At 41.0% G+C, this 71,037-nt stretch overlaps 1 protein-coding gene across 1 annotated transcript; it reads left to right on the forward strand.

The window, feature by feature from the left end:
• The first annotated feature begins 5,402 nt into the window (after positions 1–5,402).
• Positions 5,403–47,520, forward strand: HECA (hdc homolog, cell cycle regulator). The gene is made up of 4 exons (XM_045544465.1): positions 5,403–5,783; positions 33,388–34,428; positions 40,789–40,943; positions 43,976–47,520. The coding sequence occupies exons 1-4, from the start codon at positions 5,522–5,524 to the stop codon at positions 44,138–44,140; spliced, it is 1,623 nt and encodes a 540-aa protein (XP_045400421.1). The 5' UTR covers positions 5,403–5,521; the 3' UTR covers positions 44,141–47,520.
• Positions 47,521–71,037: the final 23,517 nt, after the last annotated feature.

Below are 71,037 nucleotides of genomic sequence, written 5' to 3' on the forward strand. Positions count from 1 at the left end.
GGAAACCTGCTTACCCTCAACTTAGAATTTCCCAAATTCTAGATTTCTGAAAGAATCTCACTGAGTCTGAGTTTTCAGTGCCACTTCCAGAGGAGATATCAGAAATATCAGGTGTAAAAATTGATCATTCCATGGCCAATGCAATTGCTGAAGAAGATATTGCTGTCATATGGCTCCTTGTTATACAAAGCTAACCTCATACAGAGCCATCCCCTTTTGATTTAAATATTATGCTAGCTATGGGGGAACGGTGTTATGTCTACCAACAACATATGGATGTGGTTTTAGAAGGCACCTTTTTTTTTCCTTGAAGTCTGGCTTAAATTATTCCATCGAGGTGCTCCTCTATAGGCTTTTTTTTATTCCACAGATAGATATTAAACACTTACTATGTGCCAGGCACTGTTTTAGGCACTGAAGATTCAACAGAAAAATCCTCACCTTCTTGAAACTTACATTCTAGTGGGAAAAGACAGACAGTAAACAGCAAACAAACATTAAAACAACATAAATCATGTAGTAATAAAAATTTTTAAAATAGATTATAGGAAAGAAGTACCACTGGGAAAAAGAAAGCAGAAAAGGGAGATCGGGAGGGTACAGTGAGTTCTGGCTTCCTTGTCGGTTATCAAGGTCTGGACTATAACCAGCTGTGTGTCCACAGCAGCACTGGACCCATCTTGATCCGACTGTTTTCCAACACTGGCCAAAAAACCCCAGAGTCTCTGTGGCTTTCTCTCTCTCCTCTGTGTGCTCCATACTGATTCTTGCTTTCAATGCCTTTTTAAAAGGCTTCCTATGAAGCTTTCTTTGACAATTCTAGCCTCCCCTGGCTCCCCCTAAATTCTGGAGATCTGGGGGCACCATCCCCCCTCCAGAAAAAAGGAAACAAAACAGAATACAATCACCCCCACCCCACATAAATATATATGTGTGGTATTTTTGTTTTCAGGTTAATAGTCAATTAATGTGTATTTGTTGCATGTGTTTATTATGCTGCACACCCCCATTTTAGAATTTCAGGTCTTTGAGTTTAATGTGTTTGTTTTTGCACATGTATGGAACTTGCAAGCAAAGCATTCTTGATGGTATATTGATTAAGAAGAAATACAAAAGTCAAAAGATATGATCTCCAAGTCTTTGGACAACTTCAAATATATTCAGGGAGATACATGGTGCTCTCCCTGAGGTAAGAAAACAGTGGAAAGACAGTCTATAAAACCAAATACTTAATAGCATGGTATAGCAAGTGTCTTTCAGATCTTTTTTTTTTTTTTTTTTTGGCTTTTACCCACAATGAGAAATGGATTTTACATCATGACTCAGTATATAATATTCACACACATTATCTTTGTGTATGTGTGTACAACCTAAATTTTATAAAATACTTACATTTTACAAAATAATACTTAATTTCTATATGCAATGCATGCAGATATTTTTTATTCTGTTCTTGTTTTCCAAAAATGCTGATGGAAACCCTCTGAATGGATTTTATAACTCACCAACAGAACATGGCACACAGCTTGGAAAACACTGGTGTAGCCAGGTGGTGAGCACAGGGAAGTGTGTGGTCAGAGAGAGTATGGGGTGGTAGGGATACGGGGAAGTCTGTCTTGAAAAGATTATACTTGATCTATCTCTTGAAGGAAGCGTCCTTTTGGGATTACCAGAGTCTAAGACAGTGTTGATGCTGAGTTAATACAACAGTATGAACACGGAAGGCACAAAGGTTGGAATAAGCAGTAAGTTCACAGGACACTGAGAACAGAATTCTGACTCCTTTTCTACGATTGCTTTTATAGATTATGAACATAATGTAAGAGTGATAACTAAAGGACTGAAAAAAGATTTTAAGTGCATATATTTGAGAAAAATATTAGTATTTGCAATTGGGAACAGCCTAATGGGAGAGCAGATCTATGGCATTTAATAATCAACAATATTATTTGCATTAATATTCCATTTTCCAAAGTTTTTAAAATCACAATTGTCATTATATGGACATAGGGGAGGTTATTTCCAGAAGAGGAAACTGATGCACAAAGGCAATACATTGTTCAAGGTATACTTACTTGAAGTGACTTTATAGCAGATCAGGTTTAGTACCTTTTCAGCTTATGTTTCAGTTGTGGATATATCCTTGTGTGCATTACTGTGTTATCTCCGGGATTCCTCCTGAGTTCCTACATGATTTTTGGATCAAGCTGTATTTTAATACTCAGCTTCTCACCTTTTGTTCTGTCTTCAAGAACACTAACATATGTTATATACCCTAACCCTAACCCAAACTTAGCTGAACCTAAGAGCTCAGAAGATAGACACAAAATGCCAAACGAACAAAACCAGAACATTTAAACAATGATTGCTTATTCCAATCCAGCCCTAAAGATTAGCACACCCCTTTTCTCAAGGGTGTAACTTGTTTGCCTTTGATGGCCTTAATTTGTTGCTGGATTTTATTTCATTTTTTGCAGAGAACTGAGTGATGGGGGCGGGGGGGGGGTGGGGGGCGAAGTCTGGAGGAAGGAAACCTGGGATAGAAGTCTATTTTGGAGCACATGAGTTGTTCAGGGAAACTAAAAAATGAGAAGCCAAGTGTAGATGTACAGAGCACAGTGGCTTCCTCAGTTTCCTAGAGCTCTTTACATAATATTTCCTTCTGGAAGTGTCTGAGGGGAGGGCTCTGTCCCATCATCAGCCATCTTCTGCTCTTGCCATAGGTTTTCTCTTTCACCTTCAGAAATGGTGGGAAAAGGGAAAGAAAGGGTCCAGGACAGTGGGATTCCTGTGAAATTCCATACCTTGCATGGAACATAGGAATTGGAGTCCTTTAGCTTTACCTAAATTTTGTTTCTAACATCCTGATTTTAGTATATCGTCTTTGTAGCAATAGAATCGGAACTATCCTCTCTGCATCAAATTTGACTAAGGCTAAAAATAGATGAGCGAGGTCGAGCATGGAAGTGGCCCAGCTTCTCCTTCCTCCTTTTCATTTTGTTTCAGTTTGAATGAGGAGGTAGCTCACACAGTTAACCAGAACAGCAGCTGGCTGGATGTCTGTGTGCTTTTAGCCAATTAGGATATTTTTGTGGGAAAGTTTCCAATTCTTAAGTCTCAGTTATGGAGAGGTGGGAGGCAGCTGGTGTGAATGTCTGTCTGCAGGGTACATGCGCACTTACTCTGATCCAATATGGCATGACAGCAATGTGCTTATTCAAGAAAACAATTATCTCAATTTTCTTGTACTCTAATCTAAAACATCTTTGTCTCTATCATTTAAAAAAAAATAAAAAGAAAAGCCAAAGCTAATGTCACCCAAATATTTTGGGATCTCCCAACCACCTCTAGCGAGGCATATTAGTAATGAAGTTAAACAAAGTCTAAAGGGCAATAATAACTCCTTATCTTCCTCTACTCCACTGTCCTCCCCTGAAGTCTCCATTTCATTAACTACCATCATCATTTCCTCTGTTTGTCAGCATTTCTTGACTTCACTCTCTCCTTCATCCCTTGTCTTCTAGTGGCCACCAACTCACTATCAAGCTGTTGTGGTGAGGAAGGTACAGGGAGCACACGGACACAGAAAACTTCCTAGAGAATTGATGATTTAGCTGAGACTTTAAAGTTTAGAAAAATGTAGCCAGAAGAAGAGTGCTTTAGGTATTTTCCATTCAACAAATTTTTACTGCACATTTACTGTAGGTCGGGCTTTATGCTAGACTCTGCAGAGTTAGTTAGAAGATGGACACAATCCCTGCTCTCCTAGTATTAATACTTAGAGGATGTTGAGGTAGGGGAAAAATAAACACGAAAATATAAGAGCAAAATATCTATGTATCTATATAACTATCAATAAAGCCAATTAGGATATTTTTGTGGGAAAATTTCCAATTCTTAAGTCTCAGTTATGGAGAGGTCATTCTCCTCTACCATATATTAGGGAGTTAAAAGTGTCATCATTTTTCCTACAAAACCGTCTAACCAGCAATTTCTTCTCAGTATCCAGGGCTCTGCTGCTCCAGGCTCTGCTGCTCCAGGCTCTGCTATGGCTGCCTAGAGCTCCCAGTCAGAATCCCCCCGTTAGGTGAATGTGGGGAGGCTACTTGCCCCTATACTTTCCTGTCTCTATCTCTAGGCTTCACAACAGGGCCACAGAGCCTGTACTGAGGAGCTGGGTTAATTACACATTATACTATAAAAGGAGGACACTGTAAAATTGTCAGCTCAAATAGTCATTCCTCCATAGTTCATGGGAAAAGAACCTAATTTGTACACTCAAAAAAATTATGCTAGCTGTTCCTTGAAGTGGCCGAGATAGATAAAATCCATCTATGAAGGTTTCATTTGAGCGAGAGGGAAATAGACAAGAAATATGTAAATATACATATCGCCAACATAATTAGAGATGGACAAAGGAAATAAACAGGGTGGTACTTTTGATAGCTCTTCTGTGAAGGTGTCTCTCTGATATCACTCTGAAGGAAGTGATGTATTTGAGCTGAGACCTGAGGGATGGGAAGGAGGTGGCCTGTGAAGAGCTGCAGAAAATGGAGAGGAAGCTCTTCCCAGGGGTTACCTGTCCTCAGGTAATTTCCTCTCTTCACAGGTGTCACCTAATCTTCTCTTGCTCACAACCTGGCCACCTACCTTTCCGGACAGCGCAGTCCGACCCACAGGAATGGGTTTCCTCCTAGGCAGGCCTGCTTCGTAGTCGCAGGAAACACTTAGTAACGTCCCTGGATGGCGGGTCCTGTTGAATGAACTGTTTTCACCACCACTGTGACGGCTTCCCATTCAGGACCCTGCTGTTCAGCCCATTGTCTAGGGACATTTCTTTCATTACTGTCATTAAATGGCATAGCCTTTGAGTGGATTACTAATCCGAAATCCTTTGTTTTCAATTCCTGTTCGTTACCCCCCTTGATTTCCCAGACCATATTGTTCAAAGCCTCAATTGCACTAAGGTCAGGAGGCCACCGAACAACTTGACACGCCGCGGTCTTGGCGTTTGCAGCTATCTTTACAAGGGAGGGTCTGCCGGGGCAGCTCTGGAGGCCCGGTGCGGGCGCCAGGATGACGTCACCGAGGCGGGCGGCTCGCGCGGGCCGTGACGTCACGCGGGCGGGCCTGCCCGCCGTGAGGTCACCGGGTGGGCGCGGCCAGGCCGAATCCCCAGTGTCGTCACGGGAGGGGGCGGGCCCAGAGCGTGTCAGCGCAGCCGAATCAAAACAAGCCGGACACCCGCCTTTTCCCTCCTGCTTGGGAGCGTCTCGCTCGCGCCCCGGGCCCGCGGCGCCCGCGCGGCTGCGTGCCTCGGTGGCCGCGCGCCGGCTCCAGGAAGCCGGGGAGGGCGCGGCGGCCGGGATGGCGCGGCGCGGGCCGCGCGGCTAGACGGGCGTCGAAGGAGCCGCCGGCCCGCGCCCTCCGTCCTTTCCCGGCGCCTGCTCCGCGCGGGGAGCGGCCGCGCCGCGGGGAGCCGCCTTCGCTGACGCCGGGCACCTGGACGCTCGCGAGCGAGATGCCCAACCCCAAAAACAGCAAAGGCGGCCGCAAAAACAAGCGCGCCAACAGCAGCGGGGACGAGCAGGAAAATGGAGCCGGGGCCCTGGCAGCGGCGGGCGCGGCGGCCGGGGGGGCCCTGGCGGCGGCGGCCGGCTGCGGGGCGGTGGCGGCGGGCGCGCCGGGCACCGGGGGCGCGGCGGGCGCAGGAGGCGCGGGCACTGGCGCCGCGAACGCCGCGGCCGCCGCGGGGGCTGCAGCCGCAGGCGACGCCAAGAACGGTAAGACGGGGCTGGCGGGGCGAACGCCAACTTCCTGCCCGACAGGGACGGCTTGGTGGCGGGGCCCTGGGTGGCGCGGGCGATGCGTGGACAATGCGAGAGTCAGGAAGTGCTCACCCCGCCCCTCCGCCCCGCCGCGGCTGCCCCTTCTCGGTCCCCACGCCTGGCGGCGAGGACTGATCTGCGGCCCCCGCGCGGTGTCCGCGCCCCAGACCCTGAGGGGCGCCGGGCTGCGGCAGCGCTGCCCTCCGGCCCTGCCCTTGCTGACAGAGCCCGGGTGCGTGCCGGGGCCCGAGGGAGGAAAGAAGGAAGGAAGGAAAGAGCTGCCCAAGTTGAGAAGAATGATCCGATTGAAAACTTAGGCTGCAGTCCATTCTCCCCGGGGCTCCCACCCACCCGCCTGTTCCCCGGAGTGGAGAGCCTTGATTCCCAGCACATCCAGGCTTGCTGGGCTGAGTGCCACAGGTGACGAGGCCCCGAGACGTGTTTTACCGTAGGGCGTGTGTATGTGGAGGGGTGCTCTTTAATTCGCTCGCTTGAGGAAGGAAGAGAATCTGAACTTGACTTCCGTTCCCAGCCCGGAGTTTAAAAAAAAAAAAATCATCGTCTGTATAATTCTGCTTCACATTTTTAGTAGGAAGCCTAATAATCTTAGGTAGTGCCTGAATGCTGCTTTCGAGGGGACCCTTAGGGAATAGCCAAGATATGACAGGGTATCTTTTCTCACTACAGAGGTGGATTTCCTTAGAGGGTACTGGGCAAACACTTCACTTGTCCGGCCAGTTCTTTGAATTCCTTTGGTCAGGCAGTTTTCCCGGGAAGAGAATGTAGGTATATTTTAATGAAGGGAGGTTTAGAACTGTTATCTCTAGCTTTTTATTTACAGCTTCAGCTTTTGAAGCCATTGTTAATGTAGATCAGTGACTCTTTAAACAGGACACCTGCACTTTAAAGAACCCCACAGTGCTCTGAACACAGGCGATTGAGTGTAGCCTATTGGAAACAGAACCATGGGCCCAGTTGGCTGTGTCTCTGCCATATTGAACTGGGAAGATTTATTTATTTATTTTCAGGAACAAACAACTCCATTGGTGAATGTTTGAGAGTACAACTTTTGGCCAGCCTGTATTCTCCATGTTCTTCCCACCCCCCCCCCCCCCCCCCCCCCCGGCTCTAACCTTCGTTTTGGTATTGATGAGGCAAAGAGAAAGGTGCCCAGACTGAGTAAGACAGCCAGCTTGCTCAGCCGTTTACAGGTTTGTTATCTTGGGAAGGCCAGTCCTTCTGAGCCTCAATTTCCTCATCTGTAAAATGGAACAAATATTATACGGGCCCCCTCATAGTGTTACCTTGTAAGGCTCAGAGTGCCCCTTCCCTATCAAGTCCCTAGTTATTTTAAAGGCTTGTTACATACGTAATGAGCTTAGTAAAATTCCTTATAAAGAGTACATGAACAATGAATGATAGCTATCATTTATTCATTCAAAAAATATTAACCACTTCCAGTGTTCCAAGGAGTGTGTTAAATGCTTAGGGATACAGTGGTAATCAAGACAGGGCATTCTGGTCCTCATGGAGCTTGCATTCCTGTTCTGGTGGTGATTCTGGTTTACTCTGCTATTTTTTTTTTTTATTGGCCTGTGTGGAAGCTTCAAGTTGGCTATTTGCTTTTTGTTATTGCTGTAAAAGATAAGACCACTGTAAGGTGGTATGAGGAAAATTTTTTCTTAGGCTGGTGGTACCTCCTAGTTTGTAAGCATTAAATTGGTTATGGTGCCCCTGTTACTGCTCTCTGAAATGGCAAATACAGGTACATTTAACAGTGCTGCATATATTTGTGTGAAGGTGTGTATTTCTGATTAAGAGCTTATTAAGTGAAGGAGGGGAAGAAAGAAATGGCCCAAACATTGCTATAATCAGGATCACAGAAGGTACAACTTATATTAGAGCAGTGAGGTGAATTTTATGGTGTCCAGTTTTTGGTTCGGTCATGGCGTGAAGTCTCAGTGAGTGATATACCTTGATTTGAAGAATCCCTCACTACAGTTCTGTGGTTCATGGTAACTGAACATGGATGCTGAGGCCTCCTGTGTGCAAAATCAATGAATAAGGAAACTATTAATACAAATAACGCCTTTTTTGGGCTGTGATAAAGCTGAGCTCTATAATGTAGGGGTGTGGGAGAGGTGGCATTGAATTTTTAAAGGAAGAGGCAACAGATGAGTAAACTCTCAACAAGGCTCAATTTTTGAATTTTAAAATGACATTAATTGGACTATTTTTAGTATTTTAAAGTATATTTCAGTTTTTTACTTAACTGTGGCATTACATTTTGTGATTATGAATATTGCAAATCAAAATGATTATTCCAAGGAAGGAGGTAATCTAGATTCTGTTAAACTTTTAAATGGTTTGTTCTCACTGTTGAAGTCAGTTTTTATCTGCATCTGCAAACATGCAAACTTAATGACTTCACTTAAAGTTAGTAGTTTTATTTGTAGTTGTTTAGATTTTATAGGATGGTTTTATGTCTTACAGCTCTTGGGCAATGTGGCCAGCAGGGCAGGGTAATATTAGCTCTTAGTTCACTGTCAGTAGGTGTAAATAACTACTTATTCTGTAAAAGAAGATTTGCTAGCTAGGGAATGCTTGGGGAAGCTATGGTATGGTTGTAGTTGAAGAAGTTGAACCGGTTACAATTGTCCATCTTGAGTAAGTTGAATATTAATCATAAGGCTATTGTGCCTCTAATAAGAAATTTTATTAGATACTAGTTTTTAGATACTAGTTTTTGAGGCTTTTTGCAGGGATTAGAGTAAAAGACAAAGAAGCATGAGGAAGTGCCATCCTCCTACATAGTAAACATCTGCCTGCACATATTGTAGCATTTTGATGGTAGGTGGACAAGTTATTTTTATGATCTAGTAATCATGTTAGATTATATCTATCTAGTTTCATTCTGGAATTTTGGTTCCATTAGGCCTTTGTTTTTTTGCTTCAGACCTAAAAATACATGAAACCTTGATCATAGTGTATCTAGTTTTCAGTGGGCCTGGATTCCAAGTATTTTTAATAAATTCGTGTTTTGTAGATGACCTTGGTTCACCACTCCACTCATTCCTGACTGCCACCAGCACACCTGGGCTGCTGAGGCTGTCTTAATTCAGTCAGCAACTCTTAGTGGATGGTGTTAGTTTACATAGTGATTGGCTTTGCATGTGGTAGACCTGGATTCAAATCCTGGCTCTTCAAGTTATTTGCCACATGACCTTGGGTATTTAACTTCTCTGGGCCTAATTTAGTTTTTGCCTATATAAAATGGGATTATAGTACCTACTCATTCATATGTATGTTGTAAGATATCTCTATATCTATTATATATATTAATATATAAACATGTATTTATATGTATATGTTAGAGGAGTACCTGACTGATAAAATGAACTTATGAAGTATTTGCTGTTTGTCATAGATCCTGGGAATAATCTCTGAAACAGAAGTTTGTGTGTTAGAGGTTTACTGGGGAGTGCTCTTGGCATCATTCCTAGTGGAGGAGAGAGGAGTTGATCTGTGGTGTGGCTGCAACAGACCCCAGCTGATCTCCCAGTGGGGAGCTCTGGAGCTGGGGTTATTTCACCTTGAGGTATGGGGGCAGGTCCTCCCCCACCCAACTGACTGGTCATTTGGACTTGAACTGCCCCAGGAAGAGAGTATTACCTTGGGGGTGGCATCTCTTCAGCTGTGAGCTTTTGTGGAGCGAGACTCAGCCGAGAGACTTCTGTTCTGAGTCAAAGGAGAGCCATTCTTACTCCCCCAGCATCATTAGTGTCTCCATGTAGACCACCAGTACCAGTCACATACAACACAGGTGTGGGATAAATATTTCTCACCACCAAGTGAATAGGCCTTGTGAACCTGACTGGGAGTTAACCACCATTACAACAATGTTTTGATGAGAAAATGTGTTCTGAATTCCATGCATCTGTTTACAAGTAGATTTTTTTTTGAAGCACCACCTGTTTCCTAGGAACAAGATTTATGTTTTGCTGCATATTTAGGCCACTAAACACACTTTTTATAACCCTAGGTTTGTAGTATATTTTAAATAGTTTCTCTTTTCAGATATTTAATTCCTACTACATTTAAATTTCTTATGTCCATCAGAAGGAAATAAAGAGTGTTTGCTGTTTATTTTCAAATCAAGGAATATGTATTAGGGTTTAAGGTATGTAGGGCACCATTGTGATCTTGGAAGACATTTTCTTGCTTTATCTAGAGGTCAGTTTTGTCAGGTCTTTAAGAAATATCTGCTGCTTCAGAACGTTGTCTTTTGAAACCCACCTTTGTAATGAGGGTTGGTTAAAAAATACTGTCTCACCCATCAAGGATTCTTCCTGTGTACTTTGTATTGTAGTGAAGAACTCTTCTGTGCTCTACTAATGGTGCTTTATGCATAGTCTGGTCTGTCTCTCTTTAAATGTTACAGGACCTTTGCTTAAGTTCTAGAAACGAAATCTTTAATGTCAGTTTTCCTCTAAGTCCATGAATATATTTCATTCCATGGAGAATTGAAAACAGGTGATAAACCTGAACAATCTCTCATAGCATAATCCTCCTATGAGTTTACTTCAGGCTTTTAGCTATGAATATTTTAAAGGACTTGAAGGTATTAGAGGGAGACTTTAGGGGTGAAAAAGTCTGTCCTGACTTTGATCACCAAATCTTTGGCATTTTTAAGGGATTTATTTAATTAAAAATATTGTATTGTTTTACCAGTGATAAAATAAGCATTGTGGAATATCTGTAAAAAAAAGGAAAAGTCGTCTTTGACTTTCTAGTCAAACACATAATTCTACCATTTAGAGATCACCATTGCTAACTTTTTTTTTTAAACTAATCTGGCCTGGGAAAACATTTTGATATATATTCTTGCAGCCTCTTAAAATTTTTTCTTACAGACTTCTAAAAGTATATATGTAGTTTTTGTAAAAAGACTGTATATTTTATAATCTGGTTTTTACACTTAAAATATTCTGTGGACATTTTAGCAGAGCAGTAAATATACAGGTGAATCATCTTTTTAAATGATTGCATGATATGCCCTCATATGTCTGCACCTTGGATAATTTGATCATTACACTATTTTTTACTTTTAGGTTCTCATTCATACATTGCTGGGCATTTATCTAGTTATATACTTCCTATAGTTTGTTTCTGCTGCTATAACAAAATACCACAGACTGGGTAATTTATAAACAATAGAAATTGATTTCTCATAGTAGTAGAGGCTGGAAAGTCCAGGATCATGGTGCGAGCAGATTCCATATCTAGTGAGGGCCTGTTCCATGGATGGCATTTTCTCACAGTGTTGTGACATGGTAGAAAAGGCAAAAGGGACGAACTTGTTCCCTCAAGTGCTTTTTATAAGGGCACTAATCCCATCCATGAGGGCAGAGCCCCTGTGGCCTAGTCATCTTCTAAAGGCCCTGCCTCCTAATACTATTGCATTGGGGATTAAGTTTCAACATGAAATTTTGAAGGGACATAGACTTGCCATGCCAAAGGATATGCATATTTTTATGACTTTTAATACATGCTGACAGATTGCCCTATCGAAATGTTCCAGTTTAACATTGTTGTGGTCACAGTGCCTTTTCTCCATGGTCTTGCCAGTCCGTGGTTCTTGTTGTTTTAAAGGTGTGCTGGGGAATTGCTGGTACCCCAAAATGTCTCAGCAACAGGAGAGATCATTTGGATCCAGAGCCTGGAACAGATACTATCATACTTAAGGGGACTTTCCAAGGCTGGATTTTTTTCTACTGGGGACTTCTGTGGTCTTTAGTGATTTGGTGGCTAACAGGGATTCAGCAAAGTATCTGACACTGTTGAATGATATTTTAGTAGCTGGTAAGTTAGTGGAGATGAAAGCATAGGCCTTTGAAATTCTGTCTACATCATTATACTAATCTTATAAAGTAAATAAGGTCTAGAGTTTTTAAAGTTTTAGTCAAAAAGCATGGGGTTTGAACAGACCTGGGTGTAAAAATAGGTTCCACAACTTACTAGCAAAGTGACTTTGGGACAAGTTATTTAACCTTTCTCAGCCTCCATTCTCTAAATGCAACCCTTTGGGTTTGTTTGTTTATTTATTTTTTTGAGACAGGGTCTCACTGTGTCATTTGGGCTAGAGTGCAGTTGTGTGATCATAGCTCACTGCAACCTCAAACTCCTGGGCCCAAGCAATCCTCCTGCCTCAGCCCCTGAGTAGCTGGGACTACGGGTGCCTGCCACTACACATGGCTGATTTTTCTGTTTTTTGTAGAGACAGGGGTCTCGCTCTTGCTCAGGCTGGTCTCAAACTCCTAACCTCAAAGCAATCCTCCTGGCCCAGTCTCCCAAAGTGTTAGGATTACAGGCTGGAGCAACTGTGCCCAGCTTGGGGTGTTTTTGAAGGAAAACAATGTATGTGAAAAATCTTGGCAGGAGGCCTGGCAGATATGGGCTCTATCAACAATAGCTTTGTAAGTTTTGTGCTTTGTTCAACCTTATCCAACTACAAAACTTAAAGCCTTTTTGCTGTTGAGAACAGATGCTGAGAGACATTAAGATGGTGGTAAAGGGTCTGTAAATATTAATGTAGAAAAAGACTATGGTATATTATATGGGTTGGTATTCAGACACTGCTTTGATTATGAATGATCATCTATTCTTCCTCCATCTTTTCTCTCTGATCATAGTTTACCTGGAAAAAAATCAGATGACTTAGAAAAAACAAAACAAAACAAAAAAACCCCAAAACAAAAACTAAATAAATAAAAAGCAAACTGTGAAAATGATTACATCTTCCTTGTGTAGAAATAGATGCAAGTAAGTTATTACCTGTGTTACACTAGGGCAGCTGTGAAATAGAGGGCAGAAGCACATGAGTAGGTAAAATACTGGATTAAATGTAGGGATAGGAGTTAAAGATGGGGACACGAAATGAGTATGTGGAGTTGATGAGTAGCTGCAAGGATGGGAGGAGCCCAGGGTGTTCTTTGAGGATCAGTCAGGGCTTATGTTACTGAGAGTTGAATAAAAAGGTCCTTTCCTCTCTCCAGGTAGCAACTGGAGAGTTCATTCGTTTGTTTGTTCTTTCATTGTTTTGTTTGTGTATGCACTTACCCATTTATTAAACATTTATTATGTGCCTACTGTCTTCTATGACTAGAAGTACAATGTTGAATGATACTTGGGAACATCAGAATCCACACCCTGGAGGCCTCATGGTGAAGCTGGCAGAGAGGTATGTAAACACCAGGTGCCACCATAATGTGCTGTGGATGCCCAGTGGAAAAAAATGATTTGTTTCCTGGAGGAGGAGACATTTGAGCTGAGTCTTGCAGGAAGAGAGGCAGTTAGTTCTGAAAGCAGAGGAAGGATGTTCCAAGCAGAGGGAGGTGGGAGAGGGCCTTGAGTTCTGCTTGCTGCCAGGAGTTTGATGTGGCTGGTGTGAGGTGCTGGTAGGACACGAGGCTGGGAAGGCATGGGGCCAGACAATGAAATCTGCATTATTTCGTAGCCAGTGGGGGACCATCCACAGAGGTTTATAAGCAGGGACAGGGTCAGCTGAATCTGCAAAAGGGGATAATCATAAATTGTTGATAAACTTGTAAAGTTATTGTATATTTTAACAGAATGGGTATCTTTTGATACAGCTAGTCAGGGATTGGAGGCCAAACCTGCCATGGACCTGCAATTGTGATTTCTTAGTGAAGTAGGAGGCACATGGTACATGCTGCTTTTCTGCCCAGCAGGATGGCAGTGTCACAGCACCCAAGGCTACTGTGTGGAAAGTCTGTGTTAATTGCGAACACCAGCATCCCTATGCTTTCCAAGACATGGGAGGTAGCCAATTGAAGTTAACTTCAGAGAACTGAATCCCAAGGGGAGGGGTTGGCACCATCTGAGCAGATAGGGTTTTCTCTAGAGAGAGAGGTTGTAGGGGATCGTTCCTATGGTTTATTTTCATACCTTGGTAGAAAGTGTATATCTGTGTGCCAAGTTGGACTAATTATCTTGGTTTGTCATTTTTTTTTATCATCAGTTTTAAAATAACAAACTCTAATGAGAGGAGATGTCATTGTTTTGTAGGAAGTGACTGTATGTTTTAATTTTGTATATTTCAGAAAGCTTCCAGTTTTCAGTGGTTGGTGAAATAGCTTTATTTAATCAACTGGATGTTTTAGCTTGATTATACTTGAGAGCTTTCTATGAATTGGCAAAAAATGAGTGTGTTTTTAATACTTAAAAATATGTTCTGATTTTTCAGAAGTAGAAAGGGAAAACATTTCTACTAAATTATATTTATGAGGATAATACATGAAAATAATCTAAGAGAGACAAGAAAGATGTTGAGAAGTTTAAAGAAAAATGAGAAAAGAGGAAGTGTGAAATGTTAGTCATATAATTTGCTTAGACTGCATTTAATAAGAAAGTTAGCATGATTCTCATGTATACTCATAATATAGTGCATTTCAAGATTTAAATTATTGGAGAGGAAAAACTTTTCTCTACCCTCTTGGGTTTAGTGATTGAGGGTCTGCATGTTAAATTGGCAAAAGAGAGATTAACAAGAGAAAAGACAGGTTTAATCATAGAAAAATGTGACTCAAGGGGGTGGTTAGAATTTGGGGCTTACATATCATTTTAATAGGGGAAGGGGAGGGGAGAAAAGGACACTTAGGGGAACACAAATGACTTTTTGTAAAGATAAATGGGCCCTTAGGAGAATAGATGGGAGATATGATGGTTTTGTGATCATGTTTTTTTAGTGTGGTGTGGAGACTTCTCATCTCTAATGATAAGAGTCAGTCTTCCCTAGTTGCTCTCAGGGAGGGGACTTTTGACAATTGAGTTGTTTGGGAGGCTCAGCTTTTAGACAGATAAGAGATTTCAGGAACTCAGGTTCTTTCAGCTCAAAATAATTTGTATGCCACAGTGTCATATTCTGGACCTCTTCAAAATATATTGCCATTCAAATCATACCACTCCCCAAAGAGCAATTACAGATAGAGGAAAAGATGGCCCAAGTGTCATAATTCGTGATTTCTATTGATTTCATTTTATTGGAAATTCATTAGAAATAGAGAATGCCTTAAGGTATATGCCTTTAAAAAACTGATCAAGAGGATGAATTTAGGCAAAAGTTAGTAAGGTATCAAATTTCTCATGTAAGGTAGGGAGCTATTTGCCACATTTAAAATGTATATTTTTCCCTAGGGGTAAGCATAAGTTTGATTATTCTTTAGATCATGTCCCTTTAAGTTGCAAAAGCATCTCAGGAGAGTCTTTCAACATTAATGTTGAAACTGAATCACAGGCTTTTGTTTTAGTTTCCTAAATGAATACTCCTGAGTATAATCATTATTTCAGTATAATATTTAGTATAGCACAACTTCTTATTAAAGTAACACACACTACTTGTTATGCCTATCATAGCTCAGTGTCTAGGCAGAAATGGAAACTGGGGAATGTACTGAATCAAGTTCTGGCTATTTTTGATTGGCAGCAGGTGCAGTCTGTAATCTGAGAGGCTAAGCCTGAGATGGCTGGTGATGGGTGTCAGTGAACAGACTTGGAAAGCCCAGAGCAGTGCTGCCAGAAGCCATGGAGAGAGCCCAACTTTGAGAAGTAGAACATGCCCTTCAGTGGTAGAGGCCGAAATTGCATATCTAAAACGCAGGATAGCTCAAAGAGTTCTTCCAAATGGTTTTCAGCTCTCTGATCTGTTCTTATTGGGCAATGCCCTGTACTGGTACGGTTCCACTATATTAGGCATTTAGTTTTGGTAGTGAAGGTAATGTGTTACAGTACAGAGCCAATTAGGTAAGATTGCTGGGTGATCTGTATACTGGGGCTGCAGAGCCTGCAGAAAGGAGAAGCAGCCATTCCTAGTGACAGGAACAATGAAGTTACCACAACTGACCTGATGAGTGCTTGCTTACAAGCCAGTTGCAACATCCCGCAGTTTGAGGGATGAGGACATTTGAGGATGAGGACACTAAGCTTCAGAGATGGGCTTCTTCCCCTTTTTCAGAAAAGGCATGCTTGGAAATAGAGAAGTGTGCCCGACCCCCATGCTACTGTTGGATCCTAGTTAATGTTGGGTCCATCTTTACTCTCACACATAATGTGTGTAAATAGTGAAAAATATATGCAGGTTTTTCAAGTAGAGGACTTAAATTCAGTATAAAAACATCAAGGAAGCAATAGGAACTTTTAAATTACTTTTAAAAGACCTCATGCTTGTCATTCTGGTACTTGAATTGAAATTAAATTTGTAAAACAAGAAAACACTTGATCAAGGAAGTGCTTTACTGACACATTGTACACATATGTTGATCTTTTTCCTTCTTCTAATAACAGAAGGACTTCCTGGTCTTGGCATTTTGGAGATTGTGAACATTTGAACTGGTACTTCCTGTTCTCAATGAACCGGAGTACATAACTAGGATGTGATTATCTTCTTTAGGGTAAAGTCCTGGAAGTGGGATCACAGGTATGATACATATTGTCAAACTGCTCTCCAGACAGGGTTTGCCTGTTTACACTCTAACACTGGCAATGCATGGAGTGCTCATTTCTTTGCACTCCCTAATGTAAAGTTTGAAAACTATTTTCAACTTTGGCAATCAGATAGATGAAAAATGATATCTCATTGTTATTTTTATTTGCATTTGTTGGATTGTTAGTGAATGAATATCTTTTTATATGTATATTGATTATTTGTATTTTTTTCCTGTTTATGATTTTTGTCCATTTTACTAAGATATTTGTATTCTTACTGATTTGCACAAAGTCCTCATATATTCAGGATACTTTTTGACATATGTTTTCCCTAGTTTATTATTTGTCTTTCAGCTTTATTTAAGGTGGTCTTTGCTGGCTAAGTGTTACAATTTTGTATGATCCCCTAACACCCACATAGCGATAAAACCTCAGTAAAGGAAGAAGGGGAGAGTGAGGAAAGTTGTGAAATGACTTGTAGGCAAAATGGTTTGGGCATAGCATAAGGTTAGTGACTCTGAGTTCATTTGGATACTGGTGCACAGTAATGCAGTCATTTGTGAGGTTTTGTTTAGTTTTTGTTTTTAATTTGGGAGGACCTGTTTCTCAGAATTGGTTGCAACCCCTGCCCCTCTCCTGACCCTCAATGTATATAATTCATTTAGAATAGAATTATATACACATTTCTATATATTCATATATTTTAATATATTTAATATAACAAATTCTTTTATGGCAAAAAGAAATTTCTAAGGTTTTTTTTTTTTTTTTTTTTACCTCTAGTTTTGAATGAATAGTTTTGTGTCTTGGAGAATGGCCATTCTATAAAATTATGTCTGTGTTCCACAAAAGTTAGTAATTGGAAAAGGAATGAATGTCTAGTTATAATAACATCACTAGCTTAAAGTGTCATTGGAAGTCTGTAACTTTGAGTTCCTTAGTTTTCCTTAGAAAATTGCATGAAATACTTTCCTGAAAACAAGTCATATCAAATGTGTATGTGTGGCAACTGCTAGGCCAAGACATAGTCATGACTGGTTCTTGGGTCTAGTTTTCATTTTTACTGAGGTATGGATAAGACTTAGACATGCCCTCTTCTTTGACAAGTCTTTCCCTGTTGTAACAGATTCTGTGGCTTGCTTTGTTGGTTGCTGATGCAGCTTTTCAGTGTGGCCCCAGGCAAAAGCTTTGTCTTTTCTCCCTAGATCCCAGCAGAATGACTGCCAGAGTGATAGATATAAAGCATTTACCAGGTTATTTTGAAGACAAGGCAGGGGAGCAGAAAGAGTGTGTATTTCTAGGAGTTCATCAGGGCAGAAAAGGCAGCTGGAAAACAAAAGTATAAGGATTTAGTTTATTTTTGGGTATGGATAGGGTAAAGAAGTGAATTTAGCTACATCATGCCTAGATTTTATTGATTTAAATATAGTAGTCTCAAAATCATCTTGGGAGTTGGTATGTTAACCCAATCCATTGACCCAAACAGGATACAAGCAAGGGCAGCTGAACTTCTATTTCTCCCTGTCAGTGCTTTTTCTGCCGTCTAATGTGATATTCTCCATACTGAGAGAATGATGTTTTTTTAACATTCTTTCTAAGGAAAATTGTTTTATTCTCATTAAATGACAAATGAGCCTTTACGCGTGACATCCTCCCCCTTTTGAGTTTATCAGTTCTATTAGTACAGTAGACTTACCACATTGTTTTTGTTTTTAAGGAGTATAAGGATGGGGATCAGGAAACCTTTATACTAAAATTGAGTTTAAGTACCGGTTGCTTTTTTTTTTTTTTTTTTTTAGAGGCAGAGTGAGACTCTGTCACCCAGACTAGAGTGCAGTGGCGTGATCATAGTTCACTGTAGCCTCCAACTCCTGGCCTCAAGTGAACCTCATGTCTCAGCCTCATGAGTAGCTGGGACTACTCAGGTGGTGCTGCCACCACGGCTGGCTAATTTTTTATAGAGATGGGATCTTGCTGTGTTGCCAAGGCTGATCTTGAACTCCTGGCCATAAGCAATCCTCCTGCCTTGGCTTCCCAAAGTGCTGGGATTATAGGTGTGATCCGCTGTACCCAGCCTGATACTTATTTCTTTAATTTGGTTTACCTTATACCTAGTTTTAAAGTAAGTCTGAGGATTAATGTGCGTGTTGAACATTCTGAATAAGACATTATTTTAGATTATAGAACTGCATGCTGTGGTCTGATTACACAAAGTATTGGTCACTGCCTCTCCGTATGAGCTGCTCTGTGCTTTTGGTTGACTTGTGTGTAGTATGGGTGGGGATGGAAGAAGCAAGGCCACTTACTAGCTATGGGAGACTCCAATAGCCTCCTCAGTAAATGTGTGTAGACTCTGGACCAAGGATTGCCCTGTTACTACCTGTGGAACTTTGATATTTTAAAGAAATATTCAGGAAAAATTATGAAACCATTATCTTCCTCTTGATGTTCCGCTTAAATCAGGCATATTTTGGGTCCATGTCCTTTTGGGTCTTGACATGGTATCTGTTATATAAGGAAAATAGGAGTTTTCTACTTTGTAGTCACTATTTTTGTGAATATTTTTTTTTACTGCTATCAGAGTGTTGGAGCCAGAATAGAAATACAAAAAGTAAAATAGTAGCCGGCCGTTTTCTATTTAGTTTGAATTTGAGGCTAGGTAGGCTTGTGATTTTTAATTGAAAGTAAGAAAACAGTGGGTCTAGGAGAATAGGCTGGATATATTGAGAATGTTAAAACCTAAGCTGGTTGATTTTTGTATTATTTTTTTTTTTTTTGGTATGTGAAGCTTCCATGTTTATTTGGATAGAGTGGTTTGCCTGAGTAAAAGCCTTGTGTTTAAACCCTACTTTAAGCAAAGAAAAACATGTTTTAACTGAACTTAATCGGTGTGTACTCAATTTGCTTCCCACTTTGGAGCAGTTTCACATACTAAAATAACATAAGGGAGGTTAAACTAAATCAGAGGTTAAGACAGATAAGCTGAAGTGTTCTTATTGTAGCTCCTGTGCTAATTAAAACAAGTTGACAAAATATTTTTGTATGTACTAGCTTTCCTTTATGTGTAGGGCTTAGTGTCTTATTTTTATTTTCAGTAGAAAAAAAAATCTCAAAAATATTTGAGAAAATTTGTATTAAAACCTTTTGAATTTTCACTTAAAAATATTCACCAGTTAATCAGGAAATGATTCTTAAACACCTGGTGAATTTGTGGTGTGGGGCAGGGCCCCAAGGGGCTGCAGATAGCCTCTGTGCCCGCGGCTTTCCCATCTCCTCTGATTTGTACGATGCAACCACAGGGAGGGGGCAAGGCTGAAACAGAGGCTTTGTGGGTGGCCTGGTGGGTGATCAGGTGGAAACACCAGGCTGGGGCCTAATTATGGAGCTCCTTGAACATAACCTAAAGACTGGGGGCTTTAGTCTGTGAGTTTCTGAGATTTCTGAATGTATATACGACATGATCTTAGTCCAGTTTCAGAATGCTGATCTGAAGGTAGAAATAAAAGTTTTTTGCTTGTGTATCTCCCAAAAGAATTAGAAAAACCAGAATTCCTCTTGGACATTTTAAGTTGTCACATCCAGTTTTTTACAGGTTCAAAGAGAGATGCAGAGGATACAGTTTCCAGTTTTGTAATTTATATGTATTCAAACAGAACCCTAATTTTCATAGTAACTTCATAACCACTATTATCTGTTTTAAAAATAATAAAAATTTTACATTTTGTATTTACATTGAATTTTTACTCAGAATTTGATCCTAAGAGAGGGTATCATCCCACTTTAAAGTCTTTTATTGATCATCCTATATTTTTTATAACAAAATGTGTATATAAACTTAAATTTATATTAAGAAGGACTTCCAGAATGGCAGAGTAAGGGCCTCCAGAAATGTTCTTCATAAAAACAATGAGAACACTGGCAAGAATTACCAAGAGCAACTTTTCCGGAACCCTGGAAATTAACCAAAGGCTTGCAGTAATTCTTAGAGTGGTTATTCAAGAGAAATGACTGAATCACAGTAAGAGCTGTGAGCTTTGAGGTGTTTTAACTTGCCTTGTTCCTACCGCCTTTCTCTAGCTCTGTGCTAGCTTTCAAAACCACCATTCTGGTAGTCATGGAGGATGAAGAATAGGTTTGAAGTTCCTCTAAAAGCCCTAGCTTCAGAGAATTGTCACTATTTGACTTGTCTGGAAGGTCCCTGGTAAGGCCTTCTTGATAGAGCATGTCTTTATTTGACCTGACTCAGAGCTTTACCATTGGTAAAAGCCCTGTTCCAAGGGTATCTGTTGAAAACAATTAGCAGCAATTATTTAACACCCGCAGCTGCCAGAAGTACCAACTGGGGAAAACGAGAGGTGGTCTAAGAAACTTAAAAAGAAAATCTTGGGAATGAGATGTCCATAGGGGACTTTGAAAGTTGTGATATATTTCTGATGCTCTAGAAGGCCATGTGCATGGGCAGGGCTATGTGCGTGCTCAGGAAAGACCTGAGGAGGCCGTAATTCTCATCTCTGGCTGGCCTAGAGGCTCTACACAAGCAGAAAGTAAAGGCTAAAACAGAGTTATAAACTGCTAAGACATTGTGAAGGTGTGCCCTAACACACTAGTCCCCAACTTTTTTGGCACCAGGGACTGTTTTCATGGAAGACAATTTTTCCACGAACCAGGGAGAGGGAGATAGTTTCGGGATGATTCAAGCACATTACATTTATTGTGTACTTTATTTCTATTATTATTGCATTGTAATATATAATAAAATAATTATACAACTCACCATAGGTTGGGGACCCCTGCCCTAACACATACACAGAGCTCCTCTGTAAAAGGTGTGGGAGACTTATTTGCTCAAGTCATTTAAGGAAGTCTCTGTCTAGCTGTTAGCTGACCACTAAGATAACCGAGCAGAGACTTTGGTGACTGTATGTGACAAAAAAATACAGATTTTACAGAATTAATCCAGGAAAGTCACTAAACAGCAGTAACAGCAAGCAGCAATAACAAATTGTTGAAGTAATCTGATTTTAAGAGTTGCTTCCTTATATGATGTAAAGTGTGCAGTTTTCAACAAAAAAGTATGAGGCGCACAAAGAAATAGGAAAGTATGGTTTACTATGTTTTTCACCATTTGCGTCCCCTACACTAAACTCCCCTCACATAAGAGGTGTTCAGAACATTACTTGAATTGACTTACATTGATTGTCAGCTGTTTGGAAATAGGTTATTTTCAGAGACCTCATGTATTTTTTTCTTTTGCAGTAAATGGTTTAATGCTAAGATGAACCTGGTTGTTTTATTATGTCTCCTAGAACAGGGTCCTTATTAAACGATTGTTATTAAAAAAAACCCAAAAGCCCTTACATTTGCCCAAATAAGTGTTTGTTGGTATCCTGGAAAATTTGAAGGCTCTTTCCTTAGGCAATTATATACAACAAAGCTGCCAAGAAAACTGACTTACTCAGAGATCAGATCACTTTGAAATGTTTCCTATATGAAGTTTATGTTTATAGTTTGAGTTTTAAAAGCATTTGGGGAATATAAGTATTACATTAATACTTTGCAGATGTCTGTATTTCTAGTGACCTTTCGGCAACTACCGAGATTATCTTGTATTTGACTTCTTTATTGTAACAATTTAGAGGGTTTTTTTGTGTCAGGCCTGTTAAATGAGTGTTAATGCTACTTATCAGCACATACTGATAAAAAGAATATGGCCTCAAATCCATCCATTTGTGTATATTTTTCTCCATTTATCATCATACTCTTTTGCTCCAGTGTCTCACACAAAAAGGTGAAGTAAACTTATCAGACTGGCAAGCCTCAAAACTGTGTGTCACTATAACGGAAAAGATGCTTACTGAGTTTGCATTGAGGCCAAGTAGGCACCCTTCTGTTGCTGACTCTGGAAAGTGAGTAATTTTGGCACCCATCAGGTGTGGACTTAAATGCATATTTGGCAAAACTGATCTGAAAGTTATGAGAAGAGGTGGTAAATGGATTTAGTATATCCTCCTTGTTCCAAAATTAAAGTGGCTTTCAGAAGTACACGTAATACTATAAGATAAATAATAAATGTGAAGGTATTAGTGATAGGGACAATACTATTAGGAAAAATAATGCATGTCCTGAGTCATAAGAGGTAGGTCACAAATTGAGCTTTCAGATTTCTAGCACACAGAGAGAAGAGGCAAACAGAAGCAATAGTGTGTTCTACAATGTCCATCAGGTTAGAAGACAAAAACCAGTCACTTAACGATTTATAAGACATTGTAAAATACTGCACAATGTACATGACAGTATCCTTTTGTAAATAAAACACATTTATTAGGCCTGCTCTCATCATTAAAAGCAGTCTGTCCGGGGAATGAAACAGAGTGGTCAAGGTAACCAGCTCTCTTCTGATGTGGCTTAATCATAGTTGTGGTCTTGATTTTATTTAGCACAAGACTCCCACACCAAGTGCCTCCAGGGGCCTGGCACATGAGTAAATACAGTTGTCCCTTGATATCCAGAACTAACCTCCATGCCAAAATCATGGATACTCACATCCCTGATATGAAATGGCATAGTTTTTGCATATAACCTATGCAGTACTTTAAATCATTTCTAGATTACTTACAATACCTAATACAATGTAAATACTATGTAAATAGTTGTGATACTATTGTTTAGGCAATAATGACCAAAAAGTCTGTATGTATTCCGTACAGACACAACCATCCATTTGTTTTCCCTGAATATTTTTGACTGGCAGTTGGTTGAACTGCCAGTTGATGCAGAACCCACGGATACAGGGGGTAGGGGGATGACTGTATGTAAACTGGGCTGAGGTGGAGGCCTGGCTGCCCAGAGAGTACATGCTGCACGTAAATAGCATTCTGATTCACTTCTATAAGGAAAACCCTGGGTGGCTTTAATAAGACACCCTGCAGGCCAAATTGCTCCACTGGAACCCTGGTCTGGAGGAACGTATAGTCACTGCTTCTCATTTGAGCTTTTGGAAGATACTGAACAGCAGGGAGTTATGGTTGTATTCTCTGATGGGTACCTGGCCTGCAGATGGCCCATGTTGCCAGTTAACTGTGCAGTTGTATGCTTTACCTGTTGGTCAGCTTTACCTGTTGGGAAGAGGTAAAGTTACAGTCTCTTCGGCTGAGGTCATTGGGATTCCAGAGGTAAGGGAAGGGGGAAACGCTCATCTGGCCTTTGGCCTCCAAGGCACCATTTTGGGGCTTATCAAGGGAGAAGCAGCAGATCCAGCATTTGGGGATACGGCACTGTAACTTAGGTGGTAAATGAAAGTCACATATGTGACATATAATTAAGGAATTTTGGCCAAGTTTTGAATATTTGTGTTGACAGAGGAGGACATTGACAAGGATAATCAAAATCAAGCTCATTTTCCTAGCAAGGAAAATGCCTTAACATTGGAATGCAGTACTAAAGAATGCCATGAAGTCTTTTCTGGAGCCTTTAAAAATGGCATAGTTTAACAACTGGACAGTTTCTCTGCAGTTGTATATATGTACAGTCATACATCGCTTAACAATGGGATATGTTCTGAGAAATGTGTCCTTAGACAATTTGTCAGGTGTACATCATAGAGTGTACTTATACTCAAGTATAGCCTACAACACACCTAGGCTATATGGTATAGCCTGTTGCTCCTAGGCTACAAATCTATACAGCATGGTACTGTACTAAATACTGTAGTCAGCTGTAACACAGTATTTGTGTATCTAAACATAGAAAAGGTAGTAAAAATACGGTATAAAAGATAAAAAATTGTACACTTATATAGGGCACTTACCGTGAATGGTGCTTGTAGGACTGGAAGTTGCTGTGGATGAGTCAGTGAGTGGTGAGTGAATGTGAAGGCCAAGGATGTTACTATACACTACTGTAGACTTTATAAACACTGTATACTTAGGCTACACTGAATTTATAAAAAAAATTAAGTAGTTGTGCTACAACATTATGAGGCGATAGGAATTTTTCAGTTCCATTATAATCTTATGGGACCATTGTTGTGTGTATAGTTCATCCTAGAATGAAACATCATTATATGGCACATGGCTGTGTATGCACACATCCGTATATACATACATGCACTTACACATGTACTTAATCTGGAGTCCTGTTTCCATCTTATGATATTGTGACTTGGTTCCAAGAGCTCCTAGATCTACCTTTCCTTCAGAGTACATCATGCAGTGCATGTATGTACTCATGTGCTGTATAGTTTTCACTGATCTAGTACCCACAAGATCTAAACCTCCAAACACAAGGAAAGTCAGCTTGCTAATTTATTTTCTAGTACAATGTTATCCCATTATATACAAATTGAATTTTGCAAATTTAAACTAATGACACATAAATAATATTAATAAAAGCTTCACATGTGCAAAATTTCAGCAAACATATTCACTAGTATTATGCATCAAGCTATCTCATATTTTTAAGTTGGCAGGTAACTGAATTCAAATGCTTTGTTACTCAGTGGCACCACCTTTTCTTACAAACAGAAATACAAACTAACCTTTGGTAATATGTGAACTCTTGTTGATGGAACTTCTTCAAGGATTTTGGTGACATTTGTGTTATTATTTTGACATTCACTGGTGCAATTTAAAATCTATATTTTAGCTTTCAAAATAGCATCCAAATGTGCTAATACTGGTGCTGAAAAACATCCTGAAAATCATTAACTTTGGAACAGAAATTATATGTGATAAAAGACACTATGACATGCCACGCTGTTAATTTGTGAGATAAAACTGAGAAGTATTAGAGATAATGCTGATTCAATTAAAAAGCACCAGTAAAGCAAAAATACAACAGAGTGACTACAGATTTATGTGTTCTGAGCATGCATTGCCCAGACTCTACCTCCAGACTATGGAATAATCAGTCTTTGAATTATGTAAGTTCTTCAGGACCACATTCTATGAATAAAATTCAACCATGCTTTATGAATTCCTGTTATCCAGGCTTGGAAACGATAGCTTAGGTTGAAAAAGACATATGACAAGGTACTTATTTATCTGACACTGGGGAGAACATCTTTAAGGGATAGAGAATTTTGAAGGTCACCTTTTCCTTCTACTTCTTTGAAGCTAATCGGTAAATGTGGAGTGAATTATTTTATGCATACCATACTGCTTTGTGGTGGGGAATAAATACATTTCTTGCCCTTCATAAGCTTAAAATACACATGAGAAGTCATGATTGACAAAAGAGTAAGTTGGAAGAGCATGCAAGACAGTGGCAACCTTTGACTCAAGAGTAATATGAGAGCTGAGGGCTGTGGAGGGGAGTTGGTATGGGCTAGCTTTCCTAGCCAAGAGCAGTGGGCCCCTCTCTGGGCCTGGGAGGCTGTGGAAGGGATTTGGGGCTGGGAAAGGATTGAGGAAAGGCATGGTAAAAGGAGGGTGTGTAGCAAAAAGGAGCAGATGAAAAGGGGTGAAAGTAACACTGTCTGGAGTGCTCAACTCCTGGCAAGCCTAGGCAGACCTCACATATGGAGGAAGGATGGTCACCTCCTGGTTTTGACATTTTCCTGTACTCATTCAAAGACTCTTAGTTTTTACAACAAGTAACGTGAAGTGATATGGCATTTAATAATAATTGCTGGGCCAATCACAGTGATTCACACCTATAATCCAAGCACTTTGGGAGGCCAAGGCAGGAGGATTGCTTGAGTCCAGGAGTTTGAGACCAGCCTGGGCAGCATAGCAAGACCCCGCCTCTACAAAAAAATTAAAAAAAATTAGCTAGGTGTGGTGGCACGCGCCTGTAGTCCTAGCTCACCTGTAGTCCTAGCTACTAGGGAGGCTGAAGTGGGAGGATTGCTTGAGCCCACAAACTTGAGGTTATAGTGAGCTAGGTTTGGGCCACTGCACTCCAGTCTAGGTGATAGAGCAAGACCCCGTCTCCAAACAAACAAACAAACAAAAACCATAGTTGCTTCTAGTTAAATGGTGCTTAGGTGCCAGGGACTGTTTGAAGTGCCTTAATAACTCCTTTAGTCCTCATAGCAACACTTTGGGGTAGGTACTATAATTTCTGCCATTTTACAGGTAAGAAAACAGAGGCACTGGGAAGTTAAGTGATTTGCCAAAGGTCTTAAAACTAATAAGTTGTGAAGCTGAGAGTTCAATCCAGGCAGGCTGGCTCCATAGTCTGTATTCTCACATCCTCATGCCCAGAGACACAGTTGTCAGAAACTTCATACCCTGAGAGGAACGAGCTCTCTGCAAACAAGGGGATGTGTCTCACATAAGAGGAACTACTGTATGTAAAAAATCAGCAGTGTAATAAAATAATTGCTCAGAAACCCCGAAATTTGTGCTTGGAAACCTGGGTACAGAGGAGGGTAGCATTAGCTGCTGTTGGTTTGAGGAATCGAGTGTGAGGGCCGGAGTCTGCCCTGACAAAGAATGGACCCAGTCTGGAAGACCGGGTTTGAGCTCCCTGGCTGCTGGCCAAGCAGCTGGGCTGCTTCTCCCCAGGGGCTCACCCCTTCCTCTGGTACTTCAGCCACTGCCAGAGCACTAAATCTGGTTGGACCATTCTTCCTTCAAAAGATTTATTAAACATATAATAGGATTTTCACAGTAGTAGGTTTATAGGATGCATATGATGAAACCCCCACCTTAGATTTTGCCTAGAAAGCCTTGTGTAGCTTCAGAAGACCTTGCACTCCACCCACCTTCCTATCTGCTTGTGATGCTTGCAGATTTTTATTTTATTTATTTATCTATCTATTTATCTGTTGTTTATTTATTTCGTATATTTAGTAGAGATGGGGTCTTGCTCTTGCTCAGGCTGGTCTCAAACTCCTGAGCTCAGGCCATCCTCCTGCCTCAGCCTCCCAGAGTGCTAGGATTATAGGTGTGAGCCACCCTGCCTGGCCGCTTGCAGCTTTTTAAAGAGAGGTGAAAATACTTAATTTCACAGTTAAAAAAAGCTGAAAGTAGCAATGTCTGGCTTACAGGGCTCCTCAGTTCATGAGAATGGGTTTGTTGAGGAGTTTGGCTTCGTTGGGCAGCCAGTGTGAGCCCTTTTAATAGGTGGGGAGTGTGGAGTCCCAAGGAGTGGGGGCAGGTCAGACTTCACCCAGGTGCCCGCAGCCTAGTCCCACCATTGTCCAGGCTTGAAATTCCTTGAGATTTTTGCACAGGATGACATGAAGCTTGTTTATTCTCACTTGGGCAGATAGAAACAGAAGCTGGGTACTGATGAACCTGTAAAAACAGGCCTTGGAGGGTTTATACACTTTTTTTTTTTTTTTTTTTAAACAGTGCTGACTCTGTGTAAAGGAACAGTTTTCCATATTGCTGGTCAGTCAGGTTATGACAGTTCAGTGACTAATGCCCAAGGGGTGTTTGTGCCACAAGCCCTCGCTGAATGTGGAGTTCCCTCTCCCTTGTCTCCCGCTAAAGGTTTAGTTAGATCAATCTATGTTCTCTTTATACCTTTGTGGCACTGCTATTCTTAAGAACTAGGGATTTTGTAAATGTATAGCTTTCAGGAAGCAACTGAATGTTTCTGTACCACAACTAGTTTGTTACAGGTTTGATTTTGAATGCCACCAGTGCTGTTTCTTAGAGTTACAGAATCTTTTCCTATATGTTTTGGTTGATTGTAAAACTTAGGAAATTGAAAAAGAAGGGTGGCATTATTTATTTACTTAATTTCTAAATACCTATTGTTTGGCATGTCTAAAACATTAGGAAAAGTAGATAATATATTGGAACAGTTTACATTTATTTGATGAGTCAGATACCCAGGCATAAAGTTATGGTAAAAGTAACATAGAAGAGCAAATGTTTGTATGGAATTTTGTTTATGAAGTGTTTACACATACGTTTAAGCTGACTAGGGCAAGCATTTTTATCCCCACATTACAGATGAGGAAACTGCTCAATGTCAAACAACTAATCAGTAACAGAACTGGCACTCAAACTTGTCTTTCCTGTTATTCCCTGCTGCCTTTCCAGTGTGGACAGTGGAAGGGAGATATTAACTAGGGAGGGAGATAAGTTTGAACCAAACCTTGAAAAAAAATAATGTCTTTGGGTTTAGAGGCCAGCACACCACGGCAAAAACATTGTCAGAAGTCCTCTGTTCCCAACACTCACCCTGTTACCCCATTTCACCTGCCTCCATGGGAGCCTCACCCTCGAGGATGGAGCCATGCAATAGGGTGAGGTGTCTGTTGCACATATTACCTGATAATTAGCAAGTTCTTGGCTTTGTACTTGTTTTTGAGGCTCAGCCACAAGGCCACATCAAAGTGGCTGACATGTCAACAAGCAGGGCTGGCAAGTTGGAGTAAGTCCTCTTCATACAAGGAAGAAGCCTGGAGGGTAGGAGGCAGGTGAGCACGGCTGTGATGACAGATGCTGTTAGAGGGCCAGAGACGTGGGCAGAGGTTTGGTACCTCCTCTGTGTTCCGTGCATGTACTTCTGTCAGAGCTCTTAGCACAAGTTACCAGTCTTTCCAGCTGGAGACCTGGTATGTAGGAAGTGCTCAGCATTGGTTAAATGATACATTTGCTGCTTTTTAAAAAAGATAGAAATAGGATTTTCCCCCTTAATCTACCTTTCTTTAGTGTGAAAATACTTTCAAAGGAAATATCAAGTCAGTCTCAGCATTTACATTTTGAATATTGTGAATGCAAAGGTATAGTTAGGCCATCTTTTAATTTGATATTATTGGTCCTAGGCTAATATATTTTAGTTACTGCCATTACATTTCAGAGACATTCCCATCAAGGCTGTTCCTCTGAAGGACTGAAGATAAAAACAACTGAACTTAATAGACTAATTAACATTTTACAGGACACTAAAGGTCATAGCCCAGATGACTGTGATTAATTTACTCAGAGTTTCAAACCCCTCTTCTTTTCCACTTCTTTTTGGTGGGCTTCTGTATGTTCAGGTCTTTCTGTCTAGGATTACAGCTCTCTCTTTCCTTTCTGCTCCTCTTGGCACGTGTGGGTTTGATGTGCCAGTGTCTTCAAGGCGACTTTTCTTCAGCACCGGATTTGTATGAGGCCTGGGTCTAGTGGTGCCAGGCAGACAAAGATGAGTAACAAGAGTCCTCTCCTGAGTCATCACCCCACGAGGGGTCCTCACAGTGAGGGACTTGAGTAAGATTCAGAGCAGACCATGCTGGGGGGAGTCAGGATACAGGGGGAGGGGGAGTCCTGATGAAGTTGGTGTCTAGAGGTGGGCCTTGAAGGAGGAGGAGGAAGGGGGGAAGTTTACTAGAGGCCAGTCTGTTCTCAGCGCTATATGTGTATCGGTTTTTTTCATCCTTATAACTATCATGTAAACTACATTCTGTTATTATCTGCATTTTATGCAGAGGCAACGACATGAAGAGAACTTCAGTGGCTTGACCAAGAGCACACACCTCAATCAGTGTACTGCTGGGATTCCAACTTTGGCAGTCTGGTTGCAGACTCTGTACTGTGAATTGCTGTCCAGGGCTGAGTGGGATTTGCACAAATGAAGATAAAGGGGAAGCCACAGTGATCAAATATACGGAGGTAGACAAATTGGTTTAGGACCATTTTGTGGAGGCCCTGGAATCCCACGGGATAATTGTAATGCAACAGCACTGATGTTTGTACAGGCTTTATGGGTCTCACCACCTTTGCTGACTGATTCTCTGAAATGTTGTATTTGTAATTCAGTGGGCTTGTGAAGGTTCTGAGCAGGGGAATGTCATTGTTCCCTGTCCTGAGTCTTTGGTGTTCATTCCCCCATTCATGAATGTGCTTAGGTCTCAGCCTTTGCTGTCCTCTGTCCCCTGCTACCTGCCCATTCTCTTTCCTTCCCTCTACAGTTACACTCTGGAAAGAATTTCCTGGAGAGTCACCACTGTTTCTGCCTTTCCACCTCACCTTCCACTCGTCACCGTTCTCCTCTGACCTACCCTACGTCATCCTGTTGAAGCTGTCCTCCCTGCTCATTCTGGCAGGACTTTTCAGGCTTATCTTATCCAGTGGTTCTCACCCTGGGATGGTTTTGCCCCTACGGTGTATCTGGCAATGCCAGAGACATTTCATGGGGGACATTTGTATCGTCATCCATTGGGGTGGGGATGTTGCTGAACATCCTACAATGCACAGGATGGCTCCCACCACAGCCCAGCATGCCAGCAGCACAGCGGTTGAGGAACACTGATCTTACCTGGTACTCTGGGACATTTCACAGTTCTCTATTCTTAAAACTTTCCTCTGACTGCCAAGACAGTTTTCTCCTGACTTGTCTTCCAGTGAATTCTCAGTTTGTTCCTTACCAATCTCTGTGAAGGACTTTTCTCCTCCAGCTTTGATTCCAGTGCCTGCTTCCGTTGCTTTGCTGGTCCTGCATCTCTGCCCACTCCTCACATTCTTCCTGGGCATCTCGTTAGTCCCAGGGATTTGATCCCTGTCTCTGGGCGACTGACTCCATGTCTGTATTCATAGCGTTAGCTCTTTTGAGCTCCACTGAGATTGATGTATTTCTCTACCTCAGTGGTGCACAAGCACTCAGCAGGTCCAGAAGGGCAGGCCGATGTCTTCTTCCATCCAGCTTCTCGCTGCTATGTTTGTGGACACGTGCATGCCGAGTCATCTTGCACTGCTCCCGTAGCTTGGGCACTCATCGTTTCCAAGCCTGGATTACTGCGGCCCCCTCCCTCTGGCCTCCCTGCCTCCAGTCCATGCCCCACATTGCCACCAGGGGAGCTATCTAGAAAGAACTCTCAGGCCGAGAGTCTTCATTTAGCTTCTCACCTATAAGAGATACAGTCTGAACTACTGTACATGGCCTAAAAAGGGGCCTTTTGAAAACATGGACATTGGGGTAGCATAACAGGGAAGGTAGGGAGGGTGGAGAGTACAAATATTGAGCATTAGGGTCCAGTGATGCTCACTTCCTGTAATGTACTGCATGGTCCTACTCTACAGAGAATTTTCCAGATGCCAGTAGTGTCCTCAGTGAAAAATGGCGGATTTAATTTTTAGCTTCTGCCTATGAGAAGTGAAGAGAAATGCTCAGCACTAGTCCTGAGCATTTATTTTAGGGAATGGAAGGCAAAAGAAGAACCGGATGGTAATACAACAGCCTGGATATACCAGGGAGTGATAAATTGTATTGGAAATTGTAGAAATGCAAAGACACAGTGGGGAGGCTGTCAGTTGTGTTGCTCTCTGCAGTGCCCTTCTTGTCCCTGGCCTGTGAGTCATACTCAGCCCCGCTCCACACAGCTGACAGCCCCTAGATTGAGCCTGTGGCATCAGGTCTCCTTCCTTGGTCCTGCACTGCCAGACTGTCAGTCTCCCAGTGTGGCCCAACATTTGGTCAGTTTTGCCATCTCTGACTGAGCCCCCCAGCCACCTCTTTACACAGCTGCTTTTGTAAATAAAAACATCCCAAGCTGTATCTTTCAGTGTTGGCTAATGACAAGAAAACAGCAATGACATTAATGAACCCTTATGTGCCAAGTACCGTGCTAAACACTTTATAAGCATTTATTTAATCCTCACAAAGATCTCTACACGGTAGCTACTATACTTAATGCCCATTTATAGTTGAGAAAATTGAGGATTAACCAAATGAAGTAACCAGTCCACTTTTACACAACTAGTATTCCGTGGAACTGGGACTTACACATGCCTTTTTCTTCCCCCATTTTAAAAAATAGATTTTATTTTTTAGAGCAGTTTTAGGTTCACAGAAAAAATTGAAAGTATGGAAAGTTCCCACATACCTCCTGCCTCCAGCCTTCCTACTGTCAACACAAAATGGTACATGTGTTATAATGGATGAACCTACATCGACCCATTGTTACACTCAATTCCATAGTTTATGCTTCACACTTGGTGTTGTACATCTTATGGATTTTGACAAATGTATGACATGTATCCACCATTATAGTATCATACAGAAAAATTTACTGCCCAAAAAATCCTCTGTGCTCCACCTGTTCATCTGTCATCATCCCTCTCACCCCTGGCAGTCACTTACTCTTTTACTGTCTCCATCATGTCTTTTTGACATTTTAAAAAATAAGTTCAAAGCTCAGATATTCAGTTGTCACTGAGTAGTTAAAAGGAATTAGTGGAGTTTCAATCTCCATAAATCACATTTATTCCTTAAGAAATGGGTTTTACTTTGTGTCACCATGTTTTCCTTTTTTTCTGAGAACCTGCTTGGCTGTTTGGACCCTGTGTGGGGGTCATATGTTTAAAGATAGGGTACAAATATCTCCCCACTTTCTGTCCTTATAGCTTTGGGAGAGTTCTATTTTGTTCCTTCACAACCTGGTAGTAAAATTCTGTGTAGACCAACAATTAGTTTGACCAAATATCCCTGCCATTGGGTGTCAGACTACTCTAGAAGAGAATTGGAGATGAGGCTGGGCTGTTTTCTAGCTTCTTGTATTTAGGACAACCTAAAATCTTTGATAAAGGGCTTTGAGGGCCCTTTGGGAAATAACCACCAGAACTGGTTAAGTGGCCTCATCTTATTATATCCTAGTTCACCGGAGTGGTACTTTTTAAAGGAACTCTGGAATTGCCTGTCGTTATACCCACAGATCTTAGAACGACCTCATACCATACTGTTGCAAGAACCAGCTTGAATATCCCTAATTGGAAAATCCAAAATCTGAAATGCTGCAGTGAGCGTTTTCTTTGAGTGTCATGTTGGTACTCAAAAAGTTTTGGATTTTGCAGCATTTCAGATTAGGAATCTTCCACCTGTACTGACACTGTGAAAGATTTGGGTTTTTTGAAGCTCGTTGGTGTGTTTTTCAGCAGATAACAAATATTAGAAAATAAATTCCTTGGCACAACATCATACCAGAAGAAAATGGTAAATGTTTTCCAATCCTGTCTGGTGTGTTTTCCAGTGATAGAATCTTGACACCAAGTAAATTGTTCCTGTGGCACAAGTGGGCTAGTGTGGGCTCTGCTGTCTGCATTGGCTGCTGTCGGCTTGGATCCCTGTGTGCTGTGACCTGAATCTCTCTCTTTCTCTCTCTCTGTTCCTACCCCAGAAGCCCCCTGTGCCACGCCTCTGATCTGCAGCTTCGGGAGGCCGGTGGACCTGGAGAAGGACGACTACCAGAAGGTGGTGTGCAACAACGAGCACTGCCCCTGCAGCACCTGGATGCACCTGCAGTGCTTCTACGAGTGGGAGAGCAGCATCCTCGTGCAGTTCAACTGCATCGGCCGGGCGCGCAGCTGGAATGAGAAGCAGTGCCGCCAGAACATGTGGACAAAGAAGGGCTACGACCTGGCCTTCCGCTTCTGCTCCTGCCGCTGTGGCCAGGGCCACTTAAAGAAGGACACGGACTGGTACCAGGTGAAGCGGATGCAGGATGAGAAAAAGAAGAAGTCTGGCTCGGAGAAGAACACAGGGAGGCCTCCTGGCGAGGCTGCAGAGGAGGCAAAAAAGTGCAGGCCCCCGAATAAGCCCCAGAAAGGCCCGAGCCACGACCTGCCCCGGCGGCACTCCATGGACCGGCAGAACTCCCAGGAGAAGGCCGGTGGCGCTGGGGCCTACGGTGCCCGCTCCCCGTGTGGCTCCCCGGGCCAGTCCCCGCCCACCGGCTACTCCATCCTCTCCCCCGCCCACTTCAGTGGGCCCCGCTCCTCGAGGTACCTCGGGGAGTTCTTAAAGAACGCCATCCATCTGGAGCCTCACAAGAAGGCCCTGGCCGGGAGCCACGTGTTCAGAAACGCCCACTTTGACTACAGCCCCGCCGGGCTGTCTGTTCACAGGGGGGGACACTTTGACGCCCCCGTGCAGTTCCTGCGCCGGCTGGACCTCTCCGAGCTCCTCGCTCACATCCCCAGGCATAAGTTGAACACTTTCCACGTGCGGATGGAAGACGATGCCCAAGTGGGCCAGGGGGAGGATCTGCGGAAGTTCATTCTCGCAGCCCTCAGCGCCAGCCACAGAAACGTCGTGAACTGTGCGCTGTGCCACCGGGCGCTGCCAGTGTTCGAACAGTTCCCACTGGTGGACGGAACTCTGTTCTTAAGCCCGTCGAGACACGATGAGATCGAGTATGATGTTCCTTGTCATCTTCAAGGTATAGGTGTTCATTCACCTTGCCTGCTTTCTGTTTGTTAAAAACCAAACAGCCAACAAGATGAAATTGCTCTGTTTTGGCTTAATTTTCACTGATTTTCTTTTTGTTCAAGTCAGGTGTTAGGTAACGTTTGACTATTTCAGCTTTACCCGGTGAGGTGGTGGTGATTTTTTTACTTTGATGTCACTGTACCAAGTACAGTTGTCCTGGTGGGGTAATTTATTTATGTTTGTTCTGCTGTAATTTGAAGAGAAGATTGCTGGTGTATATTTTTGTAATTGGGAAGAAATTTAGAGAAGGAATTGCATAATTGTCACTTGTAAAATAGTTGCCTTTGAAACCTGTTTTAATGTGCCCAGCAAGCTATGTATTCTCTTTGATCCTTATAAACATAATAGGATGAGTAGGGTTCAGGAAGGGCCGAGGTGTTTTTAGATTAGTTGAGTTAATTTTAAAGTTTGTGAAGGATGAGACTGTCTTGATGACAAATAGAGGATTATCAGAAGCTCAGACATTAGCCTGGTGGTGGTGGTGTTGGAGACGGGGGGACAGTGGGGAAGCTTATTATGAATAACATACAAAGACTTCGGTACATTTCATCCATAAATTGAATGACGGGGGTTAGTTAGTGTAAGTGAGAAATTTGACAGTTCATGTAAAACTACTGAACTTCCATAAAGATGAGATGCATAACATATAACATGCTTATACTTTAAATGTATGCCAAAGAAGTAGTAAAAGTGGTATATCCTCACCTGCTTTCTTCCCACCAGCCCCTGCTATCTCAGTTCCCTAGAGATACTTTCAAATCAACTAATTCTTCAGGTTTTTAACGTTACATTTTTAAATAGTGCCGTCTTCATTCTCCAATTTTAGGTATTATCTGTTGACTCACTTTTAAGGTGGATGACTACATATCCCCCTTCTCTTTTCTCTCTGGATAATACCTCGCAGTTCTTGGTTAAATCCTTAATGTGTTTACTGTTGCATATAAATATTTAATGTTGAGCCAAGAAGTATGGGGTTATTTCTTGTTATAGAATACAGTATATCCTAGGATACCTTTCATTTTTATCAGAGTTAATGATTGATTACATTTTCATTTGCATGGTTTTTTGTTTTTTTGAAACTTTGGGTAGTTCTCACTCTCCAGCAGCTTCACAAACCACCTTGCAAAAACATTTTCATATAACCTGTCAGACATTTTTGGAATTTTTTTCTTTTCTGAAAATATCCTTTGTGGAGACGTCAGTTTTCCTGCTCCTGCCTGTCCTGACAAACTCAGGACCTGCTGTTCTATACTCTGTCCTCCTAGGAATGCCTTCATTTCTCTCCTATTTTTTATCTTGTTTCCTAGATCCCATATTTTATATTTTCTTGGTGTATTCCCTCAATTTGTTAGGAAACATCCCCCAGGAGCTTTGTAAGAAAGGGAGCGTGGGAGTTGCTGATTTGAGATTTTCAAAGTCTGAACATATCTTGGTTCTTGATTACTGTTTAGCTAGGCATAGTCTTCTAGGTTATAAATATTTTCCTCTTGGAGTTTTGAAGGCATTGTTTACTGCCTACTCTCTTAAAATGTCCCTATTGAGAAGTCTAATATTCCTGTCCTGCCTCTACCTCCACCCTTCTCTGAAGGTTTTAAGATTTTCTCTTTCTATGCCTAATCTGAAATTTCACCACAATATGGTTTTTTTTTTCTCCATTCATTGTGCTCTCTGTACTCTCTTAGCCCTTTGATTTAGGGTCTTCCATTTGGAGAAATTTTCTTTTGTATTAGTTCTTTGATAATTTCCCCTTCACTATTTTCACTTAAGAAAACCTGTGGAACCCCTGTTAATTAGGTATTGGACTCTCATCTTTTTCTTTGTGAGGGTGGGGGAATCCTTTATACACACATGCATATATGTGTATGTATACACACATATTAATATATTTGGCCCTGTTGTTTATCTCTTTGCTTTATGGAAAATTTTTTTGGCCTTATATTCTAGTATTTTTACTGAGTTTAAAATTTTCTGTTCTTCTATTTTGAATTTCCAAGAGCTCTATTTTTAATAGCATCCTGTTCTTCTTTCATGGATGCAGTTTCTTTTGTTGCCTTTCTGAGCAAGAAAGGGAGCTGAAACTGCAAGAAGTGTAGTCCCATTTGTTTTGAGAATTTTATCTACCCCCTTGTATCTTTTAGCCTTTGTTATAAAGTGGAGCACTCCAAAATTTAGTGGTTTAAAACAGTGATGATTTAGTGATTTCTCACAAATCTGCGGGTTGATTAGTTAGGACAGTTAGGTTGGCCTAGTAGTCCTCAGCTGGAGTGCTTGTCTATGTTGTGTGTAGTCTTTCATCTTCCAGTAGGCTAGCTTGGGCTTTTTCACATGGCATTCTCAGGACAGCCTTCAGGAGATAAGAGTGGAAGCCGCAGGGTCTCTCTCTAGAGGCTTAAGCTTGGAACTGAGTGACATCACTTCTATTAATTTTCGTTCATCCATGTAAGTCCTTAATGCTAGCCCAGGTTCACAGGAGGCTGAAATACTCTGCTTCTTGATGGAAAGAGTTGTGTAGACTTTATGGTGGTTTGTAATTTACTGCACTCTACTATTTCCCTTTCGGCACTTCATCCTACCTTCCCCAGTGCTTGTTGTCCAGTTTGAGAGCTAAACTGTTTACCATTCCTCCATCCACTTTCTGACCTCACATATTTTGGTTCACAATTACAGGTACCTCATTGTTTCACGGAAGATGGAGTTTGCAGTTTTCTTTCTTGTTCTTCATTCTGCTTGGGGGTAATTTTAGAGGGAAGAGGATGGAAACACCTTTACTTCATCTTAAAACTTGAAACATTCTTTATGAAAATGAATGAGGGTAGGAGGGTACGTGGGTAGAGGGTAGATGAGAGTAGGATTGTTCTTTTTCTATTCATGATGGACAAATTCTTTTGATGTAATCCATTCGTCGATTGGGTCCTTGCCTGTCATCAGTGTATAATCTTACATTATGAGATGCTTTTATAAAATGTAACTAATTTTACCAGGCCTGAGGTTCTAGTACTACATGTGGACCTAGGAACACCTGGATTTTGTATACATTAAGTGCCTTGTAATTTCTAAAGAGGAAGGAGCCACCTTGGGCTGGTTAATCAAGGGAGGCAGTGAGAAGGCAGATGTGAAAAGGTGGGCTGTATCTTAATAGGCAGAGGATCTAGCCATGTAAGGTGTTTGTGGATGAGGAGAGGGAGCAACGTGAGCAAAGAAAGGGTGGTGGTAGAATAAAAAAGGACAGGTTGTGATCAGGGGCTAGGGAGAGAACTGTCTGATTGGAGCCAGGTGTCCTAGAGTGGAAAATGAGGAGGATAGTTAGAGAATGGATGGGGGGCGGGTCCTTTCAACCTGTAATGAAGAACTTTGCCATGTTCTTTTTGAATATGAATTGAAGGTTTTTTTTTTCTTTTTTTAACATTTTTTAAAAGAAGACAGTGACGTGGGGAAAGTTGAAAGGGATAGGACCTAGAGAGAGCCTTGAAACTTTATTTCTCTAGCCTAGGTGTGAGGAGGTAAGAGACTGCAGGGTGGGGAAGTGGGTGGAAAAGAGGGGGATATCTTTAAGAGATTATTTTAAAGGAAATTACAGCTTTGGGTTCAACTTGACTGTAAGGATGAAGAGGAGTACTTGTTGGCTCACTTTTCTTCTCGACCAGATAAATGGTATAATCACAGAGGTAGAGAAAGTTGGGAAAAAGACCTGATTTTAGGGGACAGGATGATATCTGTGTGTGTTGGATTTGAAGGGGTGTTGGGACTAATGTGTGGAGATGTCTTGCAAGCATGGCTAGAAATAAGCACTTGGGATGGACACTGGGGAGCTTATTTTATGACAGTGGTGGTTAAAATCCTGAGAGTGGAAGAGCTCTTGAATGGAGAGAAGAGAAAAAGAAAAGGAAGAGGATATGACAGAGCCTACAACTAATCTAGAGGGTAGCTACCAGGGAGAAGATGGAGAAAAAGGTGAAAATTAGGTAGACCTGAATACTAGTGTGTATATGTACGCATGTGTGCATACATATAAATATAAATGGCGTGTTAGGTGTGTACTACAAAGATACTGAGAAGTTGAGCTATTGATTATGAAATCTGAAGATGAGGGTGTTCAATCAGTACTGAAGAAGTCTTCAGTGCCACAAGTGAGTCCTTGACCACGTATCAGCGTTTTTATTGCCACATCTTGGAGAAGTCCATGTGCTTTTATTTATAGTAAGCTAGTTTAAATCATTTCTTCCATCCCACAGTCCCGACCATGTGTTCTTTAAAGCATTTTCAACTCCAATGGAAAGGCCACGTTCCAGGCCACAGGATTAAACAGACTGCAGTTGATTATGTGCTGCAAAGTGCTTACTGTCCTCCGTGGTGCACCCTGTGGGTGTCACTCCTGTGCCCGGCCCTTTACCCCTCACTGCCCTCACCCAACTCCGCCTCTGGCCTCTGTTCTCATTCTTCCTCTGTAAAAATGTTTTGTTTGGTTTTAATAGTTTATTAAGATTGATCTGATTAGGACATTGTTTTATGGGGCCTCTTTACCTCTTTGAACCACATGTGATTGTTTTCTCAAGAATCTGCTGCTTGTTTAAACTCAGTTCTAGGGTTTAGGAATTTAGAATTCTCTGTACTTGGGACAGTGTATAACTGAGACAAATCTGATAGAGACTCAGTCCAGGCCAGGTGCTCCTGTGAGTTTGCCTGTAGGTTAGGAGTCTGTACTTTGGACTTTGCTACTTATTGTGAACTTGGGCAAGCTGCCCACACTCTCTAGCTTCAGTTCCTTCTACTTTAAGTGGGAGTAACAGGATTTTGCTTTATGGTGTTGTTGTGAGAGCTAAATGAAATGACTCATGTAGAACTTGTAGCACAGTGCCAGACCCTTGGTAAGCACTCAGTAAAAGTGACGTGTCTTCATTGTCAGGGTCATTGTTATCAGCACCTGGCTTCTGTGTCCACCCCTGCCCTCACCCTTCCTGGCAGCAGCTGGAGAATTGCAGTAAGTCTAGGATAGATGGAGACTGCAAATGAAGTGTTTCTCTGTGCCTCCTAATACTTGAACTGACTTCCTGATGTGCCCCCAGGCCACTCAGAGTGGGCATAGTGTGTGAGACCTTTTTATTTCCAGTGCCCTAGCCCAGCAGTGGGTGGTATTGTAAAGAAGCACTTGTCACCCTAACCAGTTTTGGCATAGAGGCCCCAAGGTTATGCTGTCTTTGGCTGTTAACATGCCCTATCCATTCACCCAACACACACTTAGAGAGTTATTTCCACATTCCAGATTTTGGGCTAGACACTGAGTCAAGGAAGATGAAAAAGACATGGTTCTTGTCCTCAAGGAGGTAGAGTCATGTAAGCAAATACAGTAGAAGGGTTTTCTTTAAGTACCATATGTAGGAGTAAGAAGCAGATTGGTCCTTAGTACTTGAGTGGTGAAGACCCATGGTCTAACTGATGGAAATGAGCAGCATGTTCTGAGTAAGAAGCCACTTAGGAGTGTGTGTTCTCCTGATTCGTGGAGCTCCCTGGTTTCCACAGAGAGTAGAAATGTTGCTCTCCAGATCCTGGACATTCTGAGTCTTGCACAGTTATTTGAATAGGATGGTAGCTGGCACCAGCTGGGACCCTTCCATACAAACTAGGATGACATCTTTCCTTTCTTTACAAGCATTATGATATTGATAAATACTGGAGGAATGGGGTTGTAACTTTTGAGAACCAAGTAAATGTTAATAATAAGACATTGAACTTCTTTTAAAACATCACAAGTAAAATGTAATTCTGGTTCCTAAATTAGATGTGGTGATCCTTGAGCAATTTTGGGGACAAGGACAGTTAACATAGTAATTTTGGCTGTGGTGTAATTCTGGACTGTCAATTCCAAGACAGACATTGACTTTTTTTATGATGGGAATTGGTGGGTGAGAGCCCATGGCAAGACCAGCGATGTTGGCTCAGTCTCTGTGTGCCATGCAGTGACTTCTGAGCAGACAGTCCTGCATGAATACAGTACAGGCTGGTTTTGATTATGTGTGGCTTTGTTATTGGAATTTGGATGGACATATTATGTAAACCTAGCAGCACTTTTTGGAAAAATGAATTAAAGAAAGTTGTTAATAAGCTTGAACCTGAAGTACATGTTTTATGATAATCAGTAATTAATAATTATTCTAAAAGGACAGCTTGTGTGATAAATATGTTTTGCTTTTTATGTTTATGCAGATGATAAAGTATGTGCTTATAATAGGTAGATGAAGCATTTTTATCCCTTTTGGAGGTCAAATGTGATTTCCATGATGGCTGCTCTGAGCTTTGTGTCTTCTGTGCACAGGGAGACTCATGCACCTGTATGCGGTGTGTGTGGACTGCCTGGAAGGGGTTCACAAGATCATCTGCATCAAGTGTAAGTCGCGATGGGACGGTAGCTGGCACCAGCTGGGCACCATGTACACCTATGACATCCTGGCCGCCTCTCCGTGCTGTCAGGTTGGTATTGACCCCACCGAGGGGAGCAGGAGCAGTGGGTGATATTAGGCTTCTGTACCCAAGCAAATAGAAGAAGATACTTCTGACAGTAAAGAAGAAATTCAGTCATAAAACTCCCCCAAAGTCCAGCAGTGATGACTGATTTACTACATTGTGATGTAGCTATTTTGTGGAATACTATGCAGTCATTAGAAGGGATATTGTAGAATGAGATGTAATTATGTAGGAAGTATTTCCAGTATATTAAGTCAAAAAAGCAGGTCATAACATGGCATAATAACATGCTTGCATTCGTAAATAAACGAACATGAAAAGGGATCTGCTAATGTGTTACCAGGTGGTTACAGACTGGTCTGGTGGTAGGAGGCTGAGTGATTCCTTTCATTTTCTTTCTGTTTGCATATATTTTCTAATATTTTGTATGATTAGTTTATACTAAATTTCTAATGACGAAAATTATTATTTAAAAGGAAGAAGAAAGTTTCACTTAGGAGACAAGGTTTTCTTGTTTCCTTTCTGTGGGATAATGCAATTACCAGGAATTGTCTGCTTTGTAAGGTGTTTGAGGTTGACATGAAAGATTTGTAGTCCTTAAAGCACTTGTAAGAGGAGGCATTTTTTGGTGCTAAGAGAACATCTGAAATTTAGCTGTCATCAGGAAAACAGGAAAGTATTAATATTATCATATGAAAACACATTAAATACACCCATAGAACAGGAGACACAATCCTTGGAAATATCTTGGTTTATTTCCAGATATTTGGGGAAGAAAATAACTTGCTGTATAATTCCTTGATATTCGTGGATAGGAGAGAAATTTTCCTTTGCTCTCCAGGGTCCAAGGCCTGGCTTTTAATACAAATAACTGATGATAGTTATTAGTTACTGCATAGCTTTCTATCTTTAGCATTATGACTTGATTTTAGAAAGAGAATATCCTTACTATTTCAGTTTATTCCAAAGATGTATCTGTTGCATTGAAAAGTTGTTAGACTTGGTATTTTAGCTATATCTTGTATATACTAACGTTTTGCAGAAGGGAAATATGGTCATGAGAGATCTAAATGGTCATCCATAGCCTGCCCATCCTTTAATTCCAGATAGGATTGACTAATTTTATGCTAGTTCTAATGCATTGACGACATTTTTCTTTATTGATTTTTTTAGAGACAGGATCTTGCTCTGTCACCTAGGCTGGAGTACAGTGGTGTGATCGTAGCTTACTGTAGCCTCAGACTCTTGGGTTCAAGTGATCCTCCTGCCTCAGCCTTCTAAGTGGATGGGACTACAGATGCACACAACTGCACCTGGCTAACTTTTTTGTTTTTCATAGAAACAGGGCCTTGCTGTGTTGCCCAGGCTGGTCTCAAAGTCCTGGTCTCAAGTGATTGACCTGCCTCTGCCTCCTAAAGTGCTGGGATTACAGGTGTGATCCACCGCACCGGGCCAACCACATTTTTATTTTTAAACTTAGCCTTGGAAATGAGATATCACAGTCTTTTAGTTATTTAGTATAGCATTTTATGATAGTTTTTGTGCCTTAATGCTAGCTCTTAAGATGAGAGAAACCACAGGAAATGGCTCCCCTCTCTGCACACACACCACAGAGGGTTATTTTTTAAATTAAAGAAATAAGGAAGTGAAAGAAGGTTTGGCCTGTTAACTCAAAGAGTATTAGCATTGGAAAAGACCTGGGCAATCTAGTGCTGGCTCCTTGTCTTCCACATACCAATGGAAGCTTCAAAAGTATGAATGCTTTACCTAGGGCTACACAAACTGTGGCCATGACAAAAACTTAAAACTCCCATTCTGGTGTTCTTTCTGCTGCATCATTGAAAGGCAACGGGATTAGCTCTGTATTTTTAGGGAGAAAAACAATAGCATCTAGCTACACCCAGCCTCTTGGTACTCACTATACACTATATTTTTTCCTTTAAAACCATTTAAGCCCAGAACTTTATCTGCTGGCCCCGTACTATTATAAAAAGGAAAACATGTTTGATTAATGTTTTTTTTAAATCAATTGACAATATTCCTGTGAGGATACAAGGTGTTAGACACTATTAAGGCATCAAGAGAAGTCTTCTAGTAAGACAGAGCCAAAAATAAATAATTGCTATTAGAAAGGTATAACAGGTTAGAGAGGTTTGCTTAGAACCTCACTTTTAGTGTTCAGAGAGATTAGTGGCTAAAGGGAGTTTATCACAGGTTACAGGAAAGTAGTTCACGTAATGGCTGAAAGTGAGCTGTGGGCCAGGCTGCTCTGGTTCCGGTCTCAGCTCTTCTGACTATGACCTTGGGCTTGGCACCTTATCACTGTGTGCCTCAGTTTCCTTCTCCAAAATGCAGATGACACTGCCTGCCTCACAGTGTTTTGAGGACAAGTTGAGAGTATACTTTTTTCTTAGATTTAAAAAATGAATCTATATCGAGAGTCTGTTTTATTTGTCATTTCTAGTTACTCGCTTAAGTCCCGGCACATTGCTGAAAGGTGCCCGGACTGTGCCGCTAAAGAGAGGCTGAGCGTGAGGGAAGTCGCCGCGTGCTGGGGGGTTCAGGATCCTCCGGATCAGCACAACCCTTCTTCCTGGATTGCTAACTTTACTTGAGTGTTGTAGGGAAATCTTATTTTTACATCAAAGAAAACACAAATGTATGGAGTAGAATGAAAAATGTATGTGGATTTTAAAAATAAACCCAAAATCTTCAAAGAAGTTTCATGTAGGTTTGGGTGAGGGAAGTCAGCTTCTGGCACTCTTAGAATCCAGAGGGAAGGGTTTCCTATTGTCAGGGAAACTTTAGTGGAGAAGATTAGACAGTACTAGAATTTTCTTCTCACCAGTACGTGGAACGACTAGCAGTGCTGCGTATCACAAGAGAGATTGGGAGTCTTTTAGGCATATCCTGCTTTTGGTAGTAAAAGGAATGCTTTACTAAACCCTTGATAATTTTCCCAGCATTTTGGTTTAGATGACTTTGACAAGTGTTGCGAAGCCAAAGGGTATTGTGGCTCATGGTGTCTGTTTCCCCAGGCCCGCCTGAACTGTAAGCACTGTGGGAAGCCCGTGATCGACGTGCGGATCGGGATGCAGTACTTCTCCGAGTACAGCAACGTCCAGCAGTGTCCACACTGCGGGAACCTGGACTACCATTTCGTGAAGCCATTTTCCTCCTTCAAAGTTCTCGAAGCTTATTGATGAAAGCTTTGCTTTAGTAATAGCTATTTTATTGATATTATTACTTTATTACATATCTTTTATAGGGAAACATTCTGTGACATTAATTTCTTTTCTAATTTAAAGGAGAGTTACTTTGTGTATGTGCGCCACCAAAAACAGGGGCTGCCCCTTGCCCTGTGTCGATTCCTGAGTGTTAGTCTGTGGTTATGACCAGACCCCAGGTGGGTAATCCCGTGAGTTTGGGTAGGGGTTCACTCTCGCTCGGAGTCTCTGATGCAGCTTTAAGGTGATGGGGGAAGATGGCATGAGTTGAAGAAAGGGATTATGTGGCTGTAGACTAAAAGCACGATAGGAGTTGGAAGAAAACTCTTACTAAAATCTTAACTTTCTAAAGACCCACTTTTAGATCTTCTCTGGGTCTTGGCAAAAATATGTGACAAATGAATGTAAGTCTATGCCTGGAGAGCAAATAGTGTATTGGTCCATCTTGGGTTAGTGTCCTGCAGCACATGCTGACATGCAGTTTACTCACACCTGCAGATGGTTTGAAATTGGCACAAGTGCTGTTTCCATCACTGTGGTAATTTAAGTCAATTTTTCATGCTGAAAATGACACCCAAATTGTAAGACATAGTAAAGATATGGGTATTGCAAATGTTCTTAGGTAAGTTGACCTATAACAGAGAATATATGAAATGAATTTGGAAATAATCCATACTGATTTCAGGGCACAAAGGCAGAGTTCTCTCACTTGAATTGTGTCTTTGAAGTTCGTCAAAATTGATCTTAAAGAGAATCCAAGAATAACATGATTTGGGCAGTGATGATTTATACAGGTTGCACTTTCAGAGTGCTATTTGGTGTCAGATTCTTCTCACAGGTAAATCTCACAGCCACAGAATCTAAAGGGTGAGTTTCAGAACCAAAAATTGCCATATTTATTGTCCCCAAGATTTCTTATGGTCACATTTAACCCATTTGATACTGAGTTTGCAAAATCAAAGATTTGACCTTAGGAGGGAAAGGACAAAATATTGTTTGAGAGGATGATGAAGAAAAGAATAATTTTAATATTTCTTTAAAAAGTGTGTTTTACTTTGGAAAATCACTGATTGTAATATATAACAGTATGTTTGAAAATAGATCATTCTAAAGATCTCATGATACCTTACTGTTGGTGAAAAAAGATGATCATATATAGGACTTGATTAGTCAGAGCATTGGGCATTCCAAAATACAACCTTCTGTTCATTAGATCTTAATGATTTACATAGACTGACATCCTGTACCCTTACAGAACTGGAATATGATTTCTCAAAAATGAATTTGGTAATTTCATGTATGATATGCATATATGCTAAAAGAATGCTGGGAACATAATAATTTTATGGGTAGCCAAATTTGGGATTGATGTGAACATTTTATATTACTCATTTGGTTTATACCATTTTTTTTCTCAGTGGGGTTTTTCATTTCAGAAGTGTTTAGGCATTATTGCAGATGAGTTTCAGTTCTACATGAAATATTTGATGTTTTGTTTGAAACAGCACAGCATTAAAAAACCAATGTGTTAACTAATATTTTTCATCTTTCAGTTTAGAAGGTTGTTATTTGGTTTGCTGCATCTGGTTTGATGTTTGATGATCTGAAAAATATTTCACAGTGAGGGGAAATACACAAAATGCCTGTAGGAAGCAGAAAATCATTATTGGTTTGACAGTGTTTGATGCAGCTAAAAGAGGACTATAAGACATAATAACCTCTTGCAAATTTATCTTTAATACACAAAGCTGTAATTGTGAATTAACTGTTTCCCTATTGATTCTCTGATGTATCCAAGTCTAAAAATGGGTAAGTTTCTCTTGTCTTCAGAATACCATTTAGATTTTATTTCTGAATTTAAAATAAATAGTAAATATTTGTAATGCTGGTCTTTAACCCACCTAAATTTCTGTAGTGAAACCTGCTTTATGTTGTTCTGAAACTTAAAGTTGACCTGTACACTATATTCAGTAAGCTCCTGAGTTTAAAACTGCTGTGAGCATAGTGTATGCCACATTACATATTTTCTTTTTAGATAGTTTTCTACCCCTGAAGTATGATGAGGTTTCACTATAATTGGGTAAAATTGCTTCTGGACATTATTTTGATGATAAAATTAGGAGTCTGTGGATATATGCAGTGTTTAAAAAGAGAAGTGTATCATACCCAGAATATCTATTGTCTTTAAAATAATTCACTCTTATATAAAAGGGAAAATTTGTCTGATTTGGGAATAAAATATAATTGGGTATGCAACACTATAGAGATAAATCTTATTTTAGAAATCTGCTGGCGTTAATGCCCCACACTTGCCCTGAGTACTTTGATTGGAATTGGAATATGTCAAGAAAGATGATTATTTTTATCGTTGTTACGATATTAGCTCCCCCAAGAGGTCCAATTTCTGTTTCTCTGATGAATAGTGTTCAATAACATGAAGCATTTTTCATCTACCCTTAAATTTTTTTTTTATCATTTATGTTTAAAAGTTTTATACCTTGAACAAATACAATTACCTGCTTTAGTGAGAAGACAATTTCTGATTGATCATTGTCTCTTCAGGCCATCTCAGCTGTCCACTCTCTGGTTACATCTAAAGCAACTGATATACCAGGTTTATACCTTGAAAGACAGACATGGTGCCATGAAATTGGGGAATTGGGTGAATTCCCATTCCGATTACAGAGGAGCATTCCCAAAATGCTCTTTAATTTTTGTTTTTTGTGGAAGTTTATTTTCTGAGAAAAAGTTATTTTCATATTTGTTTCGGGAAAATTAACTCATCAAGAAAGAATCTTATTAGGTTTTCAAACCCTAAAACTATTTAATAACAGATTGACTGATATATAACTTACTAGAGCACCAAAACTAACTTGCTCAAATTTTTTGTTTAGTCCTGCAAGACCAGTCCTTAACACGCAGTCTGTTCTCCTGTGGCCAGGTCGGTAACTCCAGTTTGCTTTTTTTTTAGTCTCCTGGTAGCAACTGTTAAGTAATTGTCGTTGGAGGTTGGGGAGGAGGTGAGGAGGAAGTGCTCTTGTTTAGTGTTTTGTTTCCTGTGATAGGATGCTGCCTAACTCAGTTCATCTCCATGTCCTGTTGACTTTATTATTATTCCAGCTAATTGAAAGAAAATACAATGGACGGGCACAATTAAAACCAGCTAAAACTATATTCTTGTCGGTAAAGATATCTTGTCAAGACGTCTTGGATTGCACTTTTGTTGAGGCAAGACAGTGTAAATAGTTAAAGAATGTTGATAAAATTGAAGCATTTGGTTGTGGAATGTGCGTGGTGTTAGAGGGTTTCTGTTTGTGAAATGTATGTATTAAAAATAATAAAATTTCAGAAACTAACATTGTACTCTTCTATTCAGTGTGTCACTTTTTTTGTGTGTTGGGATTTTTGAACGGTGGGATTGTCTGGTCAGAGAAGATGTAGAGAAGGCTTTCTGAGGTTTTGATTACTATTCAGGTAGTCATTTCAAAGTCAGTACTGCAGCTAATAAAAACTGAACCTTTTGTGCTGCTTGCAAGGCGTGTATCACATGTAAAATCCCTTTGCAACAAAAGCATTCTGTTTAACAAAGTTGATTCCATAAGGATAGTCCAAAATTGTTGTCCTGGTTATACGGAATTCTACTGAATAGACAGTGTTAAAGAAAAATAAAAACTGAGGCCACAGTCTAGATATACCCTAAGATCAACCCATAGCCACCTAGCCAAAACTAAGTCATCCTGATTTCCCTGAAACACTAGTTCTACAAAACACAAAATACAGGCTTTGCATCCTTGTCAGCATGATTTGGTGAAATCAAACCAATAACTACAATAGTCTCCCCATCTCCAAGTATCCGAGGTTTTGCTTTCTGCAGTCTGTTACCCATGGTCAACCGCAGTCCAAAAATATTAAATGGAAAATTCTAGAAACAGTTCTTACAATTTAAATTGTAAGACGCACCATTCTGAGTAGCATAATGAAATCTTGAGAAGTCCTGCTCCGTCCCTCTGAGGAGGTGAGTCCTCCCTTGGTCCAGCAGATCCACACTGTAGATGCTGCCTGACCATTAGTCACTCAGGAGCCGGCTTAATCCCTTGCAGTATTGCAGTGCTTGTGTTCATGTTTTACATAGTGGTCGCATAGCACAAGAGTAGTGATGCTAGTGTATTGTTATAATTGTTCTACTTTGTTATTGTTAATCTCTTACAGTGCCTAATTTATGAATTAAATTTGTAAATTATCATAAGTATGTATGTATAGGAAAAACCATAGTATATTAGGGTTTGGTACTTGAATTTGAGGCATCCACTGGAGGTCTTGGAGGGTGGCCCTCAAGGATAAGAGGGGGACCACTGTATAGACAAATGAACTAAACTGCTCTTCTTCCCTTAAAAAGAACATTAATGTGTAATATAACAGCAAGTCACAAAAGAGGGCAAAATACTTCCTCCTTTATGCTTTGTAAACGGTGCTGTAACAGCTGTGCGTGGGGCTGCTTACCACTTTGGTTTGAGGTCTCCCAGTTTGCCAACTGTTCTCTTGTATGTACAGTAAAATTCTACAACTTTTAAATTTGATATGATTTTATTTTTGACAATAATCCTATTCTAGGAGTGTTTTCTTTGGTTCCTAGGCCTGTAACACTTTTATAATGAAAAGACTTGATTGTATGCTGCTGCTTTAGAAGCAAAGTGAAAACTGAGTCTAATTAAACTTCTTGCTGACCTTGAGCACTGTGGTAATTTTATTAGCTCCATCTATCATTACTAAGCCTCAGAAACAGCTAAAGTAAAAAGAATGCACTTTGCCTCATGAAGTTCGGTGGGACACCACTGGTCACATTTGTCAGCCTTCAAATGGAATTGGCCACCTCAACACCATTTCTTGGTAATGGGTACCATGTCAAGTGGTTCTGATGCACTTGATTAAAAATTCAGATGATATCTTAAAATTAAATTTTGAACTGTCTAATTGTATTCCTAATAAACCCAAGTATTCTAAAAGTGGAAACATCATAGTCATAATAGTCATGGAATTTAGAGATGCCAGAATTTAGAGCAAGGGCTGTGCTTTTTATTTTATTCACATAGTAAATATTTGTTAAATTACATTGACAATTGTATTCATTTTAGAGATTAAAAAAAAAAAAAAACCCTGAGACCCAAAGAACTTCAATCTAAATAACTTCATATAGTTAATGGCTAACTAGGAATTAAATCTTGATTCCCTCTCCTGTCCTCAAAATGAGATTTTGGTAAATATTCAGCTAGCTAACCGTGGTTTAGAGGTAGAGTGTCCGTGAGTTGTCTTCAGTTTTCTCTTCTGTTTTCCGTTACCATTTGCATACAGGCCACCTCTAGCATATTAATAATCAGATTTAGGCATTAGATGCCTTAAAAGATCTTTGTGTTACTTGAGAAACTGTTTTAAACATGAACTTTATCTAGATCCTGGGATTAATTTTGTTTTTTTGTTGCTTTCGTTTTGTGTTTACTGATTTTCATTTTCTGATGCTAATGGTAACAAATCTGGGAGCCTAGATGAATATCAGTTATACTCCCCATAAAGGGAAGAAAATGTCAATTACAGGCATATACACTTTTACGAGATGTGTAAATAGGAAGATAACTAATCTAACTCATTTGAAGGATGGGGAACCTGTGGCCTCAAGGCCACATGTGGTCCTCCAGATCCCCAAGTGTGGCCCCTCACTGAATCCAAACTTCATAGAACAAATATCTTTAATTCTTATATGTATCAGTGGATGGGCACTTGGTTTCAGTTGAGATATAATTTTTTTTTTTTTTTTAGCCCCACCAGGTTCTCATTCAGTTGAGAAATAATTTAGGTTTGTTTTGACAAAGCAACAGATAGAAAAGTTGCCTTTGCTTCAGCAACACAGGTGCTAAAACAAGTAATTCTGCATGGGGCAGACAAGTAACATTTGGAAGCAGCCCCTATTAGAAAAAGAAACAATACTTTCTAAAAGGGAAAAATAATATTTGAAATCGATAATTGTATCTTCCACCCCATTTTTCATGCATTAATTTGTTGACATCTGTTCCCTTGTGTTAAGATAGATTATTGCTTGCGGAGAACTATGGGTGTAAGATGGTGTTTTAACAGTCTAAGAATCCATCATTTTATTCACTTTGGGATCTAACTGAGTTATTCTTGGATTCAAACATGTCATGCTGTTGGATTTGATAGCATTGATCTATCCAGTTTGGGCAGGGTTTTCTTTTTTGACTAATTTTTCGAACAGTCTCACTGGGTGTTAACATTTTTAGTTTCTTGGGATCTTGTCTGAAGCTCTGGTATCCCAGACTTTTAGGAGTTGCTTAACCTGATTTATTTGAATTCCTGTTTATTTGATTCCACACAACCTTAGAGGGAAAAAATACTGGTTACGAGTTTCTTTTTGAGAATTAAGGGGCTATCCATTTAGCTAATTAGTGATGTTCCAAGTTACTGCAAAACCATGGGTTGAATCAGTGCTTTACACTGTTATTTTCATATTAACAAAGAACATACTTTTCTGAAGCTCTGATGACACAGCAGGTAAGTGATGTGGTATGCAAAGCCCGGTGAAGCCTATAGACTAGTGTTTCTCTGAGGCTCCAGAACCCCATGGTTCTAAAAAGAGAGTGATTTCGGGAGGCAGTAGGCTAGTGGGCGTCCTGGGGACTACTGTGAATATTTCAAAAACCTTAACGGGGATCATAAAATTACTTACTCACCACAGGCTGCACAGGGTATGTATTATAAAAGGTCACTTTACTTGTGGCAGGAGTTATAGCAACCTTGGTTATCTCAGGCTGCTCAGAAACACTGGGATTAGCATTTGCCTTTGATGAATAATATATGAGAACACAAATGAATTATTACCTAATAAGTGCTGTTTACTTTATAGACATAACCTTTCAAAACACAGGATAGGGTCCTACTGGGTGGAGGGTGGTCTTTGGTGATGGCAGCATTAATTTTAAAAAATGTCCTCTACTTTTTCTAGTCTTTTTCCTTTTACCTGTTGTGATATTTTTGCCTTATCCCTGCCTGACCATCTCTCTCTTTCCTACCTTGTTCTTTCTCTTGCCTTTACTCTTGCATCAAGTTTCTTAACCATCAGGATGCAGTAAAAGCCCCCTGACCAACCCAGACATGAGTTGGTCAGGAAATAAAAATTGGTTAAGAAAATAGATACCTAACAGTTGGTATAAAGATAGACAAGTTGATCATATGGTCAAATGATTCTTAACAAAAGACAATTCAGTGAATAAAGGATAATGGAACATGGAGCTGGAACAATTTGATATCCATATGCAAGGAAGTTAAAAAATTAAACCTGGATTTATACTCATACCATATTAAATAAATGAATTCAAAATGGATCATAGATATAAATGTAAGATTCAAAAATGGGTAAATTAGATTTTATTAAAATTAAGAACTTCTCCTCAGAAGAAATTAAGAGAATAAAAAACCTACAGACTGGAAGAAAAGGTCTTGTATCCAGAGTATATAAAGAAAACTCCCAATATATATTAATAGTAAAACAAATGACCCACTTCAAAAGAGGGGGCCCAAAATATTTGAACAGACAGGTCGCCAAAAATAATGAAGGAATGACGAACACAAGATACTGAGCATCGTTAGTCATTAGGGAAATGCAAATTAAAACTGCATGTGATGTCACTTCACGCCCATTGGAATGACTAAAAAGACAATACCAAGTGCTGACAAAGATGTGAAGTAACTAAAATTCTATTACACTGCCAGTGGGAAACAGTTTGGCAGTTTCTTAAAAACTTAAACATACTTGTCCCAGCCATTTCACTCCTATGTATTTACTCCAGAAATGAAAGCATGTGTCTACACAGACTTACCGATGCATGTTTATGGCAGCTCCATTTGTAATAGCCCCAAACAATCCAAATGTCCATCAACAGGAGAATGGATGAACGGAAGTGTGATATCCATACAGTGGAATACTACTCGGCAGTAAGAAAGGAACAAACTCTGGATAAATGCAACAACATGGATGAACCTCAAAATAATTGCACTGGAGTGAAAGAAGCCAGAGGAAGAAAGAGCGCATACTGTATGATTCCATTTACGTAAAGCTCTAGAAAATGCAAATGAATTTATAGTGATAGATTGGTGGTTACCTGAGGATGGGCAGAGTGATAATGGTGGGGAGGGGGGAGAGAAAGTGCTTACAAAGGGGCATGAGGAAGCTTCTGGGGGTGACTAGAGTGTTCATAATCTTGATTGTGGTGATGGATGGTTTCACAGATACATACACCTGTCAAAACTTATTACACTGTATACTTTCAGTAAATTCAGTTTATTGTATGTCAATTATACCTCCATAAGGCAGAAAAAATATCTAACCCCTGAAGGGATAACTTATATACCATAAACTTTTTAGTTAAATTTAAACCAGAAATCCACATTCATTTGACAGGTTTGATTCTTTTGTTTGTTTGTTTTAATGTGTGATCCTAGTTGTAGGACCATATTGCCTTTCTTGCAAAATCTCCATTTATGATGCATTCTTTAAGAATTCTTCTCATTTGGTTCTCTTTAAAGTGGAATAAGAACTTCAAGACACATGAGAAACACTATAAATACAGAACCTGGCTAGACTTTTAGGATTTCCATTCCCTAATCTTTTGCTGTTTTCTCGCCCATGTTTAATGCAACAATATTTTTTGTGTGTATAATTTGCCTTAACTGTTCAAAGCATCCTGCAGAGTTATTGAAACCATATTTTCTTTTTATAATTCTATTTCATTGGTTTATGCACTATTTTTATTAAATTGCATCATTGCAATGACAAGCATAACTGGTGTAAACAAGTGTGGGAACAGTCACGACTAACTTTTGGTAAACATACAACTTTGCTGGGGGAAACCATATGCAGACTGTGCCTAACAGAAAGCAGGCTCCCCAATGCCAACATTCACCCTGCTGAGGTCATTCATCACAGTGTAGTTTTACAAAAATGAATTAGAGTCGGTCGATTTGCTGGATTGGCTAAGTAAAGGTCCACTGGGAGGGATTCCACTGCCCAAGCTTGCCAATCCTCATTTTCTGCATCTGTAAATGTTAAGACCCCCTCCCTGGGGGGTGGGGTATTAGTAAGAATTAAATGAAATGATGTAAATAAAGTGTTTAGTACAGTCCGTGGCATGTAATAAGTACTAGATATGTTCCTTATTATGATCAATTATCTTATTTCTGGAAGCATTCTTGTAATGTTAGGGCAAGAAGGACTTTAGAGATTGTCTGACTCAACACCTTTGTTTTACAGATGTGGAAAATTGTTCAATTTAGATGTGAGCATATAGGGCTAAAGGCCTTTTCTATCACCAAGTTGATAACCTCTAAGGAAGCTTCCCAGGGGATTTCTTACTAAGGGGCTGCTGAGAACCTGAAGACTCTCTGATACTAGTGATGCAATTGCAGAACCTGTGTCAGACACATACAGGAGCTTCCTTTGAGAGCAGTCTGTCTTTATGTCTCTCAAATCGATGGGTGTGGGAAAGAAGGCGAAACTAGGCCTTGGTGTGGCAGTGAGAGAAGAGGGAGATCAAGGAGGTTGTGGGACTGGTAGGCAGGTAAAATGTGGCTCAGTAAAGTGGGTTAAACATTTTGTGAAAGCCATTATTTGTTTTTCTCCACTTGGGTTTAGCTTCAAACTAAGTAAGACCTGTGCTCAAAACCTATTTCAAAAATGACCCATTTATTTTCCTTGGTGTGCAAACACACAGCTGTTCATCAATTGAGTTATACTGATGGCTTTTTAAATCTGAATTATGCCCGTGAAGGATGGTATCCACAGTCCTGACTTAATGCAGTGAATGTCACTCGCTAATGATAACGTGGAATGTGGTGGAAGCAGAATAGGGTCACTCTGTGCTGGCCAGAATAACGCCCTTTAGCATTGGTGTTTGCCTCTGCTGGTCTGATCTGGCTTGGGGAGTGTTATGGTCTGGATGTTTGTGTCTCCCCCAAATCCATACGCTGAAATCCTAACCCCTGAGGTGATTAGATATGAGGGCAAAGCCCTCTTGAACGGAATTGGTGCCCTCATAAAAGAGACCCAAAGGAGCTAGTTTTCCTCTTCCACCATGTGAGGACACAGCTAGCAAGCATCTATGGGGAAGAGGGCCCTTAGCAGACATTGGGTCTGCTAGCACCTTGAGCTTGGACTTCCCAGCACCCAGAACTGTGATCAATAAACTTCTGTTTATAAGTTATTCCATTCTAAGGTATTGTGTTACAGCAGTCAGAGTGGACAGAGACAGAGGGTCTAGGTTGCAAGGTACACGGGCTGAAATGCTGCAGGGTTGCTAACCTCTGACAGGTGTCTGCACTTGCTCAGCCAACCAGGACCAGTGGGGTGTGTGGCAACAGTGCTGGCTCCAGACGGGAAGTCTGGGTTTAAATTGTGACTGTCACACATGCAATAAAATCACTTAACCTTCTGGATCATGTTTTCTATTACAGCGTGGAAACACAAATACCAACTTTCTAATATTCTTATAGTGAGATTTAATGAATTATTAGTCTAAAAGAATTTGTAAACTCTTCAATGAGAAATAGGCATGAAGAGTTATTAAAATGCCTTTGATCTTTAGTATTAGGGACCTGTGTCTGTCTTGCCAAAATTAGTCTTTTCACATGCCATGCTTGATATGCTAAATGCTATTTAATTCAGCATTTATTGAGCACATACTATGTGTGGTGGTAGAAGCTAAAAGGAGCTATGATTATTTTTTCAGAAGGCCTATCATCTTTAATAGCTGTGAACATTGTTTAAAAATGTTTGCCAAATTTTAATTTTGAAGTGGCGGTGGTGTTCCATGAGAGGTGACAAGACTCCTGGTGGTATATACACCTAAAATAGTTCTTGCTGAGAATTGCTGTGTTCATCTGTGATCTTCTACTCTAACACTGAAAGGAAATTTTAAATGTAGATCCTTGAAAAAAACCCTGAAATTCTAACAAAGCATTTCACTTATAAGGTTTGCATTTTTATTATTTAAAAAAAATTTTTTTTATTTCCAGATATTATGGGGATACATTTTGGTTACATGTTATGACTTTGCCACACTCAAGCCATGATGTGAGGTGTGCCCTTTCTCTCCTACAATGCTCACCATGTCCATTAGTTGTGAGTTTACCCACCCCCAACCTCCCAACCCCCAATGAATATTACTACCGTGTGAGCCCCTTAGTGTTGATCAGTTAGTGCCAATTTGATGGCGAGTACATATGGTGCTTATTCTTCCATTCTTGTGATACCTCACTTCGGAGGATGGGCTCAAGCTCTATCCAGGAAAATATAAGAGGTGCTAAATCACTGTCGTTTTTTGTAATTGAGTAGTATTCCATTGTATACATATACCATGTTTTATTAATCCACTCATGGACTGATGGGCACTTGGGTTGTTTCCGCATCCTTGCAATAGTGAATTATGCTGCCATAAACATTCGAGTGCATGTCTTTATTATGGAATGTCTTTTGTTCTTTTGGGTAGATGCCTAACAGTGCTATTACTGGATCAAATGGTATTTCTATTTTTGGCTCTCTGAGGTATCTCCAAATTCTTTTCCACAGAATTCTAATTTGCAGTCCCACCAGCAGTGTAAGTGTGTTCCTATCTCTCCACATCCTCGCCAGCATTTGTTGTTTTGGGATTTTTTTGATAAAGGCCAATCTCACTGGGGTTAGGTGATATCTCATTGTGGTTTTGATTTGCATTTCCCTAATGATTAGAGATGTTGAGCATTTTTTAATATGTTTGCTGGCCATTGTGTGTTCTTTTGAAAAGTTTCTGTTCATGTCCCTTGCCCATTTATTGAGAGGTTGTTTGATTTTTTCTTGTTGATTTTTTTGAGTTCTAGATATATTTTTGTTATCAGCCCTTTATCAGATGTGTAGAAAGCAAATATTTTTTCCCATTCTGTAGGCTGTCTATTCACTCTAATGATAGTTTCCTTGGCTGTGCAAAAGCTTTTTAATTTGATCAGGTCTCATTTATTTTTGTTGCTGCTGTGATTGCTTTGGGGGTCTTCATAAATTCTTTGCTAGGCCAATGTCTGAAAGAGTCTTCCCTACATTTTCTTCTAGAATTCTTAAGGTTTCATGCCTTAGGATTAAGTCTGTTACCCATTGTGAACTGATTTTTGTAAGAGGTGAGAGGTGGGGATCCAGTTTCAATCTTCTGCATGTAGTTATCCAATTTTCCCAGCACCATTTATTGAAAAGAGATTCTTTTCCCCAGTGTATATTTTTGTCTGCTTTGTCAAAGATTAGATGACAATATGTAGATGGTTTCATTTCTGGATTCTCAGTCCTGTTCCCAAAGGTCTATATCTCTGTTCTTGTGGCAGTACCATGCTGTTTTAGTTACTATAGCCTCGTAGTACAGCTTGAAGTCTAGTAGACTGATACCTCTCAGTTTGTTCTTTTTGCTCAAGATTGCTTTGGCTATACAAGGTCTTCTCTGGTTCCATACAAAGCATAGAATTATTTTTTCTAGATCTGTAAAGAATGATGATAGTACTTTGATAGGGATTACATTAATTCTATAGATCACTTTGGGTAGTATGGACATTTTAACAATGTTGATTCTGCCAATCCATGAGCAAGGTAGATTTTTCCATCTGTTTACATCTTCTACAGTTTCTTTTCTTAGTGTTTCATAGTTCTCCCTGTATGTCTCTTACCTCTTTTGTTAAATATATTCCTAGATATTTAATTTTCTTTGAGGCTATTATAAAAGGTACTGTGTTTTTTATTTGATTTTTGGCTTGACTGTTATTGGTGTATATGAATGCCTCTGATTGGTGTGTATTGATTTTGTATCCTGAGACTTTACTGAATTCATTTATCAATTCCAGGAGTCTCTTGGTTGAATCCTTGGGGTTTTCTAGATATAATATCATATCATAAGCAAACAGTGAGAGTTTGATCTCTTCTGCCCCCATTTGGACACTCTTAATTCCCCTCTCTTGTCTAATTGCTCTAGCAAGGACTTATAGCACTACGTTGAATAGAAGTGGAGATAGTGGGCAACCTTGTCTGGTTCCAGTTCTAAGTGGGAATGGTTTCAATTTTTTCCCCATTCAGTATGATATTGGCTGTGGGTTTATTGTATGTAGCCTTAGTAATTTTAAGGTATGTCGTGTATGTGCCAATTTTGTTAAGAGTTTTTATCATAAAGTTGTGCTGGACTTTGTCAAATGCTTTTTCTGCATCTATTGAGAGAATCATATGGTCTTTGTTCTTGCTTTTATTTATGAAGTGTATTGCATTTATAGATTTGCATATGTTGGACCAGCCTTGCATCTCTAGGAGTAAAGCCTACCTGGTCATGGTGAATTATTTTTTTGATTTGCTGTTGGATTTGATTTGCTAAAATTTTGTTGAGTACTTTTACATCTATATTCACAAAGGATATTGGTCTGTAATTTTCTTTTTTTGTTGTGTCCTTTCCTGGCTTTGGTATCAAGGTGATATTGGCTTCATAGAATGAGTTGGGGAGGATACTATCTTTCTCAATGTTGTGGAATAATTTCTGTAGTATAGGTATGGGTTCTTCTTTGTATGTTTGGCAAAACTCAGAAGTGAACCCATCTGGTCCGGGACTTTTCCTTTTTGGAAGGTTTTTAATTGCTGCTCCAATTTCTGTGCTTGATATTGGTCTGTTCAGAAATTCTGTTTCCTCCTGAGTGAACTTAGGAGGTTTTATGTTTCTAGGAATTTGTCCATTTCCTCCACATTATGTAGTTTTTGGTATATAAGTTTTTATAGTATTCAAAGATAATGTTTTGTATTTCTGTGGTGTCTGTTGTGACATCTCCTTTTTCATTTCTAATTGAGTTTATTAGAGTCCTTTCCCTTCTAGTTCTTGTCAATCTAGCAAGAGGGCTGTCAATTTTATTTATCTTTTCAAAAACCAGCTTTTGGTTTTGTTGACCTTTTGTGTAGTTCTTTTAGTCTCAATTTCATTTAGTTCTGCTCTGATCTTAGTTATTTCTTTTCTTCTGCTAGGTTTGGAATTGATTTGCTCTTCCTTTTCCAGTTCCTTGAGACTGTTTATTAGTTTGTTGATTTTTGAGCTTTCTGTTTTTTGGATGTGAGTATTTAATGCTATTAGTTTTCCTCTCAGGAATGCTTTTGCTGTATCCCACAGATTTGATAACTTGTGTCCCCATTATCATTTAGTTCCAAGAATCTTTTGATTTCCCTCTGTATTTCCTCCTTGACCTAATAGTTATTCAAAATAGATTGTTTAATCTCCATGACTTTGTGAAGTGGTATTTGTTAGAATTGAACTCTAATTTTATACCACTATGATCTGAAAAGATACATGGTATAATTTCTATTTTTTTGAATTTGTTGAGTTCTGATTTGTGGCCTAGTATGTGATCTATTTTGGAGAAAGTTCCATGAGCTGATGAGAAGAATGTATATTTGGCTTTATTTGGGTGGAATGTTCTGTAGATGTCTGTTAGACCCTTTTGTTCTAGAGCTCTGTTTAAGTTCATTATTTCTTTGCTTATTTTCTGTTTGGAAGATCTGTCCAGTTCAGTCAGTGGGGTGTTGAAATCCCTGGCTATTATGATGTTATTGTTTACCATGCTATTTAGATCAGACAGGGTTTGCTTTATGTCTCTGGGTGCTCCTGAGCTGGGTGCATACATATTAAGAATTGTTAGGTCTTCTTGTTGGATCTTCCCTTTCACCATTATATAGTGGTGGTCTTTGTCCTTTCTTACTTTTGCTATTTTAAAGCTTATTTTATCTGAAATAAGTATAGCTACCCCTGCTTTCTTTTGGCTTCCATTTGCCTGGAGGATTGTTTCCATGCCTTGACCTTGAGCGTGAAAGCATCTTTGAGGATTGGATACATTTCCTGTACACAGCAGATACTAGGCTTGTGGATTTTTATCCACTCTGCCAGTCTGTGTCTCTTCAGAAGATGATTCAAGCCATTCACATTTATTGAGAGGATTGATATTTGGGGTAGATTTCTGTTCATATTGTTGGGTGAATTCCTATTGTTTTGTTTTACTCCTTGAGCCATCATGGAATCCAGGTTTTAGACTTTAACTCTTGAGTGATTTTACTTTGGAGAGTGTCTATTGCACTGTTCAGTGTGCAATACAGGTCTGAGTACTTCTTTCGTATTTACTTTGGTTAGCCTAATAACTATGTGACATGGTGATTGCCTTTTCACATTGAGTCTCCCAGGAGTTCTGTGTGCTTCTTATATCTGGATATCTAGATTTCTGGTCAGGCCAGGCATATTTTCCTACAGTATTCCATGAAATAAGTTTTCCAGCCCTTGTGTATTTTCTTCTTCTCTCTCTGGGGTGCCTATGATTCTTATATTTGGCTTCTTCACATAATCTCACATTTCTTGTATGTTTTGGTCTTGTCTCTTGTTTCTGTGTTCCTTTTCTTTATCTGATTTGTTTAGCACATAGGCATTATCTTCACGCTCTGAGATTCTGCATGATCCATTCTGTTCTTGAGGCTTTGCACTGTGTTTTGAAGTTCCTTGAATGCCTCCTTCATTTCCAAGATTTCTCTTTGGTTTTTCTGTAGTAATTTCTCTAGAGAATTTTTCATTCATTTCCTGTATTGTTCTCGTGGCTTCTTTATGTTAGTTTTCTATTTTCTCTTCAATTCCATTGAGTTTTCTTGCAATACATATTTGGAATTCTTCCTCTGTTAGTTTAATCATATCGTGTAAGTTGGTATCTATTGAAGGAGATCTACTGTTTTCTTTTAGGGATTACTTTTCTCTCCAATCTTTCATGTTTCCTGTGTTCTTTCACTGATTCTTTCTCATCAGGCTACTTTGTCAAGAACTAGGGGTGCTGGGGCTGATTTATGGCCTTATCTCCAAGTCCCCAAAAGGACGTTTCTTGACAGTACTAGGGAGATGCACTCTGGTCCTGTATTGCCTTAGAGGTGTTTTAGCTTGTTGCGTTATCTCTGACCTGTTGTCTTCACCTTTTGCCAGAGGAGATTAGTGAGTTTGGATCTCTTGCTTAAGCTCCCAGGTGTTGAATCACTCTTGTATGTGTGACTCCGCTGTCCTCCAATATGTGTTGAGCTTGGGGTTACCCTCTCTGTTGTTGTTTGTAGTTTGCATGGAGGAGTCGGTTGTCAAGGTATTCCAATGCCTTTGTGTTGGGCTCTAAACCCAGGAAGGGGGTATACAGGTGCCCCGATCTTTGGGAAATGTCTTGTCACTCCCAAGGGTAACTTGAGCCCTGTTGCCACTTTAGGTGGGGTAAAGACAACAGGTACCTGCAAGCCTGAGAGCGTATACTTCTGTGGTTGCTTGATCTGCTGCTAGAGGAGAGCTGCTAGTATGTTATTCAGGGCTCTTTCACCACATTTGCAAGGCAGCTCCAGGTAGGGGCGGTGTAAATTGGTACAATTGCTGAGGACTCTGCCCAGGATTTTCCTTCCCCGTCCACAAGCCCCAAAGCTGGCTGTGGCCTGGGTGCCAAGGGCGAGCCCTAGTGTTATGTTCTCATCAGATGATCAAAATAAACCCGCTAGACCGAATCAACATTCTGCCCCCTTTTGCCTAGTTCCAACGTCCCAGAGATTCACGCCAGCCACAAAGAGAAAGCGACTTTTCTCCCTTCTCCCTGCCTCCAAGGGCAGGGTCTGCCTTGCGGGCTGGGGGTGGGGGGGCCTTGCCCGAGACCACTGCACCTCCCGCCCCGAAAACGTCTTCTCTGGTTTCTCCCCTCCTCCAAGGGCAGGGTCTGCCCTGCTGAGGATCCAGTCAAGCCCCCAGGCTGGGGGAGGGGAGCTGCCTGAGGCCGTGCTGCGTCTCAGCCCGGGAAACGCTTCTCTCTTTGCTTCCCACCTCCGAGGGTGGGGTTGGCCCCAGCGGCAGGGACGCCGGCGTCGGCCGCGGGAGGAGCTCCGCCTGCGCCCCCGTGGAACTCACCCCAGGAGGCGGCTTCTCTCGTCACTCCACAGCTCCAGGGCGGCGTTTGTCCTGCGGGTGCAAAAAGGCAAGCGGCTGGGATGGGGGAGGAATGAATGTTCAGAAAGTGGCTTCTCCCCTCCTTCAAGGGCGGGCCTGCCCTGCCGGGCTGGGGCAGGGGCGGTGCCCAGAACCGCGACGCGCCACAGCGTTTCTAGGCCGTGGACCCCTAAAATGGCGGCTGCCGACGCCCGGAGCCGGCACTGGCGGCGACTGCCGGGGTGGGGCGCAGCGGGAGCCGGGTTGGGCGGGCTGTCTCCGCGAGCCATGGGCTGTCCCCACTGCCTCCCTGACCCCCAGTCTCCCCTCAGTCCAGTAGGGGGCCCTGCACTCTCCGGCCCCCCCTGCGCCAGCCCAGTCTTCCGCGGTTTCCAGGGGCAGAGCCTCGTTTTTGGCGGTCACCTCCCTGTTCTGGTCCCGGTGGCCGCCAGCGGCAGGTGCCCGTCTCCAGACTCCTCCTGCGGACCCGGGAGGTCCACTCGGACCGGGCCCTCCCCGCCCAGCGCGGCCCCAGCACAGGGCGCTGCAGAGTTCAGATTGTTTCCCGCTGTTGTCTCTTCTCCACACGGCCTGTCACCCCGGCCACACTTCGCACTGGCTTCAGGCGCTTCCCCGCCTGGGTGGGTGTGGAGGAAGGTGGCGGAGGAGTCGTCGTCCTCTCGGTCGGGTCAGCCGGCCGGCCCACGCCGAATTCCCTATTATGTATCGCACACTCTCCAGACTCTGTGGTCGATTCTCCAGTTCACCCTTTCTTTTTCCCGCGCTGCTTCTCTGCAGATTCCCGATGCTGTTCTTGTGGGCGAGCGATCCGCTCGTGTGCAGCCGTCCCTGTTCTTCACCTCCTGCCCTGCGTCATCTCCTGCCCTGGGAGCAGAGAGCCAGGAGGTCGCCGCTAATCCGCCATTTTTCCTCAAGGTTTGCATTTTTAGATTAAGAAGTATTTTATTGAACTGAGAAAATTCTGAAAGAGAAATTTCATTCCTGGGACGTCTCTCATTTACATTTTTGTCAGGTTTATTAACGCATATGTAGCACTTTGTGTGCGGGGAAGCAAGAGCTTTTTGAAGAATTGTGTTGGCATCTCAATCATTTTCCAGATGTCTTTAATCTGGTGTTCTGTGTAGGTGGGATATGGCCCATGGTTCTTATTCTTTTGAAATTGAGGTTTTAACATTAAGCATTCATATAACGCTTAGTGTAAGAAGCTAATGTTTTAGCTTTCAGGGTAAAAACATTGCAAAGGAGATGACAGGCATATTCTGTTGCTAAAAACTTTATGATTTCTCTTAAAGCCGATGCTTTTCATGCTGCATATTTGGATTTGCATTAGTTGAAAGTTTTAAGGAACTATCTCTAGCAAATCATCTAAGCTATGTGAAAAAGCTTATTCAAAATTGCTAAGCATCAAAATTCAAAGATGATGATTTTATCTAAGAAGAATAATGTTTAAAATAGTCAAATTGATGTTTTTTGTTTTTAGAACTGCCTCTATTTTGAGGTTGGAGCAAGTACTTTGGTACATAGTTTCCTTGGTTTACATTTAATTTTAATTGGCAAGATAATATGAGTCTGAAGATTTCCGAATTTATTATTAAACCCAAAAGAAAGGAAATAAGAAAAGTCTGAAATAAATGGAGTCCTCAGTTTGTGGAGATGTGCTTTTTTTTTTTTTTTTTTTTTGAAAATATAGGCTTCCGGGTCAGATTTCTAGTTTGGGCAAAGGAAGTAAGCTTTCAACTCTTCAAAGACATTACTGTCTTTGCAGCTGTGGGGGGTTGTGGGAAGGGAGAGGGCAGAGCCAGATGAAAACTGTTTTAAAGGATTTAGCAAGGATGATCTTGTTGGGCATGCAGTCACTGTGATGTGGGGTACAGAGATATTGCTAAGCTGTTGTACTCTGGGAATCACGTGGTGGGATTCTATGTAAGTATCACCCCAATTATGGTGCTCCTGAAGTGCAGGGACTATGTCTTTGGCATCTTGTATCCATAATGCCTGCTACATAGTTGTGTCCATTAGCTGTTAAATAAACAAGTGAAAGTACTGGTAGCTCTGCATACTAGCAACACATATGAGGTCAGTTGTGTAAGAATTCAGACAGTTTTCTTCCCTGATTCTGTGTTTTTGATGGCTGCTTTGGGGATTCCTTTCAGAAAGTCAAATGTCAAAATACTAACAGTTTAAAGAAAATACTTGGATTGTAAGAACTGAATTCTATCCTGGGCCACTGGTAAAAAAAAAAAAATCACTTCGTCTCTCACATGTTTACAATAAAGGTGAATCTTAGTCCATTCAGGCTGCTATGACAAAATACCTTAGCCTGGGAAATTTATAAACAATGGAAATTTATTGCTTACAGTTATAGAGGCTGGGAAGTCCAAGATCAAAGTGCCAGCAGATAGATTCAATGTCTGGTAAGGGCCTATTTTTCATAGAGGTGCCTTCTAGCTGTGTCCTCACCTGGCAAAGAAGCAAACAAGAGCCCTGGAACTCTTTTATAAGGTTACTAATCCCATTCATAAAGTCTTTGCTCTTGTGACCTACTCACCTCCCAAAAGGCCCTCCCCTTAATACCATCGCCTTGGGGGTTAGGATTTCAGCATATGAAATGGGGGGATGCAAATGTTCAGACCAATCTTAGATGCTGTCTGAGATTATTTAAGTAGTTAAGATTAAAAATTTAAAATTAAAAAATGTCAGAAATAGAAGGCTTAAAGATTCTCCATCCCTGTGCTGCATAGAAAGAGAAACAGATACCAGAATTGTTTAGGATCAAAGCCTCTAGAACTATGCCATCCAGTACAGTAGCCACTAAGCACACATGGCCATTCAAATTAAATTTAAAAATTTTTAAATTAAAAATCCTGTTTATCAGTTGCACTAGCCACATTTCAAGTTCTCAGTAGTCACACATGGCTAGTGGCTACCATAGTGGACAGTACCAATGGTAAAACATTTTCATCACTGGAGAAGGTTCTTTGGATAGTGCTAGCCCAGATTTTTTCACCAAAGATCTTTCCTCTCCGCTGTGTCAACCCTAATGAGCGAGTTCCTGATGCTTGGCCCTTAACACCGTATCACATATTTCAATAAATAATTTAAAGTTAGAAACAACCCATGAAATATTTTTGTATTTGTTATTCCTTTTTGGCTATCCTGGCAGGGAGGTGTACCCAGGAGACCCATAGAGTGTGTGGAGTTCATTCAGACATCAATAGTCTTAAGTGAACAATCACAGGGACTTATTCCTGAGACAGAACAGAAACGGGCTTACTTGGCCCTTGTCTGCCTCATGTGAAACGCAAGGTTAATTTTAGGTCTGTGTCAAGGGAAAGTGACTTCCTAAAGCCGGAGTTCTTAACATCCCTGCTCAATTTATCCTCTTCTATGAGCAGCTAAGCATACAGTTAATTCAGTTTTTAATAACCTAATATTAATGGCTTTTTCAAATTGATAATCCCTTATGAACCTTCATTGGACTTAATCCAAGATGATTTTTCTTTGTTGAGTGTTTGTGATAGATCACAGTACTAATTGGATTATTCTAAATATAACGGTGAAATAAGTGGAGGCTGAATCTTGGTTTTTACTTCTGATTTATTTGTTCAACCAATTAACATTTTGGGAAGCCTCCCGAGTCACAGGTCTTGCAGATATACTTGATTGCTTAATGCCAGCTGAGGGTGAGAGCATTGCGAAAAATAAAATCCTGGAGTATAGTCTTGGATCAGGGAGTCAGCTCTTTAAAGTTATTATTCAAATGTCACCTTTTTGTGAAGCTTACCCTGACCACGCTATTTAAATTGCAACCCTGCTGGCACTCCTGATTCCCTTTTTCCTGCACTCTTTTCCAGCAACACTTATCACCTTCTGACTCATGTATTATGCTTATTGTGTATTGTGTATCTCTCTCCACTAAAATCTAAGCCTGTTAAGGGTGTGGGGTTTGTTTTGGTTTTGTTTTTATTTGGGGAGTGGGGTGAGGGAGGGGTTTACTTCACTGGTGTATACTAAGTGTCTAGAATAGTTCTTGTTACATAGTAGATGCTCAAGAAGCAGTTATCGAATGATAAATTGATAAGTGAATATGATCACAAAGAGTGATTCCTTTCATTTGATCACTCCATTAAAACTGTTGTTGTTAAGATTGCCAGTAACCTCCATATATGAAAACCAGTGGTCATTTCTCAGTCCTCATCATACCAAAATTATTAATGACCTTTAAAACAGTGATCACTTCCTCTTCCAAGATTCCACATGTTCCAGTTTTTCTTTCTGCCTGACTGGCTAGCTCCTTCTCAATTCATCCTTAACTGGTCCTTCTTTCTCCCTCAGTCTCCTAACAGTGGAATACCCCGGTGCCCAGTCTTTGACCTTTTTTTCTTTTTTATCTATACTCATTGTCTTAGTCATCTCAGCCTGTCTAATGTCTTAAATGCCAACCACATAGTGAAGACTTCTAAATTTATATACCTAGCCTAGACTTACTTCTCCTCTAAATTCTAGACTGTATTAGTTCAAAAACAAATAACCTCCAAATTTCAGTGGCTTAAACTGACATTTATTTCTAGCTCATGGGACTGCAGCCCAGCTCCAGACTGTGGGTCAGGTTCAGATTTTCTCCTTGTTCCATAAGTGAATTTTCTATGCCTGTCTTCTCATTCTAGGACCCCAGGATGAATGCACCATCTCTATCTGGTCTGTGCTATTCTCCTGTAGTGGAAAGCAGGAATAAGAGGGCAGGTAGAAATTTTTGATGCCCCTAAACATGACACATGTCACATCTGCTCACATTCTGTTGGCCAAAGCATATCACACGGCCAAGACCAAAGTCAATGAGACAGGAGTATACTCCATCAATAGGAATGGGAGTGAATGATTTCGAACAGCAATACAGCCTCACAGAATATCTATTAGACATTTCAGGGTCAGCAGGCCCAACACCACACTTGCCCCTTCTATGTTCCCCCCCATGTCAACTACTGACAACTCAAATTGCTTGAACCCAAATCCTTGGAATCATCCTGGACTCTTCTTTTTCATACTCCATACCTAATGTTTTAGAAAATCCTGTCAACTCAGCCATCAAAATATGTTTAGAATTCAACCATTTCCCACAACCCAGCACTACTGCTTAGTACAAGCCATCGTGTCTTGCTTAGCTTATGGCAACAGACTTCCAGTTGATCCGACTGCCTCTGCCCTCATAGTATACAAGAGCTGTCTGGAAAGTATCCAGCGTTATATTGTTAATATAGTGAGAACGGTTACATGGCTGGATATTTTCTGGACAGCACTTGTATTTTCAACACAATAGCCCTGTGTGAAACTGTAATGTTTTCCTTTTCCTTTCAGAGTAAAAGTCAAAACCCTTAAAATACCCAATAAGAATCTACATGCTCTGGCCCCCAATCACTTCTCTAAACTCATGTGTTACTACTCCGTCCTTGCTGACTCTGTCTCAGTGACATCTCCAGGCAATTGCTCTAACATACCAGACGTGGTATCACTTGTATTAGTTTTTTATCACTGCTGTAATGAATTGCCAAAAACACAACACAAATTTATTATCTTAGAGTTCTGTAGTCAAAAATCTGACACAGGTGTTGGCTGGGCTTCATTTCTTTCTTGGGGGCCTTTGGGGACAATCTTTTTCCTTGCCATTTTCAGTGTCAAGGAGCTGTTCATGTTGTTTGGCTCGTGGCCTCTTCCTCCATCTTGAAAGCCACCAAGGGTGGGTTGAATCCCTATCACACTGCATCACTCTAACCTCATTTTCTCTCTCCCTTGCCCACTTTTTAGGACCTTTGTGAGCACATTGACCTCCCCCTATAATCCAGAATAATCTTCCTATTTTAAAGTCAGCTGATTAGCAAACTTGATTCCATCTGCTACCCTCATTCATCTTTGCCCTATAAGCTAACACATTTCCTGATTCTGGGAATTAGGGGATCTTTGAGTGGGGAGTTGGCTATTATTCTACCTGTTCCACTTTCTCACAGGCATTATCCTTGCTGTGCTCTTTGCCTGGACCACCTTCCCCTCAGTTACCTCCAGATCATGTCCTCATATAGGGTTTTACTGAGATGTGTTCTTCTCAGCCAGGTCGTTTGTGACTGTTGAAAATCACAACTGCTACCTAACTTCCTTCTCCTTACTAATTCTGTTTTTTCCAAGGCACTTATAACCAACTAATATACTATGTGTTGTATTTATGTGTCATACATATTGTCTGTTTTCCCCACTAGAATGCAAACTCCACGTAGGCAGAGATGTTTGTCTATTTGCTCATTGCTGTGTCCCAGCATCTAGAGAGGACCTGGCACGTGGTGAGCACTCAGTATTTGTTGAGTGAGTGAATGAAGACTTCGTCTTTCATCCGTTGGAGGTGTGATACATTACAGTCAATTAGAGAAATCAATCAATCATGCATGGACAAATATTCCTTGAGAATTATATAACTAAGAAGATATAAAGCAAATGGTCTCTGTAGTCTAGGGAGATTTTACAGAGGAATCCCAGGAACCTGTGGAACCTAAACAGATGTTAGGTTATTAAGTCAGTGTGTTAGCTTATCTGTGCTACTACTGCAGAACACCTGAGAGTGGGTAATTCAAATGAACAGAAATGTATTGGCTCCCAGTTCTAGAGGCTGGGAAATCTGAGGTCAAGGCGCATGCAAATTCGGAAGCTGATGAAGCCACTCTCTTCTTCCTGGATGACATACTTCACATACTGTGTCCTCTGGAGGGGAGGACAGCTGGATCCTCATATGGCAGAAGGCAGAAGGGCCAAGAGAAAAGTAGAATGAACTTGTCCTTTTATAATGGCATTAATCCCACACTATGAGGGCAGAGCCCTCACAGCCTAGTTACCTCCTAAAGGTCTCACCTCTTAATACTGTTACAATGGCAAATAAATTTCAACATGAGTTTTGGAGGGAATGAACATTCAAACAATAGCAGTTGGTATATAAGGCAAAAAAAAAATTCTGTGCCAAAACTCATACCATCTCTCAGTAAGTCCATCTCTGGCAATGTTTCTTCAAGCATGGTTTCAGGAAGGCCTACCCAATATTCATTCTATACTTTTTGTTTAACTAAAAAGGGATAATTTTGCTCTGGGAAGCAACATTTACAGCCAAAATATGATACCCATTTGCTAGTCTTCCTTGCAGCTACTGGTGGCTGAGCAAATGTATGTGGGACTCCTGGGTAAGGGACACTGGGCAGCTCCTTAAAAGGCCCCACTCAACTGGAAGGTGCCTGCCTCCTCCCCTTTCTCGTCTTCCTTCCTGGAATAAGAGCGGGATGTCAGGAGCTCCAGAAGTCATCTTGGGATGGGAAGTGACTGTGAGGAAGGAAGCCAAGTGTTAGCGTGGTAGACCAGAAAGAGAGAAGGAGACCAGGGACCAGGGAGCTGCATCTCAGTCCTGGGGCGCCTCCCTCCAGACTTCTATCCTGTGAGACGATGAAGTCGCTGTGTTATTTATTTCCCTTGTGCACCCGTCTTCCCTAAATCCCTTCTCCACTCTCCTCCATGATCTGTGCCCTAAGAGGCTCCCTTGCTCTCTGGCTTCCAGTTGGGTTTGGCCCATGGTGGCACCTGGCAGGAGATCAGCGCAGGGGAAGAGAAGAATTATTTTCCCTACTCACTGCTGGCATCGTCCCGGGTCTAGCAGAGGCCCAGTTCCTCTGTGGCCATAGCACCTGCCCCACAGCCCCTCCTTCAAGACTTTAATGCCATCCCTCCCCACGTCCCTTCAGCCTGGGGTGGTAATGGCCTCCCAGTGCTGCTGACCCCGGGGAGCTTCACCCCTCAAGTGGGTTTCCTTAACCTTGCTGCCACAGCTCTATAAACAGTGGCTTCTTTAAACTTTGTTTCTGTTAAACCCTTTTGAATGTGCCATCTCGTTCATGCTGGGATCCCCGACTGACATAGCCTCATATTTAGGTTCCCTGCTGTGTGCAGCTAAATTTACTCTTGACTGATACAGCCGACGGGGCCATGTTGTTTGAAAAAATATCTATATTTAGACTCTAGATTCACACTCAGTTCAGCAAAATGATCACAGTGTTAGTATGATCTTTGCCTTAATTTTTCTTTGCAAACTAGATGATTTGGGGGATTTTCCTTTCTAATTCTCCTGTTCGAGGTCTCCCACTAAGCTTTTCCTCCTAAGCTTCACCCTTATCGAGCATCTCAGCCTGTGTATGCCCTAATTTCTTGCTAGCAATCCCCTCCTACCTGATGTTCTTTTTCTAGTCAGTCAGTCAAATGGGAGATTGAACATCTCTTGAGCTTTAGCCTGTCGTAGGCCCTGGGGTCCAGTAGGGAATGAGCAGACGGACTCTGCTGTCGTGGAGCTACCTCAGCAAAGTCAGAATCTAGAGTCTAGACAGATCCTTACCTATGTGACTCATTCTATTACTACAAGGAAGAAGAACTGACTGCTATAGGAGCATGTAACAGTGCATATAATCCAGTCTGAGGGACATAGACAGGGGAGTTGGGAGATGGCATTTTATTGAGTAAAGACTGGGTAAAAAAATATAGGTAGGCAAGGGTGAGGTGGGACCAGGGCAAGCTTTCCTGACAGGGGATGCAGAATTAATAAAGGCCTTGATGGGGAAGACTGAGCACAATGTGTTTCCAGAACCAAGAGAAGTCTGAGATGGCTGGAACAGTGGAAAACCAAGGCAAGGCTGGAGTGGTGGGTGGAGGCCAGAATGTATAGAGTCCATGAGGCTTTTTTAAGGATCTGAAATTTTAGCCAAAGGGTAATGGGAAGCCATTTGTAGTGGCTTTAAGAGTGGGCCTCATAGACCTCCAGTGACAGGGAGCAAAATGGCCAGCAGCTGTGTGTGTGCCCCGAGGCAGGTGCCAGCAGCTCCAGCCAATGCCTGGTCACAGCGGGGCTGTCAAGGATCAAGGCAGGCCCATCCCTAGCTGAGGACTTCCCCCTGTAGCCTTGCCTTGGTTTCCTTAGACTCCATGGTGGTCCAGGGCACTTCTGTCCACCTCCTTCCCTTTCTTCTTCATGTGAGGTCAGACTTGTGTCGTGGTCTGACAGCTCTTCCAGGGTCCTGTGTCTCTCCCCTATTTTCTCTCATGGGCATCTCCCCTAATAACACCCTTGCACGTCTAATGCTGTCTTGGTGTCTAGGATCTGGGCTATACATTTGAAGAGGGACATTTGCTACCCAGAGCATGTCAGATGAGAGTGCCTGTAGGGCGGGAGAAATACAAGACCACATCCTATGCAGTGTGGCCGAAAGGCCTCCATTTAGTGAGGACCCCTACTAGCACACCGTGGAAAGATTCTGAGCAGGCAAAAGCAGGAGAGGTTTAGGTATTTAAGAAGACATTTCGGGATGCTGTGATCAATGGTGGATGTGGGGGGATGAGTTGAGAGGTAAGGGATGCTGGTGACCCTGTGGTGAGAGTGGAAGTGGAGAGAGGTGGAGAGGATGGAGACAGATTTAGGATGCAAAGACAAAGGCCTTAGTGATTAGGTTTGATGAGAAGTTCCTATTAGCTTTCTAGTTTCTAATTTTCTTTCATTTTTCTGTTGGCAAAGATTTATTGAGTGACTGGTACCCCAAATCCAGCCTAGACTTCCTGACCTGGAGCTTCTACTCTTCTTGTTACTCCTTGTAACATAAGTGACAAAACACCGACCCTAGAGCACCTTGTCCATCTTCTTCATGCCTACACCTGCCTGGGCCACTGCTGCAGAACACCCCACACCATGCATTTGGGGCCATTTTACCTTCCTGGTCCATGTCCAGTCTCAATCAGTCTATAATTTCTTGCTCTTTTAATCAGTTTTCCTCC

The sequence above is a fragment of the Lemur catta genome, chromosome 2 (assembly GCF_020740605.2).
Source record: "Lemur catta isolate mLemCat1 chromosome 2, mLemCat1.pri, whole genome shotgun sequence".
Taxonomy (NCBI): domain Eukaryota; kingdom Metazoa; phylum Chordata; class Mammalia; order Primates; family Lemuridae; genus Lemur; species Lemur catta.

Excerpts from the sequence above, each read along its gene's own strand:
- HECA (XM_045544465.1), top strand. The coding sequence starts at position 5,522 with ATGCCCAACCCCAAAAACAGCAAAGGCGGCCGCAAAAACAAGCGCGCC. Across the intron at positions 5,784-33,387 it reads CGCAGGCGACGCCAAGAACG|AAGCCCCCTGTGCCACGCCT; the intron begins GTAAGACGGGGC and ends TTCCTACCCCAG. Across the intron at positions 34,429-40,788 it reads TGTTCCTTGTCATCTTCAAG|GGAGACTCATGCACCTGTAT; the intron begins GTATAGGTGTTC and ends TTCTGTGCACAG.